Consider the following 65,170-nt stretch of genomic DNA (forward strand, 5'->3'; position numbering starts at 1 on the left):
AAAATTAAATTAAGATCACCTGCAGAGATGTGAGGAAACATTTATTAGATAAAACTCCAGAGCTTCACTCTGACAGCCCATAAAAAGCAGAACAACAAAGAATTCTGACCATCTGTGACTGTACATCTCCCTTATCCACTAGTGATTATCACTAGAGGCACTACTTGCCTGCAGAAGAGATCAAAGCTGGACCCTAAGCTGCTGCAAATTAACCATATTGCACAGGCAGAACACCTACCACAAAATCTGTGCTCAAAACTGTTTAGGAACATTTCAAACCCAAGTAACTTTGTGTATGAAGAAGCACCTGATAGAACCCTGAAGTGCACCAGTTCTCTTTAAACTTGTTAGCTTGTGTGTGGGTAGTTCAGCTACAAAAACCCAAAGCATTGCCTGTGCTGGGCGGAATTACTGCAAGACAACAGGTGATGTCAGTGTAAAACAAGCGTCAGACTCATTTTAAATAGTTCAGCATTCTGCAAGAGGAAAAACAGCTCAAGGGACTAGGCAGCTCACACGGAAAAGAAAACTTCTTGTTGCACAAACTCAGAGCCACTAAAGTGAGGATGTGACTTAAACTGAGATTTAAACAACTAAACCTCCTTGCCTGGGAGCAGGAGAGGCTGATCATGATAAATTACTTTCGTAAATGCAGATCATCCTGCTCTTTCATACCAAGTCTTCAGCATTTATTTTAATTAGGGTAAATAACTGCCCCTATGGGACTGTTCTACAGTTCGAGTGTTTGCATAAACCTGCTGCGGGTCAACGGGCACATTCCCTGGGAGACTCAACACCCAGACACAGTCATTACTCCTCCAGCTAATGAAGGACAGCCAGCAGCTCGGGCTCCTCAGGATATATGTACAGACCTATCTCTTGCCATTACCCCACTCAAGAGAGCTGAGGACTTACATGAAGTCACCGCTGGAAGCCCTTTCACCTCTACCTGCTCTGCTTACAGAAGCATGAAACCAGCAATGTAGATTACAGCTAGACTCATCAGCCATGCAGAACAGGAACAGAAAGGCCAGGAACGAGAACTATTTCATTTAAAGCTTCTCAGGATTTCACATTTGCAGAGGCAAGAGGGCAGCGTCACGGCAGAACAACCGCTTGTCATCAGATCAGAAACCACAGCTCATCGCTGCAGATGAGTGTCTTTGTGTGGCAGCACTTCTCACTGACCGCTGGTGGCGAGTACACACAGGCAGGAGAAGAGAAAGGACCACAGCACAGCCACACAGGGAGAAATTGAGCCCTTCTCCCTCCAATCGGTTCATCCTCTCGTTCAAGCTGTAGTGCACCAGATCCATACAAGCTCAGGGGCAGGAGCTCTCACACAGCAGCCTGCCTTGCCCCACGTCACTGGAGCTACTCTCCTCACAGAGCTTATTACAAGCAGTGGGCAGGATTTTACCTCCTTTCCCCTCCCTAAGGTCAGGAACAGAGATCTCGTACTCTCTTCCAGAGCACGCAGCCTCCTGTGATCCAAGGCCTGGAGTTTCAGGAAAAAGTTGTGAGAAGTCCACAGTCTAGAGCCATGCAAGAGAGGGAAGGTGCAGTTACAGACAGAGGTAGGTTTGTTGAGGAAGGGGTGGAGAGCAGCTCAAGGATGCACAGAGAAAGACCCCACCACAGAAAGATTGCTAAGGGGGAAATAGTCAGCAGCTGGCAACATAGTCATCCCAGGTCCCTCCTGGGCACACCCTTCCCCTCCCAACTGCCCGCTGCTCAGCCACCAAAAAGTGTGGGGAACACAGGAAGGTTTAGCCTCGTACCTATGTGTATTCTCACTCCTTTCTCTGTGCTAAACAGATAAAGTTGTCTGATGTATTCTGTTGGCAGACTGCACACAGAAAATGAAACATGAACAGACCCACACAGGAAGGGAGACAGCAACACCCTGGCATAACAAAGGATTATGGTTGTCTTTGCCAGGCTCAGCACAGGTCACATCAAGCTCCCACGGGCAGATCCAGTAACAAGATTGCTGTTTAGACACTGGACTGTGAATCACAGCAACAGAGATGGATATTCAGGTCTGAACAGTGGAAGTCATTTTCTCTCCGACTCACAACAAAAGGTTACCACTGCAGTATTTGCTCAGTGAACAAGTCCCAGTTAGCAAGGAAGTATATCCAACACACATACAAGTATAGTCTTGCCTGGGGACAGGTTCTCCAATAGCTCCTATTTTACTCTCCCTTTAACTAGATCCAACCAATTCAAATCCAGCAAGTGTATTTTAATCTATTCAGCTGATCACTGACAAAGACCTGATAGTTCCACACTCACTGTAACAGTGGTACCTTTGCTTCCTTCATGTGCCTCGTGATATTGCCAAGATCTTCAACATCAAGGACACAATTTGCCCCTCCAGCTTCCTCAGCATCAGCCTCCTCCTCACTACTGCTTTCAAACAACTCCTCTGCCTGTGTAAGAGATCGGAGAAAAACCCAAGTGAGAAACGTATCTGAATGTTAAACATTAGATCTTCATCTATGCTAACCAGTGAAATCAGTTCTCACACTCAGCAAAGATACTGAAAAACAAGGAGCAGCCTACCAATAACCTGTATAATGTGTACCAGATGCATTTAAACCTGGAGCTTTCTTCGGTGTGCATTTAAAAGTCCAGTAGCACAGACTGCCCGAATCTCAGCCCAGCTTTCTTGCCTCTAGATGACTTCCTCTCCCTCATGCGCCCACGACACGACATGTTGATTTCACGACAGGCAACCAGAGAAGTCAGACTCCCGCTGTGTACTGTGATCATCTGGAAGCCTAAAGCCCTTCAATTCTTCCAAGTGCCCCTTGGTGTCTGATGAGCAGGGAGTAAGAGATCTGCTTTCCAAGTCAAACCCTTCACAGAGCAGAAACATCATCTCCCTTTCTGTACACAGGCAAGGTACAGCAGAAGAGCACTTGCGGAACAGCGTGTTTATTCCTCTTGTTCCTGCAGCACCCTCAAAACCACTCAAACAGAAGAGACCTGAGAATTAAACATGAAGTGAACTTGGCCATGAGACAAAGCAAAGGCTCTGAAGAGAACACAGACTGGCTCTCTGGAGCATGTATCACAACGCATACCTCCCCCTCCTCAAGAGGAAGGCTCCCTCATCATACACATGCCATCTAGCCTAGGTCCATCAGCCATCGCTAATTCTTTGGTCCTTTTTGGGTGGCTCATTCTACTTGCTATCTGCCATGGGATCGCTTTCCTCTTCCCCCTCTGCTCCAGAAAAAAGAAGTATCAAGCTCCCAACGGCACCCCTCTGGGCTGCAGAAGAGAGAAGTCAAACAGTGCTACAAGGGGCACTAAACAAAAAATAAGGTCCCACAGATTTGGGCTTTACCTTAATATTCTCATATTCCGATGCCCCATGTTCATGATCTGAACTCTCCTTTCTCTGCTTCCCTGGAGATTCGCACTTCCCTTTCTTGCACTTCCCAATGCAGGGCTTCTTTTCTCCTCCGCAGAGGGCCTGAAACTGACTGAGGAACTTGGCTTTCCAGGCTTCAAAGTCGGCCTCAATGGTGCCATGCTTGCTCTGGGCCACCTTACAGTCCCTGTCACCACGAGTCATGATCCGGCTGGTGCTCAGCATCCACAGCCACCTGTCAATATTTCTTCCAACCTGGGATAAGATTGAAGTTAAAGGGAAATTAAATGAAGCCCAAGTTAAACAAAGATGGCAACTAAGAATGCAAGGACCAAGCCTGGAAAGAGGGCTGCAGAGGACTGCAGGACAGGCACTTCTGCGCTCTCCCTCGCCTGCTGGCTCAGAGCACACACAGTCTGAACACCACCACACCTGAATTAGACATTATAAAAAAATGCTTCCCTGTGAGGGTGCTGAGGCGCTGGCACAGGGTGCCCAGAAAAGCTGTGGCTGCCCCATCCCTGGCAGTGCTCAAGGCCAGGCTGGACACAGGGGCTTGGAGCAAACTGCTCTAGAAGAAGTTGTGCCTGCCCGAGGCAGGGTGTTGGAACTGGAAGAGCTTTAAGGTCCCTTCCAACCCAAAGCATTCTATGATTTGAAAACACCTCTGCTATCAAACCCATAATAGCTGAGCTCTGGAAACAAGCTCATTTATGCTATGCTTGGTCAAAATGGCCACATGCCTAACACATTTCCTGTGGCACCACTTAAACATAACAACCAGGTGACAAGTCATTCCAACCCTAACTATTCTATGATTCTATGATTTTTCTGACCAAAACTCATTACAAAGCTCAGATATTGCCGTATGCCCACTTCTATGGGCAACCTGTGCCAGTGTCTCACCACACTCACAGGGAAGAATTTTTTCCTTAACGGCCATTCTCAGTCTCCTGTTTGTCAGGTTAAAGCCATTCCCCCTTGTCCTATCGCTACAGCCCTTATCCAAAGCCCCTCTCCACGTTTCTCATCAGACCCATAAGGTACTGGGAGCTGGTCTAACGTCTCTGCCGAGCCTTCTCTTCTCCAGGCTGAAGCAGACCAGCTCTCCCAGCCTGGCTCCAGAGCAGAGCTGCTCCAGCCCAGGCAGCATCTCTGTGGCTCGATCCAACAGCTCCACATCCCACGTGTTGTTGCCCCAAAACTTGATGCAACAGAGTGGGTGGTCTCACCAAAACAGAGTAGAGGAAGAGACCCGCCTCCCTCAACCTGCTGGCCACGCTCTTTTGGATGCAGCCCAGGATGCCATTGGCTTTCTGGGCCAATTCTCACGCAAACTACCAGTAACAGGCAGGTATGTAGCATTTAAGATAGCTCAGCCTTCCAGAGGAGCAGAAATCAAAGAAAGGTGCACAGGAGATACTGTGTTGTGTATGTTGATCATTCCAGAGTTTCCCAAGCCAAACACAGCATATCTCAGGCCCTTCAGATAGGCTTTCCCAAAGCGAAACTCATTCGCAGCCTCTTCTCTGTTGCACTCTCGGTTGGCTGCCCATCTGTGTATGTAGCCACCAAGAACACACAGATGTTCCTGCTGGTTGTCTAAGAAATGAAACAGAACACAAGAGAAAAGATAACTCCATTTTAATGAACACTTCAGGAAGAGAGTTGGAACATGCAGGCACCTGAAAGAAGTCAAAAGATGAGATTTTTGCTGACTGGCTGAATAGTTTTTGGTGTGGGATGCTGCAGGTGATAATCCCAACAGTGATGGATGGCCATCCTCCCTGTAAAGCCATTTTAAATTAATCAAAAGAGAACAAGCTCTCTTTCCCTTGTTTAATGGAGTGGTAAAACAGAATGGGACACCTGCCTTCCCCACCCCAAATCAACACCTTCCAGAACAGACTCTTGGCAGCAATAACGTCTCCCATAGATTAAAAAAGCAACTATCAATATTGACAGAAGAAAAACCCATCAAGGATTCCCCAGCAGAAATACTGCTCACAAGAAATTTTTAAGTCTAAAAGTTGCAGAAGGATCACCACCTACTTACTCCAGTTTTGAACCCTTCCCAGGTGGACACTGTCATAGACAGTACAGGGGCCCTTGTGCAGATACTGTCCATTACTCACAGCTGAGTTACAGAACTGGCTTCTACAAAGCCACACTCAGCATCATATGTCTTACACGAGCCTTTCCTCAGCACGTTCAGCATTTAGCTATTTGTTGCCAAGGACTGATGGACTGCACTTGCTTCCATGGAAGGAAAGCAAATTTCAACACAAAGCTTTGGGGATTTCCAGGAGAACTGTAGAGAAATACAAGACAACAGCCTTCACAACACCCGGAAAAGCTTGGATTTATTATTCCCATTTACAACATACCTACCTCCCCTAATAAACAATCGTCTGGATCATAGTCTCTCATGCTAATGACTTCCAATGGCACATTAAGGGAAATAACCGCCTCAGCAAGAGCTCTGGCAAATCTCTGAAAAAAGAAACATAGGAAGTGACCAAGTGCTACAACCCAGGTACCTGAAAGGTCAAACAAGCCCTGCTGTGCCCAGAGACAAGACTTTGTCAGGGACTGTAGTGACAGGACAAGGGGTAACGGGTTCAAACTTAAACAGGGGAAGTTTAGATTGGATATAAGGAGGAAATTCTTTCCTGTGAGGGTGGTGAGACACTGGAATGGGTTGCCCAGGGAGGTTGTGAGTGCTCCATCCCTGGCGGTGTTCAAGGCCAGGTCGGATGAAGCCTTGTGTGGGATGGTTTAGTGTGAGGTGTCCCTGCCAATGGCAGTGGGGTTGGAACTCGATGATCTTGAGGTCCTTTCCAACCCTAACTATTCTATGATTCTATGATTCTATGATTATTAGATGTGACTTCACGTATTTAGCACAAGTTGTATCCCACCAGTTGATAAATTCTAATTATAAAATGTACCACAAATTATCACCTATACCCATCGGGATGGACCTTACATTAAGGCAACTGATAAAACATCAAAACCTAATTAACATTTTAAAAGGAGTCCAGGAAAATGAAAATAAAACTTTGATTACCGTTCATCATGACACGGAAGAAGTAAGCATAATCTTGCTAAGGATAAGACAAGATGCAAGTCACTACTGGTGGGACGTTCTTTTTGGATGGTCACCCACTGCAACTGGCATTCTAAATACATTATATCACCCCATTGTTGTTCTTCTAGTATTAGTATTAGCTTTGTGTTGTCTATTGGATTATTTGTTTGGAATTGGAGGATGTTACAGCGCATAATGATTTTGACCTCTATCAAACGTATGGTAAAGCACTGAAGATACCTTTCGCAGGAGTTGGTCAAAAGAAGAACTTGTATGATAAGTAAAAGAATTTACTAATTTTAAAGAAAAGGGGAGACTGATGCGAAGAATTAACCAATGTACAGGGGGGGTTAGGGTTAAGCCGCTTGCTTAACAATATTATTGCTTGCTCATACTCAACAAGCCTTTTTCATGCTCATTATGTTATGCTAGAACAGGATGGGAGACAAGGCTACAGATAAGAGTAAGGAACAGTAAGCTGGCTCCTGCTTTCTGGGCCCTGAAACCGGCTAAAACCAGCTTTGTGGTTTGGACAATGACCAAGTCACCAGGGAACATGCACAACTATTAGAGGTAAAAAGTTTAAGCCGAGGAAGACTTATTTACTTCATCTTGAGACCCTTGCCCACGACCACCAGGAGTTACTGCGCAGGCGTAAAGGACATTTTAGCTCATTATAATACGAAGCAGGGATAGGACATGAATATGTATAGGCGTGTTGTGTAACATAATGAATATGTGTAATTTTAGAGAATAAATAAGGGGAGAAATGAGGTTGCGGCGGGCATGCCTTTGGAGGAATGATCCCCCATGTGCCTCAGCACTGAATAAAGCATACTTACTTTGCAACTTTAATGAGTTGTAGAGTCTATCCACGTATCAACAGCGCTGGTAACACCAGTGTTCTTAGTTACTGCTCAAATGCTTAGTCTGACCAAGGACTTTGTGAGTCTCATGCTCTGCCAGGTAGGAGTGGAAGCTGAGAGGAAACAGGGACAGGACACCTGACCCAAACTAGCCAAAGAGGTATTCCATAACCCAGCACGTCATGCCCAGGATGTAAACTGCAGTTAACCAGAAGGGATAGTTCACTGCTCGGTAAGGCGGGGTATCAGCAGGTGGTATTGTTTTCTCTTCCGTTGTTATTTCCCTTAGCATTATTATTATTGGTGGTAGCAGTAGTGGTTTGTGTTATACCTTAGTTACTGGACTGTTCTTATCTCAGCCTGTGTGTCCTGGGTTCACCAGTAACCATTTTTCTCCTTAGTAGCTGGTGCAAGCTCTGTGTTTTGATCCAGCCTGGGAACAGAGCTGATAACACTGGCTGGTTTTAATTGTTGCTAAGTAATGTTTATTCTGGCTAAGGTCTTTGTGAGTCTCATGCTCTGCCAGGGACGAGGGAAGGCTGAGAGGAAGCAGAGATAGGACACCTGACCCAAGCTAGTCAAAGAGGTATTTCGTACCACAGCACGACATGCCCAGGGAGGTAACTGGGAGTTACCCGGAAGGGCACGGGCTCTCTTCGGGGGGGTCGAACTCGTTCGGCGGTGGTATTGTATTCTCTTCTCTTATTATTTTCTCTTATCAATATTATCATTAGTGGCAGCAGTAGTAATTTATGTTATACCTTAGTTACTGGGCTGTTCTTACCTCAACCCGTGGGAGTTACATTCTCTCAATTCTCCTCCCCATCCCTCCAGGGGGGCTGGTGGGGGGTGGGGGCTGGGTTTAGAAAGAAAGAGGGAGAAAAAAAATGGGGGAGTGAGTGAGCTGTGTGGATCAGTTTAAACCACAACACCGTGGGAGTTACATTCTTTTGATTCTCCTCCCCATCCTTCCGGGAGCGTGGGAGGGAAGAAAGGGAGGGGGGGAGTGAGCGAGTGGGACTCTATGGCTGATGGAGTTTAAACCACAAGGTACTCTCAGGCTCAGACTCTGTGACTGAGACTGTGGGGCTGAGGTTGTGGGACTGAGGTTCTGTGGCTCTGACAGTGGCGGAGACCCTGGGCCTCAGACTTTGGAGCTGATACTCTCAGGGACAGACTCTGTAACTGAGACTGTGGGGCTGAGACTGGGGCTAATACTGTGGGGCTAAGACTCTGGGGCTGAGACTGGTGCTCAGAGTTTGGAGCTGATACTCTGGGTGAGACACTCAGACACAGACTGTGGCGGAGATTGTGGACCTGAGACTCTGTGGCTGAGACTCTGGGACTGAGACTGGGGCTGAGACTCTGGTGCTCAGGTTTTGGATCTTATTCTCTGGATGAGACTCTCAGACGCAGACCGTGAGGCTGAGACTTTGGGGCTGAGAATGGGGCTGAGACTATGGTGCTCAGGTTTTGGACCTGATTCTCTGGATGAGACTCAGACATAGACTGTGGGGCTGGGACTCTGGGGCTGAGACTCTGGGGCTGAGACTCTGGGACTGAGACTCTGGGGCTCAGACTGATGCTCAAATTTTGGAGTTGCTACTCTGGCTGAGGGTCTCAGACACAGACTCTATAGCTGAGACTCTATGGCTGAGATTCTGGGGCTGCGACTCTGTGGCTGAGACTCTGTGGCTGAGACTGGGCCTCAGACACTGGAGCTGATAGTCTGAGACTGTGACTGAGACTGTTGGGCTGAGACTGTGGGGCTAAGAGTGTGGGGCTGTGACTACGGTTGAGACTGGGGCTGAGACTGTATGTCTGAGATCCTGGGGCTGAGACTTTGAGACTCAGACTCTGTGGCTTAGACTCTGTGGCTTAGACTCTGTGACTGAGACTGTAATTTATACTCTGGGGCTGAGATTCTGTGTCTGACACAAGGGCTGAGACTCTGAGACTCAGTCTGTGTGGCTAATACTATGGCTGAGGCTGTGACTGAAACGCTGTGGCTGAGACTGTGGCTGAAAGTCTGTGGCTCGGACTTTGGAGCTGAGAGTGTGACCAAGACTATGGGATTCTGACATTGGGGCTGACACTGTAGCTGAGACTCTGTGGCTCAGGCTCTGTGGCTTATACTCCAGGGTTCATACTCTGAGCAGAGACAGGGGCTGAGACTCTGGGGCTGAGACTGTGGGGCTGGGACTCTGGGGCTGATACTCTGTGACTGGGAATTTAAGGTGGAAAAGCAAGGAGCAAGGGCAATGCTGGTGGCATCGTTGCGGACGTCACCCGCCCATACGTGTTAACACGTACCAGTTGCCCTTATTGGCAGAGATGTACTTAGTCAAATGAGTGCCAAAATTATTACACAACCTTTTTAGGAGCGGCCATTGATTCAGGGCAGCCAGTGTTAAAAATTTTGTGGAAAAGTGATAAACTAATTTGGATCAATCAGTGGCCGCTAAAACAAGATCGGCTGCAGCCAATTCAAGAATTAGTTCAGGAACAATTGGATGCAGGCCATATAGTACCCTCTACCAGTCCATGGAATATGCCCATTTTCACCATTCCTAAGAAAAGTGGAAAAGGGCGACTATTGCATGATTTGCGAGCTATCAATGAAGCTATGAATGATATGAGAACCCTTCAACCTGGGTTAACCTCCCCTGTAATGTTGCCAGAGCAATGGGACCTATTAATAATTGATTTGAAGGATTGCTTTTTCACGATTCCCTTGCATCCAACAGATGCAGAAAGTTTTGCCTTCACAGTTCCCTCTGTAAACAAAGCAGAGCCGGCAAAAAGATACCACTGGGTGGTCTTACCACAAGGCATGAAATATTCACTGACAATGTGTCAGATATTTGTCGCCTGGGCACTAGAACCATTGAGAAAACCTTATGAGAACTTGTTAATTTATCACTCTATGTGCGATATCCTAATAGCTGGACATCAGATGGATAAGAAAAAAATTCTGACAGAACTAAGCAACATACTGGAATCTAGAGGACTACAAATTGCCCCAGAAAAAATTCAAACAGACTCCCCATGGCGCTACCTGGGTTGGATTATTACAGGTAGCACTGTCAAACCACAAAAATTGACTTTAACAATGAAAATTCACAACCTTAATGACGTACAGAAACTAGTTGGGGATATTGAATGGGTGAGAACCATCTGTGGAATCACTAATGATGATTTAACCCCTTTGATCCAGCTCTTAGGAACATCCACCCAGGCAGATAACACGCGTCACTTAGGAAAAGAACAAGAAATCGGCCTCTGTAAAATAATTCAAAAGATCACAGATAATCATGCTAGTCGAGTAATTTCACACCACCCACTCATGCTTATGATTACCAATTCAGGACAACAGCAAAGGCATCCTTTTGCATTAATCATACAATGGATAACAGATCATCAAAATCCATTAAAAATTTTGGAATGGGTATTTTTGTCCATTCGACCCAGGAAAACTATTACAACCAGAGTGGAATTATTCTCTCAATTAATTATTAAAGGCCGTAACAGAATTGTAGAGCTTTCTGGAAATGAACCAAGCACAATTTTTATACCAGTTGTACAAGAACACTTGGAATGGTTGATGCAGGTCTCATTAGAACTGCAAACAGCTCTAGCAGGATTTCCTGGCATAATTTCCAACAAATATCTGGCACACAAGTTAGTCACTATCTTTCACAATCAGCAGATTGAATCTAGACCTTATAACTCTGAAACTCCTGTTAAAGGACCTACAGTCTTTACGGATGCAGGGAAAAAATCAAAAAAGGCTGCCATAACTTGGCAACAGTCTAATGTTTGGCATGAAAAAATTCTAGAAGGATCGAGGGATGATTCGTTACAAACCCTTGAGCTGACTGTGGTGCTATGGGCCCTGCAAAACTGGTGTCAAACTCCACTTAATATAGTTTCAGACCCTCTATATGCCGTAGGTGTTGTTAAACGTATTGAACGATCAATGATAAAGGAAGTGTCTAACACTAAATTGTATACTTTATTAATCCACCTTTTACAAAGCCTAAATTCGCGGCAACAACCATATTTTATTACTCATATCCGCAGTCATCAAGGCATAGCGGGCTTGTCTATCGGTAACAACCATGCAGATCAACTTGTAACTCCTGCTTGGACAGGACCTCTGGTAAATAATTTTGAACAAGCTCGTCTTTCGCATGACTTTTTTACCAGAGTGCTAAAGTCTTGGCACGCCAATTTTCTCTCACTCGAACTGATGCCGAAGGAATTGTAAACTCTTGTCCTGCATGTCAACAAACAGGCTTTGGCCTTTGTATTGGAGTAAATCCTCGAGGCATTTTACCACTACAACTTTGGCAAACGGATGTCACTCATGTTCCAGAATTTGGATTCCAAAAATACCTTCATGTCTCGGACAACACCTTTTCCATGGCAATTCGGGCTACCGCTCAAACTGGAGAAACTTCTCACCATGTCGTGAAACACCTTCATGCCTTTTTTGCCGTCTTAGGTGTACCCCTATCACTTAAAACAGACAATGCTCCAGCCTATACTTCTTCTAGGTTTCACCGCTTTTGCTCACTTTGGGGAGTGAAACATCTCACCGGACTCCCCAATTCACCTGCTGGACAAGCAATTGTTGAGCGGGCTCACCAACCCCTTAAAAACCTGTTACTTAAACAAAAAATGGGGGAGAGCAGTGTAGGACCTAGCGAACGCTTGGCAAAAGCATTATATGTGTTAAATTATTTATGCCTGGCCGGAGAAAGGGAAGAACCTCCCGTGGGAATTCGTGGTAGTGCCTTAAAATCAGGGTTAACAAAAAAGGAAAAGATTTTTGTTCAATGCAAAGATCTCAAAATGGGAGAATGGAAGGGGCCAGTTGAGGTTTGTATGACTGGTCGTGGCTATATGTGTTTGATTACAGGAGAAGGCCCTCGTTGGATTCCAGCGCTATGAGTAAAACCTTGGAAATCACCGATTGAGGGAACCTCAGAATAGCCTCAATTATAAGTTGGTGGATGATGGCTATGACTATAGGTCAAGCATTACATACCATAGAACCACAAGAGAACATGTGGATCAACTGGGCAAATCAAACGAACCAGTCATCCGTCTGTCTCTCCATGGCCACTCCTGGGGACCCTTTTCCTACTTGTTTAGTCGGCATCCCTTACCTGCGCCTGGCAGACTGGACCAATTGGATAAATAACAGGATGGTTTTAAATAGCTCTTTCATTAATCAGACATGTCATAGAATTTATGATTGTACTGTTCCAGAAAACAAACCAGCTTGCTGTTTTGGGGAAGTGAATCAAACAGGGATGGCTGGAACAATGATCATTAACACCTTAAACGCCACAATGCCTTGGGACGCTCAGGAGTTAGATCTCTGGGGATCCTTAGCAGGCAATGGGTCATGTTTTTATTTTGGAGGATTGGCATCTACAGAGCTAAATTTTTATAAGAAATATATTTGGACACAATGGACCAATATGTTGAGTAATTATGACTATAAAAATTATAGAAAAAATGCATTTTGCAATGGAGCAATAGGTGCTGAGACCCTAGGTAGTAAACTTTCTATTTGGAATGATAATTCATCAAAACAATTTCCTAAAGGATTTTTTTTTTTTAATCTGTGGACATAGAGCTTGGCAAGGGGTACTAAAAAATGTTCATGGAGGGCCGTGTTATATAGGGAAGCTGATGATGTTTGTTCCCAGCAAGAGGGATATGCTATCATTTTATAAAAGTAAAACCGAGCAACGAAAAAGAAGATCAGTAGAACAACTAGGACCAAACTATGATGATAATGTTAATATGTTAGGTGAAGTCAGAAGAGTTTTTATGTCCATTTTTATTTAGCTTGCTGGACTGCAAAGCAGATTAATATCACATCTAATGTCTTATCAGAATTATTAGAAGATTTAGGCAGTGTTAGGCATGCAGTTTTACAAAATCATGCAGCCATTGATTTTTTGCTTTTAGCAAAGGGCCATGGTTGTGAAGATTTTGAAGGAATGTGTTGTATGAATCTATCTGATCATTCTAGTTCAATTCATCAACATCCCAATTAAAAGATAACATGAAAAAATTAACAATCAATCATGGCTTGGGTGGTTGCCTCCGAAGTTTAGGTATTACTGGATGGTTTGCTAATGTGTTTAAATCAGGCATTATGATATTATTAAGCATTATAGTCTTTGTTATTATTAGTAGTATAGTATGGCATTGCTTAATGTCTGTAGTATCGCAAATGACTAAAGGGGTCTGGATCACTCAAAATAAAGAAGGGGGATTTGTTGAGAGCTTTTTAACAAACAATGGGCATGTTAGCGATCCAGGACTCTTGCCATTGGTTAGAGTTCGTAGTAAGGATTAACGGCCTAGTTCACAGGTTACTTCAGGGCAAAATTATGGCCACGTACGTGGAAGTTCTGCAGGAGGGAAACAATTCCTGGATGCTGAAGAAGGAACCAATCAGCTGTTTTTGCATTATGTGTAGAAACCAATCATTGTAAAGCTTAAGCGCGTGACCAAGAAAGGAAGCTATAAAAGGCAGTGCTCTAAAGTGAATAAACATCAGATTCTGATTACATTATTCAGCGTGCTATCCGTTTATCTTCCGCAGACCCCGAGTGAGGAAATAGCTGGGCACATGAGGTCAAGGAGGGAAGCGAAGGCCATGCGAGGTTGTCGGGGAGGCAGAGAAATTGAGAGATCAGTGGTCTGCCAATGCGGGTGTTTGGTGTGGAGAGAGGGCCCCAGAGGCTCACACATGTCCCTGTTTATTGGCCCCGGTTCCTGCACTTGTGGAAGCTTTTCTCGCCTGGTTCCTGGACCGACTGACACAGCAGTCAGTCAAGAGAAGCTGCTCCAGGCCCCTCCCCATGACTTCCCTACCTGACTTCTGGGACCTCCTGTTGAGGCATTCTGTCTCTGCCTTCATGGGCACAGGCCCCAAGTGGGGAAATAGCTGGGCACATGAGGTCAAGGAGGGAAGCGAAGGCCATGCGAGGGGTTAGGCTACACTGCAGCTTCCCAGACACAGTCTTTAGAGCTGGTTTCCAGCAAGATAAAGCTGTTCTTCGCTTGCTCCAGTTGCACTGTGGAGCTTCGCATGCCAGCTGCGCACAGGGCGGCCAGGAGTACGAGGCGGTTTCCCAACCTCAAACACAAACCAAGAGCTGTGCGCGCATTCCTGCACAAGTACATCTGCAGCCTCAGGGCCACCTCCCTGTCCTTCTTCTGCTGCAATCGCGGGGACACAAGGCCACGGCTCGGGGCAGCTGCGAGACCCCCTGTGCTCGGTTGGTTGGAAGCTCTAGGATGGGGAAGTGAGGGATTGAGCGGGGTCACCCATCTGCTGCCCATTTACAGGTCTGCTTCCGGAAACACTGCCAGCTTCTCACTGCATTGCTCCAGTGCTTGCACAAGAGCCAGCAGGCATGCAAGGTCAGCAGCTGAGAAGTTCTGCAAGGAAAGAGGTCGCTCTGCAGGCTTCTGTGCTACTGAAACAAGAGAAAAGCTGGAGAAGGCAGAGGCAAGCACTGGGGACAAAGGGATATGATTTATTGGCCTGAGAAAGTGTCCGCAGCAAACACAGGCTATAGCACGATGTCCTCGGCGCAGCTCCCTCGGGTCTGGAGCTGGCAGTGGGGCACTACTCCTCCACTTTTGAGCTGACACAGGAGAAGCGGAAAGCCCTGCACAGAGCTTTCAGCGCCCTTCTGAAGCGGGTTGGTCGTTGCTGTTGGGATGCTCCAGCATCTGGGAGGGTGGCGATGCCTGTGGGGAAAGGAGAGCTGTAGGCACGGGGTTGGGCAGGCGCCGCACAAGCTCCTGCTGGCACTCGCCACCGAGGTTCTCCCTCGGGGGCTTTCCACGAACGGCTTTCAGCCCTCGCCCAGGGAGGGGAAGACAGGGCACAGCCGAAATCGTGCACACGCTGGTGCCGCCCTTGTCTCGGTGCCGCTTGACTCAGAGGCATACCTGGCTCAGCCTTGGTGTCCTGAACGGCTGCAGGAGACGCTGCCGGTTCATCCTTGTGTAATGGTGGGGAGGCAACAGCTGTGCTGGCCTCTCCCTGATGCTTTCCAGGTGCTCTCCTCACTTTGTGCCTGAAGGAGACCTGCACAACTCTCTCAATAAGTGTGCGTCGCCTCTGAGCAGGTCGTACAGGAGTCTCAGTGTCCTCATCTACTGCAGGCCTCCTTGCTCCGTTCCACACACCCACACGGCTTTCATCAATGTCCTGCTGCTCCTGGGGCTGCCTGTCTCTTTCCTGGATCACAGCCAAAGCCTTGTGCAGGGCATCACTCACGAGGCACCTGGCTGTTTCCTGAAAAACCAGCTCCGCCACAGTGGGGCTGAGCAGGGCAAAGGCATTCCTCTGTGCCTCTGCTTCTGCTTCCTGCTCGACAAAGCCAGGGGAAGCTGGTAGCGGTGCTTCCACTTCCTCTTGTTCCGTGGCAGCAAGAGGTGTACGGCGCTGCTCTTCCTCAGCAGCCAGGGAGATGTCTACTGTCAAGGGCTTTTCCTGCACTTCTATAGACGTGGTAGACACCATGTCTTCTCCAGCCTCGCCTGCTGCTGGGATGAGAGGGGCGGTGCTGGGCTCTGCCCGAAGTTCTGCATCCAAGGGAGGCTCCATGCCCTGAACAGTTGCAGGTGTCATTGCCGCCATGGACACATCCACATGGCTTTGGGCAACGGATGTGGCCTGAAAAGCAGCCAAAGCCTTCTGCAAGACATCACTGACGACGCACCTGGCTGTTTCCTGAAGAACCAGCTCCGCCGCAGTGGGGCTGAGCAGGGCAAAGGCATTCCTCTGTGCCTCTGCTTCTGCCTCCATTTCTGCCTCCTGCTTGACAAAGCCGGGGGAAGCTGGTACCGGTGCTTCCTCCTCCTCTTGTTCCATGGCAGCAAGAGGTGGGTGGCGCTGCTCTTCCTCAGCAGCCAGGGCGACCTCTATTGTCATGGCCTCTTCCTGCTCTTCCATAGACATGGGAGGCACCATGTCTTCTCCAGCCTTGTCTGCGGCTGGGATGAGAGGGGCTGTGCTGGGTTCTGCCTGATGCTCTGCATCCAAAGGAGACTCCACACCCGGAACAGCTGTAGCTGTCATTGCTGCCATGGACACATCCACATGGCTTTGGGCAATGGATGTGGCCTGGAACGCAGCCAAAGCCTTGTGCAGGACATCACTGACGACGGACCTGGCTGTTTCCTGAAGAACCAGCTCCGCCGCAGTGGGGCTGAGCAGGGCAAAGGCATTCCTCTGTGCCTCTGCTTCTGCCTCCATTTCTGCCTCCTGCTCGACAAACGTAGGGGAAGCTGGTACCGGTGCTTCCTCCTCCACTTCTGACACGGCAGCGACAGGTGCGCGGTGCCGCTCTTCCTCAGCAGCTCCAGCCAGGGTAGCAGGTGCTGGTTCGCTGTGCATGGGAATGGCTGGGGCAGGAGACACGCTCTGCAGGTCTCCGGTTGCCTCTCCTTCTTCACCCATGCCTACGCTGCTTTGGCTGCTGGATCTAGGCTGGATATCCACTCGCGGGTCTTGGTAGAGTTCTGGGACGAGGGGGTTGACCCAGATGTTTCGTAATTTTAGGACTTTTACTCGGGACAGTATGTTCTCGATGTCCTCAACACACTGTCTCTCCTCCTCTGCGGCAGGAAGGCAGCTCCTCTTTGGCTGCTCTGAAGTCTTGATGTGGGGCAGCGTGGGCAGATGCTGGGGAAACACCTTCTGGTGCCGCCACAGCACGCTGCTGTTGAGGCTGCCCTTGCTGCCCGCTGCCCACATTGCTGGCAGGGGCTGTGCCGCTTGCCCAGTGCTCCTCAGTGTGGGCTGAGTGGCTGGGGCCTTGCTGCTGTTGGCTGCCAGGAACATGTCTCTTCTCATTTGTGTCCCTGCGGCTGTTGACTGCTGGCAGGGTCCCTGGCTCCCAGTGGTGTGCTTGCGCAGCACTGTGCTCGTGCTCCCGGAGTTCTTTGTTGTGGGAGCAGAGCCTGTGGACCTGCGTAGAGCAGGCTGACAGGTCTCCAGCCATGTATCTCTGCTGCCGTAACTGGGGACGCGGCGCAGCTGGGCAGAAGCTGTTAGAAGCTGCTGTGGGTTGCTGCTTGAAGTGGCAATGGCCGAGTCGCTCACGCTGCCGGAAGCTTCAGAGGCTGCTGGTGTTACAGGTGGCAGCCTGCAGCAGCTGCTGACTGCTCTCGCTGAGCGAGGCGGTGGCCGGGGTGCCATTGTCACCAGCGGTGGCAGACGGAGGGTCTGCTCCTGTTTCGACCCGCTGGTGCTGGGCAGCACCACTCGGCGCTCCAGGCTGCCCATCTGCAAAAGAAGCCGAGGAGAGAGGCTGTGTGACGGTGTCCGTTGTGCCCACATCCCAGCTGGCCGAGCTCAGGCTGTTGGGCTCCCCTGCCAACCGCAGGGCTGGGCTCAGTCCCGCAGGCGGCTGCCTCCTGCTCCCAGAGCCGGCTGGGGAGAGGGCTGGCCACCCGCAGTCCATGGGCACTTCCCACAGCAACCCCGCATGCCCGGGCATCCTGCGGGGGGCACGGCACGGGGGTTCAGCTTGCTCCCTCCCGCACCTCCCGCCTGCCCGTCAGCATTTCCTGGGGTCGGGAAGACATTTGGCCCCGTCTCCCTGGGGCTGCCTACCTGCGCTCTGGCGGATGTCGACAGCCTGAATCCTCTCTGGGTAGGGCAGCCGTTGGAGCGTGATCCCATGGTGGGACGACGCCTGGCTCGGGCTGCCCTGAGGCACTTCTCTGGGCTGCCTGTGGGTCACCTGCATGCAGGAGGAGGAAGAAAAGGTGTGTGATGGAGGCGGCTGCCTTGGCACAGCGGCCCAAGCAGTGTGGGCAAGCCTGGCCTTGTCACCGAGGCAGCTCCGAGCAGCCCCTTCCCACCACTGGCCTCTCCCTCCTGCCCCGGCCCTCACCTCTCGCCTTCTCTGCTCGCTTGGCCTGCCCTCAGCAGGCTGGCAATGGGCTTTCCCCTCTTAACCCATGGGCATCTTCCACGGCTGAACTGCCGGGGGCTTCCAGGGGAATTGCTGCCTCCTGAGGGAGGCTGCTCCTCTGGACTGAGGTACTGTCAGGTAGCTGCAGAGGGCAAGAAGGTTCCCCCTAAACCTTCTCTTCTCCAGACTGAATGCCCCCAGGTCCTTCAGCCATTCCTCATCACATATGTGCTCCAGACCCTTCACCAGCCCCATTGCCCTTCTCTGGCCCCACTGCAGCACCTCAATGACTCTCCTGTAGTGGGCGCCTGGCTGTTTCCTGAAGAACCAGCTCCGCTGCTGTGGGGCTGAGCAGGGCAAAGGCCTGCCTCTCTCTGCCTCTGCTTCTGCCTCCATTTCTGCCTCCTGCTCAACAAAGACAGAGGAAGCTGGTACCGGCGCTGCTCTTCCTCAGCAGCCGGAGAGACGTCTACTGTCATGGCCTCTTTCTGCTCTTCTATAGACGTGGGAGACACCATGTCTTCTCCAGCCTCACCTGCTGCTGGGATGAGAGGGGCTGTGCTGGGCTCTGCCCCAGGCTCTGCATCCAAGGGAGCCTCCACGTCCTGAACAGTTGCAGGTGTCATTGAGCGAGCAGGCTGTGTGGGTCTGAGTTACTGACTGCACTTAAACCACGACACAGGCTCATAGTTCACTTGCTTGCAGGCAGGAGGAGCTGGCGTAGATGAGTGCTGCCCACCCACCATGTCGCCATCACCCATGTCCCCCTCTTTAACTGCTCCAAGGAGCAGTTGTAGCTGTCAGGCCACTCCGGTCATGTTAATCCTTCCAGATTGCTGGAAGGAAACTTTAAAACCATTGTTCTCTCTTAACCTCAGAAGAGCTACAAGCCAGACCAGTGCAGGTTCCTGCTCGTGGTTAACTCCTCTCACAAGTATATTAAAAGCTTTTCTGGCTCTTGTGCTGCACCTTCTGAGGGGCCGGGAGAGCCCAAACAACAGATAAAGCAGCACCATCCTGCTCACAGCAGCTGCCAGGAAGTGTTTGCTCACCTGCTGCTTGGGGCCAGCGGCTTCTTGTGGTTGGGGAGAGGTGAGAGGAGCAGGTGACCATCAGCAGACGTGAAGCTGAGGAGCATGAGCCCTTCTCTCTTCCGCCTCCCACACTGCTGCAGCCCCTGAGTGTCTCCTACCTCTTTTCAGAGGTTTCCAGGAGCAGTCTCATGGTGCTCTCAGCTCCCTCAGCACAAAGGGGCACATCCCCTCAGGGTCAACTGGCATGTCCTGTGCTGATCCCGACCTGAGCCCATCCCACTGAGGGAGCTCTCCATGCTGTGGGTGCTCTCTGAAGGCCAGTCTTGCTGGTAAAATCCGACGTGAAGGCATTGGGTGCCTTGACCACGTCCTTTGTCACCGGGTCTCCCCCCCATTCAGCACTAGCTTCAAAGGATGATGTTCAGCCACCTGGGATGGATGAAAATGTGGAGGAATAAACAATGACAAGCAGCAAGGCCATGAAGAGAACCAGGGTGACACTTGAGGTCTCAGATACAAAGCTACACTTATCCAGAGAGAGAGACTGCTCTGAAGGGCAGCCAGAGAGGGCCCAGCAGTACTGAGCCATTTGCAGCCACAGGGAAAGCCACACCGACTTTTAAGAGCTCCAAAGAGCAAAGAAGGGCCGGTGGGGGGCAAGCTCTGCAAGGAGCTGCTCAGAGAAGGAAGTGACAGAGCAGAGGCAGCTGGTATGGCTGCAGGATGGGTTAAACAGAGAGGTGGGGGGCACAGTGTAGGTGAAGGTGACATCTTCTGTGGTGGGAGCCCGGGGTGGGGGGCGGGGCAGAGCAGAGAAGTGAGGGAGAGAAGGTGGAAGCAGGAGGGACCAGAGAGCACTATGGAGCACATGGGGCCAGCCTCGGCTCCTCTCACCTCTTCCATCCAGATTAAGTCCTGCAGGTTCCTCCCTGCTCCGTGCACAGTGAGGTGAGAGCCCGGCTGCAGCCCTGCGGCTCCCTGAGGGCGCTTCCCGGCCTCAGATGCGTGAGAGCTGCTCCTCCCCAGGCTGAACTACAGCCCCAAGTGCAGCATTCCGAGAGCATGATGCTACCAACTCTGCTACCAGGAGCACAAGTTGGCCCAGCACCCTGTCCAGCAGGATCTCAACAGGGTCCAATTCCCCTGGGAATTTCACCACTTCCCTGGGGAGATGATTCAGTGGCTGATAGTTCTCATGGTGAAACATGTTCTTCTTGTGTCCAGTTGGGATCTCCCCAGGAGTAACCTGTGCCCATCACCCCTCTCCATCACAGCATGTGCCAAGAGCAGCTGTGGTCAGAAGATGCCCAAGGCTCTCACCCCTCCATAGCATGCAGGGTACAGGGTGCCTGGCTTTCCCTGAAAGCCAGAGGGAAACAAAACTCCATGTGTGCCCTCCCTGCATTTTTAAAGATGCCTGGTGCTGCTGAGGGAGACACGGCCCTTTAAACTGGAATGACATGGCTCAGCTGCCTTCCACACGTGCATCCCACCCTTCTGAGCAAGTGGCATTTTGTGCCAGGAACAGCACTGCACAGAAAGCCCCTTCCCCTTGTGCTACAGTGGGGACATTTCAGAACAGAGGAACTGTTGCCCTGGGATTGTGGGCTCAAGCAAACTGCATTACTCAGCAATTACTCACACACTTGCAAACGTACAGACAACTTCTCAGGACAAAGGAACTTCATATATTCTTTTAATGACAAGACTTGGGGTAGTGAACATGGGACTCATGATTAAAATCCATGTAATGCTCTCTGTTACCCTGTAACTGAGGGGAGTCTGGCAGCAAGCTCCCACTGATTTGCCTTCAGCATCTTTCTTTTCCTTCGGGTGACTCTGTATTCACAGGAAGTCTCAAGGAGAAGCTGAAACCAGCTCGTCCTTCCAATTCAAGAGGAACTTTCCAGGCAAACTAATGCATTCCTGATGCTCCAAATCCTTTCCAGCCAAGGCTCAGCATGCATAGCTGCTGGAGGGGGAGCCCTGGGGATGAAGCATCAGCAACAAAGACATCTTCTCTGCTTGGAGGCACAACGACGTTCTGCAAGGCTCCTGCTCGAGGCAGCTTCCACAGTCACGGCAGGAGGTGGGAGGTCCAGTGCCTGGTCCTGGTGGATCAGGATGCCTTGATGGGTGCATACATGACATCTGGTGTCACCCTCAGCTGCGGCTGGTCAATGCTGCCTCCAGTTTAGACGTAAATGCTCATCACATCCTCCACCTCCGCGCTTTCCACGCGAGACTCCTCCACATGCAAGGCCTAGAGAAGGCCAAAGAAAACACCAAAGGTGGGACTTCTCCAGAGGTCATTTTGGGATCAGGAGGGGTGCCGAGCTGCTGACCGTCTGCACGCAACAAAGAGCTGGCAGAGGCAGCAGCTGCGTAAAGCCCAGATGGCTTTACCCACCATAGTGGCGGGGGAACATTGGTCCCAGCACCCCATGGATGCAAAACTGGCTCAGCCCATCAGGTACACCCAGCCCTGAGGGAGTGCTTCACACGAATTCATGAGACCAGGAAGCAGGGGGGGATGAGCTCTGAGGCACAAGTTCTTCCCTGTGAGGGTGCTGAGGCGCTGGCACAGGGTACCCAGAGAAGCTGTGGCTGCCCCATCCCTGGCAGTGTTCAAGACCAGGTTGGACACAGGGGCTTGGAGCAAGCTGCTCCAGTGGAAGGTGTTCCTGCCCATGGAAGGGGCTGGAACTGGAGGAGCTCTCAGGTCCCTTCCAACCCAAACCAGGCTGGGATTCTGTGACTATCTGCACGGTTCTCTGTAGCCTCTTTGCTGCTGCTGCTGCTGCCCCAAACTGTCCCAGGGCTGCACAGCCCTGCAGGGTCAGGCTGCCTTTGGCTCTGACTAGGAGGGAGGTGGAGGGGAAGTATGTGTGCAGCCGGAAAAGTGCAGGCACTTTGCAGCCTTCGCAGCCTTCGCTTACAAAAATGGATCAACTTCCTGCTTTTATACCCAGCACCCAGTTTTTCGAGCTTAGTGCATCTTCCTCAAGCCAGCAGTGGGCATGTCCCAGCTGCCTGTGCCCACGAGCTGCCACGTTTCCCCCTGTACCTCCTGCTGGTCACTGACTCTCCCCTTCTGCTGCTGAGCTGCACCTGGGAAAAGAGAGAGTGTTATTCTTCGGCAGCCACACTGCGGGTCTGCACCTTCCTGCCTGCCAGCACGGGACACCAGGGCTGCTTCTATGGCACTTTCACCAGGGGGTGACATAGATTTTGCCTTTAAGATGGGGATTTCTGTAACTACTTCTCTAAGTTTGAGTGAAATCTTCCCCTGGGAACAAATGACTTTGTTACCTGAAACAGGCACCCTCAGGGGTGAAGGGTCTGAAGACATCCCTGGTGGAAGCTATGGAGACACACATCTTGTTGCCTTGTTTTGAAGTGGAAACCCCCCAGGGTCCTCTCTGCAGCTGGAGGTTTAAGGGAACTGCAGCAGAACAGTCATGGCCACACTTAGAGGGCGCATTTCAGAGTCCATGAAATTGCACTTTTACAGCCTAGATACATGGCAGCATCTTGATGCTGGTCTTCGAGCTAAAAGTTCTCCAGAAAATCATTGCAGCAGCATTGCATTGTGCTGTGCTTCTGCTGTAGGAAGCCTGCAAGAAATTTCTTGTATTATTCTGCAAGAAATCTGGAGAGGGGCTTTGGACAAGGGGCTGTAGGGACAGGACAAGGGGAATGGCTTTAACCTGCCAGAGGGGAGACTGAGATGAGCTCTTAGGCAGAAGCTCTTCCCCGTGAGGGTGCTGAGGCGCAGGCACAGGGTGCCCAGAGAAGCTGTGGCTGTTGCTCAAGGCCAGGTAGGACACAGGGCCTTGGAGCAAGCTGCTCCAGTAGAAGGGGTCCCTGCCCGTGCCAGGGGTTACAACTGGGTGGGCTTTACGGTCCCTTCCGACACAAATCACCCTGTGGTTCAATGCTTTATAGGGGACCCAAGCTCTGGCAGCAAAGGGGTCTGCCTCTCCAGGGCTTGCAGGGAGCTGGCTGTCAACCACGGCAGTGCCCCAGAGAGGGCTGAGAGACGAGCTCTCACCACTCAACACTCTCAGTGTTATCTGTCCCCTGGCACTGTACTGCACCGCACCATTTCACAGCCAGGTTTGCCCCTCTGGCCACCTACACGCGAAGGAGCTCTCAGTCCTTGTGCTCTGACAGGAAGTGGAAAGGCAAAAGCAAACCCCGCTCCTGCTCTTCATCTACCAGCCGATGGAGCAGCCGCTGCCACCATGACCCTGCTAGGACTGAAGCCAAGGCAGGTCCCCAAGGGCACATGTCATGGGAATGGCAGTCTTGGGGTCACCATCGAGCTGGCGCTGTCACCCAGCCAAGGAGCCCCACCAGCATCACCCCTCTGCTGGGCTGCTCCCGGCAGGAACTGAAGCTCAGGCTGATGGCCACCACGCCTCTGAACGGTGCCAGGGCTGTCAGCTCAGCCAGGGAGGAAGCCGACAACTCTTCCTCGGGCCCCGGTGCAGCACGGGGGTTCGTTTTGGGGCCAGCTTTTCTTCCTGCCTCAGCTCACGGGCTGCTACAACTGCTGGTGGTGGGACCTGGGGAAGAGAGGGAGTGTCTGTGACCCTTCTATGAGCCTATTTCAGAGCCCCGAGTGATGCCAGGGCAGGAGGTGAGAGCACCAGGGCTCAGCACTGCTAAAGCAGCATCACCCATCATCAGCAGGGGAAGCCTCCCCCCGGCTCTGAGGTGGGGACCTTGAGCACCGGCAGCCAAGGCAGGACAAGGCTCATTAGGAAGTAGGAGATGAAGGATTTAAGCATTCCTCCAGCTCCAGCAGGGCTTGAGAAGCCCTAAGAGAACTGTGATAAGGATTTGCAAAGCACCAAGAGTAAAAACACAGGGATTAAAAGTGCGCAAATGGTAAAATGCAACTCTATAAGCAATGCCCATGACACCGTGAACCACCAACCTTCATAGCAGAGCCCATCACCTACAGGGGAACGCAACACGTCCCAGCTCTCACTCCATCCTTCCCGCCCATGAGCATGGCCAGGGCCATCGCCGTCAGCCCAATTACTGCTGCCTCCACTCACATCGCCTGCACTTGGCTGGGTGATGTGTCCTGTCTGGGTTTGCACCTGAAGGTGACGCTGTCTGTGAGCAGCAGCAGGGACGTGTTCTCAGGGAAGAGCTTTGCGTGGCCAAAATCAATCCATCTTTCCTCCAGCCCAGGGAAACCACTCACTTCTCTAATACCTAAAGGCAAACAGCCAGTGAGGTGCTTGCTTTCATGAACGCACAGCACAAGAGAACTCTTCCCAGCAGGAAGTCCCATGCCTCCCAAAGGAGTCCCATGCCTCCTTTCACGCACCCAGGAATAGCCCCCAAGCTCCAGGGCATGGGTGCTGCAGAGAGGCCTCTTTGAACACCCTCTTCTCAGCACCCTTTGGTCCCCAGCCCTGTGCTCGGACCCTCCGGGACGTACTGGGGAGGAGTGGGATGCAGCAAGTGGCCATCCCCGTGGGAAGTGCCTGCTTCTCCTGGCCCAGGGCACGGTCACAAGGGTGGAAGCTGCTGGTCACAAACCTCTGCAGGGCCCAGGAAGGAGCTGGGAGCCAGCACCAGTTATCTTTCTCTCTCATGATGCAGACTTGCAGCTCAGGGTGGGCAGAACAACCCCTGGACACCTCTATGGCTCCATAGGATTTTCCCTGCTCAGGGAAAGCTGGAGGTCTCAAAAAACACCCAGTTTTGGGGAAGGACAAACTGGAAAGAGTGAAGTCCCTTCCTTTTACTTTCAGCCTGGAAACAGCCAGCAATCAAAGATAACAATGGTACCTTTGCCTTGGTTCGGAGAAAACTCCAGGAACAAACTCACCAACAGAGTTTCAAGTTGACAAGCAGGTATTCTTTATTGCGGCGCCGGGAGATACGGGGGATAGTCCCCGTATTGCTATACAGGCCATCCTTATATATGAGGCTGCACATGAATTACATCATTTTCTGAAAAGTTTCCCACAAGCATACAAAAACTGTGATGGTGGTTTTTAAGGGTCCTTTACTTCTCCCAACAATCCTCATAACTCCTGGCAGTCTTTGAAGCACCAGCTTAATTAACATCACAGACATAGCAATCATCCCGTCCTTCTACTTATCAGTTAGTTTAACTGCTCCCATCCTGGACATCTGCTAGACTTGTGATACTGCCCAGTAGATGTTTACACCAGCTTAATGGGTTCATTAACACCACAAACATAACAATCAGCCTGTCCTCCTACTTATCAGTTAGTTTAACTGCTCCCATCCTGGGCATCTGCTAGTCCCAGATACTCCCCATCCCCAGGTAAGGTTTTTCTATTCTGCTTTCCATACACTTTTTGTACTAAGGTCCTAAGGTCCTGAAACTATGTCGGCTACCTTCAAGCACCGCAGTTATTTTCCATTACAAAGCCATCAAACTTAACCTTACTTAGAACTGATTACATTGTGCTTTTGTGCCTCCTTCTCTCAACACATAATAGCTCCTTCCTCAGGTAGCTGAACAGCTTCCAGTAGTCGTAGAATTTCTGTAGCATGTTTAATCTGTTTCGTGTTCAAAAGTCCTCGTTCTTTCCAGGTGGCACCATGCGCACGGACCATGCCAAATGCATATTTAGAATCAGTCCAAATATTTATCCTTTTGTCTTTAGCCAGTTCCAGGGCTCTCGTTCAGTATGTTCCAGAGGTTTCTTTCAAATCAGGTCAGCTTGAATACACAGTCTCTATAGTGGCCAAGCAGTTGTGTGTTAATAGTTCCTGTTGGTTGTTCCTGCAAAAGGATGCTGGATTGACAACATTAGTGACCACGATTTCTATATCATTGTGTTCCACAAGGGTGGCCTGGTATTTTAAAAAAACATGACGGAGATAACCGGTGGGCTTCTTTCTGTTCCAGGACTGCTGATACAACATGGGACACTAGCACAGTAACCTTTTGTCCCAAGGTAAATTTGTGAGCCTCTTCAGTATTCATGACAACTGCTGCCACAGCCCTTAGGCATCCAGGCCATCCTTTGCTCGCTTCATCCAGCTGTTTTGAAAAATACACCACTGCCCTCTTATAGGGTCCTGGGTTTCTGAGTAAGGACCACCAAAGCTATTCACTGCTCTTCATAGGAATATAGCCAAAAGGATTCAGTCACATCCAGACACAGAGCTGCAGTTCTCATTAGCTTTGTCTTTTAAATTTCTAAAGCCCTCCTCTGCTGAAACAGTCCATTCCAAAGAGAGAGGGGTTTCTTTTAACAGTTCACATAGGGGTCTTACCAGAACACTAGAATCATGCATCCAAAGCCTGCATCGTCCAGTCATTACCAGGAATGTCCGGAGCAACTTGGTGGTCGATGGTCGTGGAGTTTGACAAATGGCTTCTTTTCGAGCAGTTCCAAGTTCTCTCTGTTCTCCTGTTATTTCATATCCTAGGTAGGAAACTCAGGTTTGGATTAGTTGGGCCTTTTGTCTGGATACCCAATAACCACTCAGTCCCAGAAAACTCAATAATCCCACCATTCACTGGACACGTTCTTCCTTTGTTTCTATGGCAATTAATAGGTCATCCACATCTTGTAACAGAGTCCCCGTCTGAGTGGGTGGTTTCCATGATTCTAGTGCCAGTGCTGATTTTGAAAACTCGCTGGACTGTTTTTAAACCTTTGAGGTAATACTGTCCAAGTTAATCGGGTTTTCCTTACTGTGTCAGGATTTTCCCATTCAAAAGCAAATAAATTCTGGTTTTCTTTGGCCAATGGTAAACAAAGAGTCCTTTAAATCCAAGACGGCAAACCATTTCTGATTATTATTCAATTTAGTCAATAAGGTATACGGATTAGCTATTACTGAATTAATATCCTCTACAAATTTGTCGATTGCTCTGAGATCTTGAACCAATCTGCAACTTTATTTCTTTACCGGCAAGACAGGAGTATTATATTCCAATTCACATTCAATTAATAATTTATATTTTAAAATTTATCAATGATTTTTAATTCCCTTTCCCTGCAATTTTAGGGGGATATTGTTTTATTCTAATTGGGCAGCCCCCACCACCCTTTTTATTCCTACTTCAACAGGCAAAGCATTTTTCGCCTTACCTGGAACTTCACACGCCCATACTCCCAGATATACCTGATTAAGGATTTCTTCTATTTCAGGGAGGTCCTCCTGTTTGCTTTTCTGTTGAATTAAAGAGAAACTCAAAACTGCATTTAATTGATCATTTTTAACTCTTAATTCCATTTTGCCTTCTTTAAATGTTGCGTCTCATCCTAAACATTTCGGAGAATTTAGCATGCATAAAATTTATGCTTTCCCATTTGTTTTCCCAATTTGTAGTTTAAGGGTTTCAGAAAGAACGCCTCCTTTTTTTTTTTTTTCCTCTTTTTCTTGGTGACCAGTAGCTCCCAAATCTGTAACAAATTCTTTTCCCTCTGATTTAATGCCGCATAAGTTGCTCCTGTATCCACTAAAATTCCACTTTATTTCCTCTAGTCCCTAGTTTTAATTTAACAGGTGGATCTGCTAGGGTAGATTCCCCAGGTCCCCATCAGTCTAGTTCCAATTCAGCCACCGGAGCCACCCCATGGCACTCCCCCCAGGGCAATCTCTCTTCCAACGTCCAAACTCCCCACAGCACACACAGATCTGGTCTCATAGGAGACGAACCCACTCCCCCACCTCCGCCCGACATCCCTCCACCTCTGCCTCCCCAGCACTCATCCCACGCTCAAACACAGGAACTGCCCGAGCTCCCCTCCTTGCCCTCTTGGTTTTCCTTAGCATCTTTCCCCAGTATCACAATCTGAACAACATCTCTCCAGCTTAGCTTTCAGTTTTTCCCTGCCCTTTTCCAAAGCCAAAATTAAGGGATCTGGCAGAGGTATATTAATTTCACATTCCGTCTGTCACTTGGGGTCGTTTCTTAAAGTGAAAAACATATCTGCATACATTACTTATCCCATTTTCCTTGCCACCTCAAAACAACATTAATTGCAACAATGTATCATAATTCCAAGTTCCATTTTTAGGATATTTTTCCTGATCTTCCAAACTATACAAAGGCCACCATCCGTTACAATATTTTTATCAACGTTTTCTCATTTACCGAGCCCCCAGGAAACCCTCCCAGTTCTTTCAAACGTGCCAAAATGCACCCTAAAGGACTCTTTTTCAAGATCTCTCCCCTCTGCTGATTTCCCATTATCAATCTCACGTTCTCACACACACACACACACACACACACGGGATCCCACAGACACACTCCACACAGTTACAACACTTGAGACAGAGACTAAAATTGTATCAAACTAACAACAGTTATAACAACCTGCCACCGATACCAAAATCACAAGACCAAAATCATCACTATAATGAGCCACAAAATAGACACTCCACAGTTACAACACTTGAAACAGAGATAACAATTAATAATACATTTATAACAGTCTGTCACCAATACCAAAATCACAAGACCAAAATCATAACTATAACAAGCCACAACGTAAGTCAAATACCAGTAAAATCCAAAACCTTTTCTACAAGACGCCCACCTCGTCTTGCAGGACCTCAACCACAAGATGCCCTCTGCTTCTTGCGATTGTGTCCTGGGTTTACCAGGAGCCGTTTTGCTCCTTCTTAGTAACTGGTTCAAGCTCTGTGTTTTGACTTCCAGCCTGGGCAGACAGCTGATAACACCGATTGGTTTTAACTGTTGTTAAGTAATGTTTATTCTGGCCAAGGACTTTGTGAGTCTCATGCTGCGCTGGGGACGAGGGGAGGCCGGGAGGAAGCAGAGACAGGACACCTGACCCAAACTAGCCAAAGAGGTATTCCGTACCACAGCACGTCATGCCCAGGGAGGTAACTGGGAGTTACCCGGAAGGGCACTCTCTCTCTTCGGGGGGGTCGAACTCGTTCGGCGGTGGTATCGTATTCTCTTGTTATTTTCTCTTATCAATATTATCATTGGTGGTAGCAGTAGTGATTTGTGTTGTACCTTGGTTGCTGGGCTGTTCTTATCTCAACCCGTGGGAGTTACATTCTCCTGATTCTCCTCCCTATCCCACCGGGAGTGGGGAGGGTCAGGGGGGGAGGGGCGAGTGGATGAGCTGTGTGGATCGGTTTAAACCACGACAGATTGTATATGGGTAAAACCAAAATCTTTCTTGCAGGACCCCAACCACGAGATGCCCTCTGCTTCTTGTGCGTATACACCGATAAAATGCAAAACCTTTTGTACAAGACGCCCACTGCGTCCTGCAGTGATACAGGGTTAATAAATGTACATGGGAACAATACAGGGGATTGTATAAGAGAGTTAGAAGAATTCCTTGCTTAAACAAAAGTATTGTCTGTTGTAAACACCTATCATGCTTACTAAACAGAACAAGGCACAAACTACTGATAAGGGGAGGAGACAGAGGCCTGATTCTACTGATAAGCAACTATTGACAAGGAAATGCGAATGTCTGGGTCTATTGATAAGGGGGAGAAGCTGATGATTTATGGATGAGGTACCGACTAAACCCTAAAGCCATGCACGAAGATTAAAAGGTGAAAAGTTTAAGAAGAGGAAGACTCGTTTACTTCATCTTGAGGATCCCTGCCCACAGGAGGAAGACTCATTTACTTCATCTTGAGACCCCTGCCCATGACCAGAGGGGGCACTGCGCAGGCGCAAAGGACCTTCTAGCTCATTATAATACGAAGCGGGGACACATACTAAATACGTATAGGCGTATCAGTAATCTAATGCATATGTATGCCTTAAGGGAATAAATGTAAAGGAAAAACGACCCTGGGTGTGCATGCTTTGGAGGAACGATCCCCATGCACCTCAGCGCTGAATAAAGCATACCTACTTTACAACTTTAACGAGTTGTGGAGTCAATCCGCGTATCAACCCAAGTACCAACATCTAACTGGCCTCAGCAGACAGACGCCAGACCAGACCAAAGAGGTCCTGGGGAAACCATTTCAGAAGAACACAGGTAACTGAAATCACTTCCAGGGACCAGGGTCAGGACTGGCTGGGAGCAGGGACACAGGAGCCAGCACATACCGAGCTGGCCGCGGTGTAACTGCCAGGCACACTTGAGGGACTCCGGCACCGTGTGGTGGCAGCGAGTGGCAGCAGCGAGGACGGGCCTGGTGTCACCGGGCAGCCACAGCAAGGCCGGGCTGGAGCTGCCACACAGCCGGAGCACCATAGCCTGAGCTGCTGGGAGAGACGGGACAGAACTGGTGACACTGGTGACACACACACAGGGACACACACGCAGGAGTTGCTGCTGCTGCCCAGCCCCACATCCCCACGCCAGGCACTGGCAGCACTCTGGGAAAGCTGGACGCATCCCCACAGTCATCACTGATGGACACAAGAGGTGAGAGAGAGCTCATGCACTGAGGAGGGGAGAAGTGGGTGGGATCAAAGGAAAGGCCGAAGAGGGCTGGGAGGCCCATTTTCAGCCTCTTCTCTCTTGTTGGCCTCCCCCCATTTCTGGGATAAGGGCAGGAGAGGACCGGGAGGGAGGCTGGAGCTGCACGTGAGCCCTGCCTGCCCCCAGCTCCTGCCCATCACTCACGGACAGCAAGGAACCGTCAGGGGCTCGGGGAGATTTCTAACCAACCTCAGCCCATCCAATGCAGCAGCTGCAGCAGCAGCAGACACAGGGCGTCTCCTGCTTTGTGACTCCCAGCAGAAAACAGTCCTGGGAAACCAATGAGCACCCAGGATTTATCAGGCAAAGCAATTCCAGAAGGGACCACAACAAAGCAATTCCAGAAGGGACCACAACGTGCTGCCAAAGCCTCATCTGCTGCAGGTTTCGGCCTCTCTCTGGCCTCCCCACTTTGAATACCCCATTCCTGGGCAGAACTACAGAGCTATGGGACAGAGAGAAAAGTGACCCTGGGTAGAGGCACAGGGAGTGGAGGAATCCAGGCATTAGGTCAGTTCTAGAAGAGCATCAAAACACTGAGGAGGAGGATGAGGGGGATCTCTGCTGCTTCTGAAGGACACCACCAGCACGGAAGAGAATCCAGCCAGGGTTAAATCTTAGCCTGGAGATCATGGGACCATTTCTCAGAGGGAGATCTGTAACAGCTCCTCAATGCAAGGGCAAAACCTTCCAAGCATTAAGATGTGAAGCCACACAGAGCACCCTGTCCTGGTTATCCATTCCTGGAGGGCAGCTCTCAACCCAGCAGGATTTAACAGCACTTTGGTCTCAAATGCACAGAAATGTGGCACCACTGGGGAGACACAGACTCGGCGAGCTTTGCTTATCGAAGACTTGTGATTTTCCGCCATGCTCTCTCAACACTGCAGCTATGGCTGCCCAACCTGCTTCTCCACTCCAGGGCTGAAGATTGCAGAGCTCTCGAAGTTGGCACTAATGTTAGCATAAGAATAAATACATAACCACCGGAATGGTTATATGAGGTGCTTTATTGCAGCGCTGGGAAACCAGGGGCACTCGCCCAAATCTGGCTTCGACCTCGTCACATCGTGTTCGCAATTTATACACTAAAAATTTGGTCACTAATACACATGCAACACGGATTACATCATTAACTAATACATGTGCAGCACCTTTCTGCTCTTTGCATATACACCAACCATTGTGTGGACGCCAGCATTCTCTTATTCTCACTTGACTACCCTTGGTGTGTCCATAATTTCTGCTTCGACAGACTTTCACAATACTTTCTTAAATCCACCCATATACCCTTCACCATATATGGTTATGTTGGCTCTTGCCACCAAGCCTACCATTGTTAACATTGGCTACTGAATAACTATGGTACGAAACTACAAACAATACTGCAAAATTACAGTATTTCCAAAGCCACACTATTGATTTATAAATTGTTCAAATATAATCATTTCTACTATTTATATAGTTATCGTAAAAAATTCGCCCCTTTTTCTAACACTAACAATAAAATCAGCTATTCCATGCTCTCAGACAACAACTCGCCGGGCAGGAACAAACTAAACCAGAGGCAGCTCTGGGGGAAAAGCCTGGAAACAGTTTCCTAACAGAACACGGTCTGAGGTGGGGACGTGCCCCTTCAGCAAAGGCTCACGAGGTTCCTGGCCTCAAGTCACCAGCAGCTTCAGCACTGCACAAAGATTCCAACTTGGAAGTGCCAGATCTGCAGCCACCAAAATGCAACCCCGGCTCCTGGCAGCTGCAGGAATCAGCCACCACGTCACAGACATGGACCTTTGAGATCATTGAGTCCAACATTAACCCGGCGCTGCCGAGGCCACCGCTAAACCCCGTCCCCAAGCGCCACGTCTACACATCTGTTCAACCCCTGCAGGGATGGTGACTCCACCACTGCCCTGGGCAGCCTGTTCCACGCTTGACAACCCCTTCAGTGAACAAACTGCTCCTCATCTCCAGTCTAAACCTGCCCTGGTGCAAACTGAAGCTGTTTCCTCATGTCCTGTCACTTGTTCCTTTGTGAGAAGAGACCAAACACTGCTGTGAAGCCCACGAAACTCCTTAGAGATGCTGACTGAGCTGCAACACCCTGAAAGACTCCCGGATTCTCGCTACAGACTGAGGAACTGGGGCACCAGAGAGCTGACACAGCCCAAGCCAGAGTTACCAGGCACCTGAAGATACACCACAGCACTTGTTCGTCCCTTTGGTGGTCTCCAGCCAGGCAGAAGATGAGGTTTTGTAGAACAGCCAACGCTCAGTCCTGGAAGAACACTTTCCAGCGCACACACACTGAAAATTCAGTACAGGAAAAGGAACTCTCCACTTCTGATGTGCAAGCTCAAGCAAATGAAGAAAAGCCACAGCTAGGGAAAAGCAGGACTTGGCTAAGTTCCAAAGCCAATACGCATCATAAAGAAAGGACTTAAGTCCTTGAACCAAGCACTACGACTCACAAAGCATCAGCCTGTTCTTTAGGATGCACAGGAGAGGAGGCTCTGCCCAGGTTTTGCTATCAAGAAACCCCAACAGGGAAAGGAAAAGAGCAGCCACCTTGTTTGCCCACGCCTGGTGTCCTCAACACAGGACCCAGAGCTCACCTCCAAATCCCTTTCGCAAGTGGCCTCTGCCCGGGGCAGCTCAGCCCTGCTTCCATCTTTCTGCACATGTTCCTTTCATCTCATCTTCTGCCAGTATCAAAACTCACCAGAGAACACACAGAGGCAATGGTGAGTGACCCAGATACTGAACCTCATCACTGAGACCTCCTGCTCCTCTGCTGTCGTTGCTGGAAACAGACACCACCGACAGCACACAGAGAAGCCTCGAATGAAAGCTTCCCAAGAGATCCTAAACCTGAGAGGAGCTGCAGCAACCCCAGAGGCTTTACATTCTGGCTCTGGTTGACCATGAAGGCAACAGCTCTCCCACCAGGAATCAGGTCTGGGAACAGCCAGCTCTTCCCCTTACCTTTATGCTTTTATCACCTTTATCCTGCCCCAGAGCCCACCAGGCAGTGGATGAAAGCCAGGAGCAGGCTCAGATCCCCCACGAGCAGGAGGAAACACTCCAATGTGTTGTGAGCTGAGGAATTCCCTTGAGAGGGAGGCCAAGAGACAGGCTGCGAGGGGAAGAGTGTAATAAGCACATCAACGTATTGGCTTTCACAAATCATAGCCGTTGCTATGTGGCTATAACCGCTGTGAGTTCCCAAAGGTCGCTAAAGACACAAGATTAGACAAGAAGCTGAAAATGGCCAGAACTCTTGAGCAAAAGGGAGTCACATAGAAAAACAATTTATAAAGGTAAAAGAAAAGGGGGGGGGGGGGGAGCTTGGTATAAGAAAAGCTAGTGCCTGAAAAACATAGGGTTAACGTACTTTTAGCCTAACTTAGGTCGAAAATAAAGAACAATGTTTGTGTTGTAAGTCTGTGGAATTTAGTGGCCCCACTGAACATGAATGAATGATTTCACACCATCCTTCTACTTATCAGTTAGTTTAGAGACAGTGCCTCCCAAACATCTGCTAGCTTGGGATACTCCTTATCTGCCCATCCTGCAATAAATTTTGCAGGAAGGTCACACTCTCCCAAATCTTTTCCAGCTATCAGAAGAATTACAGATATGGCTGCTTTCAGCTAGTTTTGTGATTACTGGGGCATCCAACCGTGCCAAAGGTGAAAAGTACACCGCGAGGAAGACTGCTTAGTCCATCCTCAAGACCCCTGCCCACAGTCACTGGAGAGCAGTGCATAGACGCCAAGAGGTGGAGACTAATAAGTTCCTGCAGCTAGTTATAACATTCCCCGCCTATACGCCTCCTGCTCGGAGCTTCTCCGCTGCCTCCAGCGAAGTCTTCGTGCGCACAACCGAAGGCGAGCAACCTCCGCGTCGTTCCGTGTCCCGCTAGGAGCCGGCTCTCGGGGCACCTCCCCCGGACACCTCCCGCAGCTCGCTCCTGCTCGCGGCCACTGCCCCCGCCCGGCCCGGCCCGGCCCGGCCCTGCCCCGCAGGGGTTGTCTTTGCTGCGGGCGGGAGCGCCCGGGCTCTGCCGGAACTGCCGCGGCCGAAAGCTCCGGTCCCTCCCCGGCAGGGGCTGAAGCCTCGACCCCCGCGTGCGCCCGGGGCATGGCCGTTACCTGCGCTGCGGCGGGGAGAGGTGGAGTGAGGCCGCGGCGGGGCCCGGGCGGCTGCAGCGGTCCCAGGGGCGCTCCGCGGCTCCTCCCGGACTCGGTCCCGGCGCCACTGGAGCGGACACGGGGCTCAGGAGCGTCTGCGCAGCGTCCGCGGGACGCCGGAGCCTGCGGAGCGGGTCCCGCCGGTCTCGAGCGGCGCAAAGCGCGGGACGAGCTACTACGACGCCGGGCCCCGAGCTCCGGCCCCCGCGGCGGCTGCGAGCCCGGCTATAGCACCTCTGGTACCATAAAGACGCAGGCCTGTGGCCAGAGCACCGCACATGTACCATGGAAAGGCAGCTAGAGCGCCCCTTCTACCACAGAGAGGAACGCCTGCGGCCAGAGCGTCGCACGTGTACCACAGAGAGCCGACCGCGGTGTCTCCGCTCGGGGCCGCTCTGGCACGCGTCGCCACTGCCCAGGGGGTGTTTCCATCTCGAGGCGCGCGGCTCCGTGCTCACCTGCGGGCGGCGCACGTGCACTGCGCCGGGCACGGGCCGGGCCGGGCCACGGTTCCGCGCTGCCGGCGCCCAGCTCGGGCGGAGCCGCAAGCCCCGCCCCGCCCCGCCCCGCCCCGCCTCTTTGCTGTTCCTCCGCCTCGGCTGCGGTCTGCGCGCGGGGATGCCCGGAGCGGCCGTTGGGCCGTAACCGCTGGGTTCCTCCGGAGGCACCGGACCCGTTCGTGCCGCGGGGCTGAGGCGCGGCGCTCCCTGCCCCGGCCGGAACCCGCGGCGGTTCCCCTTCTGCTCCAGCAGCCTCGGGGCCCGTTGTCTTCGGGAGCGGGAGCGGTGGTGCTGGCCCGAGCTCGGCGCTGCCACCCCTTGGGGTGTGGAGCACGGTCTTAGAACGCCGGAGTGGTTCGGGTAGAAGGGACCTTAAATCTCCTCCAGCTCCAACCCCTGTCACGGGCAGGGACACCTTCCACTAGAGCAGGTCGTTCCAAGCCCCTCTGTCCAACCTGGCCTTGAGCACTCTCAAGTGCTGGGGGCATCTGCAGACTGGACAGCTTCGTGCTGTCACCCCCGCAAGCTGGGCATCGAGTACCAAAGCCTTTAGTGGGGTGGTGCCCGGGGCTGCGCAGAGCTGGCTCTGCCCCTTCCTGGGGTGCTGTGGCTGGTTGCTCCTTCCTTTTGGGGCACTCCAAGGAGCAGCCAGCAGAGGAGTCACCAGCCAAAAAGTGGCAGTGGGGGTGGTGCTGCTTAGCTACAGCCACGTCCCGGCAGCACGTGATCACATTGGCAACTTAATACGGAGCCTTTCATCCCTGCACACACACTCCAGTGAAAGTGACGTTGAAATGGGAACCCAAAGTGCCCATGGGGGGAGCTGACCCCTCCCCATCTGCCACCTCCATTCCCAGGGAATGCGTGATGCTCAGTGCACATGAGAGGGCTCGGTGGGGGCGGGAAGGTGGTACCCAGGCAAGGGAGGATGCTCGGGTCAGGTACATTTGTTGCTGGGGGCACGGACCGGCTGGTCTGTGGGGAGCTGAGGAGGAGAGCACATGTGGTGGAGCTCAGGCTGGGACCTCTGGGAAGCCCAAGGAAGACCTGGAACAGCAGTTGGTGACTGCTCCCAGGAAAGATCAGGCTGGTGGAGAAGTATCTCAGGGAGCATGCAGTATGGAAGCCAGGGAGGGAGATGGTTCTGAGCGTCTGGGGACAGAAGAGAGTGGTGGGAGCATCCCATCCCCATCGAGCTGGGGATTGGAGGTGCTGTACAGACGAAGGCTGGATGAGAAGCTTGTGTCCTGTGGACTTAGGATCAGGCCTGGCAAGAGGGACAGGTGCTGCACAGGTTTTCTGGGAGTGCTCAGGCTCCAGAGGGTGCAAACCCTTTGTTACTTGGTTCCATGGTGGGTGCTGCAGTGGGGTTTGGGTGGGGAAATACACATCCCTACCCATGGCACCCCACACAGACCTCAGGCTTTGGCTCACCAAAGGCAGCCTGCTCCTAATGGGAACGAGAAGCTTTCAGCTCTGTGCCCTCGCCTCCCAAAGGAAGGACTCCAGGCAGCTGGACGGCTGTGATGGATCCAGTGCCAGAGCTGTCTGCCTGTTCAAGGCCAGGTTGGATGGGACCCGCAGCAACCTGCTCTAGTGGAAGGTGTCCCTGCCTGTGGCGGGGGGTTGGAACTGGATGAGCTTTAAGATCCCATCAACCCAAACCAGCCTGTAGTTCTGAGAAACACGTTAATGTGAGGCCCCCAGTGCCCCATCCAGCTTTCCCTCCCTGCTTTGGTTCCCCAGGAGCTCAGGACTGAGGTCTCCGCCTCGTGTTTGGAGCCACACTTGCTGCTCGAGTCACACCTTTGCTCTGGTTCCTCTGCTGGGACATTGATGTGGGTTTGGGGAGGGCATCTTGCAGGGATAAATGTGTTTTGTCAAAGAAGAGCTGCCGTAGGAGCACGGGGAGCCTGTGGGTGCACCTCAGCTTTGCCCGGTGTCTGGTGCTCACTGTACTCAATGGGACACGGAGAATGAAGTGAAACCTGGTTTGATGTGCCCCGTCCATCGTGTTCCCATGCCGGGGCAGCAGCTCAGCCCCTATGCTGGATGCTCTCCCCCTCCTGGCTCGCGTGGGGGCCAGAGCCATCTGCACCAATGAGTCAGCAGGACCCACTTAACACTTCTCCAGCAGGATCTCCTCCTCCTGACAGAATGGGCAGCTTCTGGCAAGCTCCATCAGCGTGTTACAATCTCAGCTCATTAAAGGGATGCATCCTGAGCTCTTTACTGATGTTTTATGCTGCCTGGCTCCATCTTCAGAGAAACAACTCACATTGCAGTCAATGACTACACCTCCGTGGTGCTGCAGGCTGAGTGAGGAGGTCAGGATTCGGCTCAGGGCTGGGCTCAGCTCCCGTTGCTGAAAGGCTGCACGGCTGCAAACTGTGGTGTTCTACACCAAAGCAGCCAAGAGACCCCAGGGCTGGGATCCCCTTTCCAGGCAAGGTTCAAAAAGAAAACACAAGGAAGGGGTGGCTTTCTTTTTTTCCTCCGTGCTTGCTTATCCCTCTTTCCTGGGCAAAGGAATTGCCTGGCACAGAAGGGAAATGATGTTTTCTTTCCCCTAGTGCTATTGCCTGTTCAGCTGGTACCCGCTGGGGTGGATGTATCTGGCCTCCTCTGTACCTGGGATATGCTGGGATTCACACATCCCTCTACCTTGGGAGAATCACAGTCTTTATAAGCTCCCCAGTGCTTGCTGTTGCTTCTAAGAAGCTGGTGGCACTGTCTGGCTTCAGGTGGCTTTTACATAATACAGATTGTTAGGCCAGACGAGCATCATGGTCCCCTCTGGCCCTCAAATCTGTGAACGTAAAAATTAGAGGGCACCAGCACCTCACTGCTTCTGGCTGATTGAATCCAGGGAATCACATGCTCTCTTTATCCTCTCCTTTTCTCTCTCCCCTCCCTGCATCATCTTTAACTGAAGGTGAATTTTCCTTCCCCTAGTGCCCGGGGCTGGCAAATAAACATCGGAAGGAGCAGACATCTCCAGCCTCGCGCTGGGATATTCTCCTCCCCATTCGCAGCGGTTCACTGGTGGGATCAGGGCTGCTCGGGCTTGGAGATGGCTGGAAAACAGTGCTGAGCTCTCCTGGTTGCTTAAAAAAGCAACTGAAGTTCTCCAGGCTCCAGAGTGAGCTCTTTTGGGTTTGTGAATGTGTGTGTGTATCTAGAGAAACACACGCTGAGGAGGGGAAGGAAGGTGATGACTCCCCAGATGGTTTCTGCAGTGTTGGGGATGTGCAGGAGGAGAGGAAGGAGCAGGGAAGGGAGGAATTGGTGGGGATTGCCAGGGATGAGGTTTCCCCAAGGCAGAGATCTGCAACAGGCAGATGGGAGATGTGCAACGAGACCTGGGAACACCAGGATGCTCTGCCCTCTCAGTGACTGTATCTCAGTGCTATCAGCAGCCCCAGGCAGACGTGCTGACAGCCCCTGAAGTAAGGGCAGAGAGTGGGACTCCTGCGAGCTGCTATGGATGGGATGCCAGGGGTGCTTGAGGGGTTAAGAAGTGGTGGGTTCAGACGTGGAAGAGGAGTGGAACCAGTTCAAAAGGCCAGTCCAGAGGAGCTGGCTCAGGTCGAGGTGGCTGGGAAGGGTCAGAGGGCAGCCTCTGTAGGAGAAGCATCTTGGCAGAGGTGAGCAGCTCCAGAGAGGATACTTCACCCCAGAGCGTGAGGACATGGCAGAGCCCAGACTCAATAGGGCTTCGACTCCTATCCAAACTTCAGGTTCGCTACAAGCCAGTTTTATGTATCTTAAAGCAGAAACTTGTCAAGTTGCAAATTTTGTTACTCTGGCTATCTTTTATTCCTTTTCTTTCTAAAGATACTCTTTGAACAAGAACGTCTTAAATATTAAGCTATGAATCTTATCTACTACAATTCTGCCTAGCAGCTGTAACTCCTCCAATTCTGCTTCACCATTCTAGCAACTTTGACTCCTACGGTTCTGCTTCACCAAGCACAGCGAATGCTTAAGCAAGCAGGCACAATGTTAACCCTTTATTTCCCGGTATCACTCACACTTAGACTCCACCTGAGCTCTGCGGCTTCATGAGAAGTCAAGGTGGGCCTTGTGTTACTTAGCAACTTCCAGAAAAGAGAGAGAGAGAGAAAGGGGGTGTTGGGGAGGCAGAGAAATTGAGAGATCAGTGGTCTGCCAATGCGAGTGTTTGGTGTGGAGAGAGCGCCCCAGAGGCTCACACATGTCCCTGTTTATTGGCCCCAGTTCCTGCACTTGTGGAAGCTTTTCTCGCCTGGTTCCTGGGCCGACTGACACAGCAGTCAGTCAAGAGAAGCTGCTCCAGGCCCCTCCCCATGACTTCCCTACCTGACTTCTGGGACCTCCTGTTGAGGCATTCTGTCTCTGCCTTCATGGGCACGGGCCCCGAGTGGGGAAATAGCTGGGCACATGAGGTCAAGGAGGGAAGCGAAGGCCATGCGAGGGGTTAAGCTACACTGCAGCTTCCCAGACACAGTCTTTAGAGCTGGTTTCCAGCAAGAGAAAGCTGTTCTTCGCTTGCTCCAGTTGCACTGTGGAGCTTCTCATGCCAGCGGCACACAGGGTGGCAAGGAGTACGAGGTGGTTTCCCATCCCAAACACAAACCAGGAGCCGTGTGTGCGTTCCTGCACAAGTACATCTGCAGCCTCAGGGCCACCTCCCTGTCCTTCTTCTGCTGCAGTCGCGGGGACACAAGGCCACGGCTCGGGGCAGCTGCGAGACCCCCTGTGCTCGGTTGGTTGGAAGCTCTAGGATGGGGAAGTGAGGGGGTTGAGCGGGGTCACCCATCTGCTGCCCACTTACAGGTCTGCTTCTGGAAACACTGCCAGCTTCTCACCGCATCGCTCCAGTGCTTCTGTGTGCAGGAGGAGCAGGACAATCACAGTGTCTCGTCCCTTATCTCTGGCCTTAGCAGCTCCAAGCCTCGCTCTTTATTCCTCCCATCCCTTCTACACCCCTCTCATTGCAGGCGCCGGGCTGCAGCATGCACCCGGCTCCAAAAGCCAGCTGACGGGGGAGCCACTGCATCACACACTGTTTCATCCCACCAGGAGGCGCTTTTCCTCCACGGGCAGCACGCACTGCCAAGAGCCAGCAAGCGTGCGAGGTCAGCAGCTGGGAAGTGCTGCAAGGAAAGAGGTCGCTCTGCAGGCTTCTGTGCTACTGAAACAAGGGAAAAGCTGGAGAAGGCAGAGGCAAGCACTGATTGCCTTATGATTTATTGGCCTGAGAAAGTGTCCGCAGCAAACGCAGGCTGTAGCACGATGTCCTCGGCGCAGCTCCCTCGGGTCTGGAGCTGGCAGTGGGGCACTACTCCTCCACTTTCGGGCTGATGCAGGAGAAGCGGAAAGCCCTGCGCAGAGCCTTCAGCGCCCTTCTGAAGCGGGATGGTCTTCGCTGTTGGGCTGCTCCGGCGTCTGGGAGGGTGGCGATGCCTGTGGGGAAAGGAGAGCTGTAGGCACGGGGCTGGGCGGGCGCCGCACAAGCTCCTGCTGGCACCCGCCACCGAGGTTCTCCCTCGGGGGCTTTCCACAAACGGCTTTCAGCCCTCGCCCAGGGAGGGGAAGCCAGGGCACGGCCAAAATCGTGCACACGCTGGTGCCGCCCTTGTCTCGGTGCCGCTTGACTCAGAGGCATACCTGGCTCAGCCTTGGTGTCCTGAACGGCTGCAGGAGACGCTGCCGGTTCATCCTTGCGTAATGGTGGGGAGGCAACAGCTGTGCTGGCCTCTCCCTGATGCTTTCCAGGTGCTCTCCTCACTTTGTGCCTGAAGGAGACCTGCACAACTCTCTCAATAAGTGTGCGTCGCCTCTGAGCAGGTCGTACAGGAGTCTCAGTGTCCTCATCTGCTGCAGGCCTCCTTGCTTCGTTCCACACACCCACACGGCTTTCATCAATGTCCTGCTGCTCCTGGGGCTGCCTGTCTCTTTCCTGGAGCACAGCCAAAGCCTTGTGCAGGGCATCACTCACGAGGCACCTGGCTGTTTCTTGAAGAGCCAGCTCAGCCGCTGTGGGGCTGAGCAGGGCAAAGGCATTCCTCTGTGCCTCTGTTTCTGCCTCCATTTCTGCCTCCTGCTCAACAAAGCTGGGGGAAGCTGATACCGGTGCTTCCTCCTCCTCTTGCTCCATGGCAGCGAGAGGTGCAGGGTGCTGCTCTTCCTCAACAGCCGGAGAGACGTCTACTGTCATGGCCTCTTCCTGCTCTTCCATAGACATGGGAGACACCATGTCTTCTCCAGCCTTGCTTGCTGCTGGGTTGACAGGGGCTGCGCAGGGCTCTGCCTGATGCTCTGCATCCAAAGGAGACTCCACACCTGGAACAGCTGTAGCTGCCATTGCTGCCATGGACACATCCTCATGGTTTTGGGCATTGGATGTGGCCTGGAATGCAGCCAAAGCCTTGTGCAGGACATCACTGACGACGGACCTGGCTGTTTCCTGAAGAACCAGCTCCGCCGCAGTGGGGCTGAGCAGGGCAAAGGCATTCCTCTGTGCCTCTGCTTCTGCTTCCTGCTCGACAAAGCCAGGGGAAGCTGGTAGCGGTGCTTCCACTTCCTCTTGTTCCATGGCAGCAAGAGGTGTACGGCGCTGCACTTCCTCAGCAGCCAGGGAGATGTCTACTGTCAAGGGCTTTTCCTGCACTTCTATAGACGTGGTAGACACCATGTCTTCTCCAGCCTCGCCTGCTGCTGGGATGAGAGGGGCGGTGCTGGGCTCTGCCCGAAGTTCTGCATCCAAGGGAGGCTCCATGCCCTGAACAGTTGCAGGTGTCATTGCCGCTATGGACACATCCACATGGCTTTGGGCAACGGATGTGGCCTGAAAAGCAGCCAAAGCCTTCTGCAAGACATCACTGACGACGCACCTGGCTGTTTCCTGAAGAACCAGCTCCGCCGCAGTGGGGCTGAGCAGGGCAAAGGCATTCCTCTGTGCCTCTGCTTCTGCCTCCATTTCTGCCTCCTGCTTGACAAAGCCGGGGGAAGCTGGTACCGGTGCTTCCTCCTCCTCTTGTTCCATGGCAGCAAGAGGTGCGTGGCGCTGCTCTTCCTCAGCAGCCAGGGCGACCTCTATTGTCACGGCCTCTTCCTGCTCTTCCATAGACATGGGAGGCACCATGTCTTCTCCAGCCTTGTCTGTGGCTGGGATGAGAGGGGCTGTGCTGGGTTCTGCCTGATGCTCTGCATCCAAAGGAGACTCCACACCCGGAACAGCTGTAGCTGTCATTGCTGCCATGGACACATCCACATGGCTTTGGGCAATGGATGTGGCCTGGAACGCAGCCAAAGCCTTGTGCAGGACATCACTGACGACGGACCTGGCTGTTTCCTGAAGAACCAGCTCCGCCGCAGTGGGGCTGAGCAGGGCAAAGGCATTCCTCTGTGCCTCTGCTTCTGCCTCCATTTCTGCCTCCTGCTCGACAAACGTAGGGGAAGCTGGTACCGGTGCTTCCTCCTCCACTTCTGACACGGCAGCGACAGGTGCGCGGTGCTGCTCTTCCTCAGCAGCTCCAGCCAGGGTAGCAGGTGCTGGTTCGCTGTGCATGGGAATGGCTGGGGCAGGAGACACGCTCTGCAGGTCTCCGGTTGCCTCTCCTTCTTCACCCATGCCTACGCTGCTTTGGCTGCTGGATCTAGGCTGGATATCCACTCGCGGGTCTTGGTAGAGTTCTGGGACGAGGGGGTTGACCCAGATGTTTCGTAATTTTAGGACTTTTACTTGGGACAGTATGTTCTCGATGTCCTCAACACACTGTCTCTCCTCCTCTGTGGCAGGAAGGCAGCTCCTCTTTGGCTGCTCTGAAGTCTTGATGTGGGGCAGCGTGGGCAGATGCTGGGGAAACACCTTCTGGTGCCGCCACAGCACGCTGCTGTTGAGGCTGCCCTTGCTGCCCGCTGCCCACATTGCTGGCAGGGGCTGTGCCGCTTGCCCAGTGCTCCTCAGTGTGGGCTGAGTGGCTGGGGCCTTGCTGCTGTTGGCTGCCAGGAACATGTCTCTTCTCATTTGTGTCCCTGCGGCTGTTGACTGCTGGCAGGGTCCCTGGCTCCCAGTGGTGTGCTTGCGCAGCACTGTGCTCGTGCTCCCGGAGTTCTTTGTTGTGGGAGCAGAGCCTGTGGACCTGCGTAGAGCAGGCTGACAGGTCTCCAGCCATGTATCTCTGCTGCCGTAACTGGGGACGCGGCGCAGCTGGGCAGAAGCTGTTAGAAGCTGCTGTGGGTTGCTGCTTGAAGTGGCAATGGCCGAGTCACTCACGCTGCCGGAAGCTTCAGAGGCTGCTGGTGTTACAGGTGGCAGCCTGCAGCAGCTGCTGACTGCTCTCGCTGAGCGAGGCGGTGGCCGGGGTGCCATTGTCACCAGCGGTGGCAGACGGAGGGTCTGCTCCTGTTTCGACCCGCTGGTGCTGGGCAGCACCACTCGGCGCTCCAGGCTGCCCATCTGCAAAAGAAGCCGAGGAGAGAGGCTGTGTGACGGTGTCCGTTGTGCCCACGTCCCAGCTGGCCGAGCTCAGGCTGTTGGGCTCCCCTGCCAACCGCAGGGCTGGGCTCAGTCCCGCAGGCGGCTGCCTCCTGCTCCCAGAGCCGGCTGGGGAGAGGGCTGGCCACCCGCAGTCCATGGGCACTTCCCACAGCAACCCCGCATGCCCGGGCATCCTGCGGGGGGCACGGCACGGGGGCTCAGCTTGCTCCCTCCTGCACCTCCCGCCTGCCCGTCAGCATTTCCTGGGGTCGGGAAGACATTTGGCCCCGTCTCCCTGGGGCTGCCTACCTGCGCTTGGCGGATGTCGACAGCCTGAATCCTCTCTGGGTAGCGCAGCCGTTGGAGCGTGATCCCATGGTGGGACGACGTGTGTCTCGGGCTGCCCTGAGGCACTTCTCTGGGCTGCCTGTGGGCCACCTGCATGCAGGAGGAGGAAGAAAAGGTGTGTGATGGAGGCGGCTGCCTTGGCACAGTGGCCCATGCAGTGTGGGCAAGCCTGGCCTTGTCACTGGGGCAGCTCCGAGCAGCCCCTTCCCGCCACCGGCCTCTCCCTCCTGCCCCGGCCCTCACCTCTCGCCTTCTCTGCTCGCTTGGCCTGCCCTCAGCAGGCTGGCAATGGGCTTTCGCCTCTTTACCCGCGGGCATCTTCCACGTCCTGGGACGCTGAACTGCCGGGGGCTTCCAGGGGAATTGCTGCCTCCTGAGGGAGGCTGCTCCTCTGGACTGAGGTACTCCAGGGCTCTCGCTCCTTATGTACCCCACGGTCAATGCGGTGTCACCCCCTGTCACAATGGCCTCTGGGCACAAGGACTCCCCTCTACATCACAAAGCCCTGGCAGTTGCCGTGGAGATGCCCCCTCCCATCACTGTTCCCACCAGCTCCCAAGCAGTGATGGGCATCTCCATAGTGACCACCAAGGCTTTGTGATGTTGGCGCCACTGTGCCCTTGGCTACTGAGCACACTAGGGCTGCTCTTGGCAGTCACAGAGTCAACCAGGTTGGAAAAGACCTTTAAGATCATCAAATCCGACTGCTCCCCAGTACTGCCAATGTCACCACTAACCCATGTCACTGAGGGCTTCGTCTACACGGCGTAAAAACACTTCCAGGGACGGTGACTTCACTGCTGCCCTGGACAACCTCTTCCAGTGCCTGACTACACCTGAAGTTAGGAAATGATTCCAAATATCTGGTCTATAGCTCCCCTGGCCCAGCTTGAGGCCGTTTCCTCTTGTTCTCTCCCTTGTTCTTAAGGACAGAGGCTGGAGCCTCATGGCTCTTCTACTCTCTCTCTTACTTTTGTCAGGTAGCTGCAGAGAGCAAGAAGGTTCCCCCTAAACCTTCTCTTCTCCAGACTAAATGCCCCCAGGTCCTTCAGCCGTTCCTCATCACATTTGTGCTCCAGGCCCTTCACCAGCCCCATTGCCCTTCTCTGGCCCCACTGCGGCACCTCAATGACTCTCCTGTAGTGGGAGCCCAGGTCTGAAGACAAGATTCGAGGCGTGGCCACACCAGTGCCCAGTACAGGGGGACAATCGCTGCCCTGGTTCTGCTGGACACCCTAGTGCTGATACAGGCCAGGATGCTCTCAAGTGCAGGACCCAGCACTTTGCCTTCTTGAGCCTCATACCACTGGCCACAGCCCATTGATCCAGCCTGTCCAGATCCCTCTGCAGAGCTTCCTGCCCTACAGCAGATCAACACTCCCACCCAACTTGGTGTCATCCACAAACTTACTGAGGGTGCACTTGAGCCCCTCGTCAATGATCTGGTTCTGTGATCCTGTGATTCTTATGAACATATTAAGCAACACTGGCCCCAGTACCCGGGGGATACTGGCAGTGACCAGTCGGTGACTAGATGTGATACCGTTCACAGTTGCTCTTGGGGCTCGGCCACAAAGGCAGTATCCAACCCAGGGAAGAATACACCTCTCCTGGCCATGAGCGGGCAGCTTCTTCTGTAGGTGAAGCTCCCTGGCAGAGGAGAGCTGCTCCAGAGAGGACATTTCAGTCCCAAAGTGTGTGGACATGGCAGAGCCCAGGAGCCTCATTGCTGAATGGCCAGAACACAGTTTTGAGTTGGAGTTGGAGGAAGGAGTTTGAGTTAGGAGTTGGAGGATAGGGTTTGGAGTTGGAGTTAGGAGTTGAAGCAAGGTGTTGGAGTTAGGGTTAGGGTTAGGTTTAGGGTTAGGTTTAGTGGTTGGGGTTAGCGTTAAGGCTTAGTGTTATGGTTCAGGCCTCTGGTTAGGCTTAGGTTTAATGTTGGGTTAGGGTTAGGGTTTGGGTTTAGCGTTAAGTTTCGAGTTTAGTTTTAGGGTTGGGTTAGAGTTTGTTTTAGGGTTAGGGTTGGGTGTTCAGGTTAGGGTTAGGTTTACTCTTAGGGTTAAGGCTTAGGTTTAGGGTTATGGTTAGTGTTAGAGTTAGGGTTTAGGTTTAGGGTTCAGCGTTAGGGGTTAGGGTTAGTGCTAGGGTTGGGTTTAGGTTTAGGGTTAGGGTTCACGTTAGGTTTAGGTTTAGGTTTTAGGCTTCGGGTTAGGATTATGGTTAGGGTTAGAGTTAGTGTTAGTTTTTGTAGTTGGAGGAAGGAACTGGTGTTGGTAAAAGGAGTTGGTTTTATAATCTGGTGGTTTGCGTTTGGAGTTTGATTTATTGGTTGGAGGTAGGATTTGGTGTTAGGAGGTGAAGGTTAGGGTCAGGGTTGAACGCCTTTACGTAAGGGTAGAAATTGTTGTAACAAAGTTCACGTACAGTACTGCACTCACATTTTTATAGTTACAGTGTAAGAAAGGCCCTTCCTGTTTGTTCCAGTTAGGGTTAGAATTAAGGCTTAGGGTTAGGGTTAGGTTTAAGGGTTAGGGTTAGGGATAGGGTTAGGATTATGGTTAGGGTTATGGTTTCATTAGGGTCAGTGTAGCATTAGGTTTAGGGTTAGTGTTAGGTTTATGGCTATGGTTAGGGTTAGAGTTTGGTTTAGGGTTAGGTTTAGGGGTTGGGGTTAGGTTTAAGCGGTTGGGGTATGGTAGGTTTAGGTTTAGGTTTGAGTTTAAGGTTAGGTTTAGCGGTTGGGGTTAGGGTTAAGCGGTATGGGTATAGAGGGGTTATGGGTAGAGTTAGGGTTAACTTTTGTGTGAGGTTTATAGGTAAGTTTAGGGTTATGGTTACGTTTAGGGTTAGGTTTAGTGTAGGGTTAGCCTTAAGGCTTAGTCTTAGTCTTAGTGTTTAGGGTTAGGGTTAGCGTTGTGTTAGGCTTATGGTTAGGGTTTGGATTTGGAGGAAGGAATTGGAGTTTTAGGAAGGATGTGGGGTTGGATGAAGGAGTTCGAGTTAGGAGCTGAAAGTTTGGGTTTGGAGCTGAAATTAGGATCTGCTTGGGGCCAGCGGCTTCTTGTGGTTGGGGAGAGGTGAGAGGAGCAGGTGACCAGCAGCAGATGTGAAGCTGAGTCCAGCCTCTCCCAGCGCCCACACTCAGTTGTCCAGCAACAGAGTAGAGCACGCATTTTTGGCCTCTGCTCCAAATGCCAAAGAGCCAGGACAGAAACAGGGTGCTGGGCCTCTTCTGCTGACAGTGAGCTTTGCAGTGGTGCCACCTGCATTGCTGTCGTTCCTCGCTTTCCCACATAAAGTCCAAATGTTTGCAACTTCTCCTCTGCATTGTGTCTCTGCCTTCACGGCCAAGGACCCCGAGTACGGAAACAGCTGGGCACATGTGGTCAAGGAGGGAAGCGAAGGCCATGCGAGGGGTTACGCTACATTGCAGCTTCCCAGAGGCAGTCTTTAGAGTTGGTTTCCAGCAAGATAAAGCTGTTCTCCGCTTGCTCCAGTTGCACTGTGGAGCTTCTCATGCCAGCGGCACACAGGGTGGCAAGGAGTACGAGGTGGTTTCCCATCCCAAACACAAACCAGGAGCCGTGTGTGTGTTCCTGCACAAGTACATCTGCAGCCTCAGGGCCACCTCCCTGTCCTTCTTCTGGAAGTGTGTGTGCAGGGATGAAAGGCTCCGTATTAAGTTGCCAATGTGATCACGTGCTGCCGGGACGTGGCTGTAGCTAAGCAGCACCACCCCCACTGCCACTTTTTGGCTGGTGACTCCTCTGCTGGCTGCTCCTTGGAGTGCCCCAAAAGGAAGGAGCAACCAGCCACAGCACCCCAGGAAGGGGCAGAGCCAGCTCTGCGCAGCCCCGGGCACCACCCCACTAAAGGCTTTGGTACTCGATGCCCAGCTTGCGGGGGTGACAGCACGAAGCTGTCCAGTCTGCAGATGCCCCCAGCACTTGAGAGTGCTCAAGGCCAGGTTGGACAGAGGGGCTTGGAACGACCTGCTCTAGTGGAAGGTGTCCCTGCCCGTGACAGGGGTTGGAGCTGGAGGAGATTTAAGGTCCCTTCTACCCGAACCACTCCGGCGTTCTAAGACCGTGCTCCACACCCCAAGGGGTGGCAGCGCCGAGCTCGGGCCAGCACCACCGCTCCCGCTCCCGAAGACAACGGGCCCCGAGGCTGCTGGAGCAGAAGGGGAACCGCCGCGGGTTCCGGCCGGGGCAGGGAGCGCCGCGCCTCAGCCCCGCGGCACGAACGGGTCCGGTGCCTCCGGAGGAACCCAGCGGTTACGGCCCAACGGCCGCTCCGGGCATCCCCGCGCGCAGACCGCAGCCGAGGCGGAGGAACAGCAAAGAGGCGGGGCGGGGCGGGGCGGGGCGGGGCGGGGCGGGGCTTGCGGCTCCGCCCGAGCTGGGCGCCGGCAGCGCGGAACCGTGGCCCGGCCCGGCCCGTGCCCGGCGCAGTGCACGTGCGCCGCCCGCAGGTGAGCACGGAGCCGCGCGCCTCGAGATGGAAACACCCCCTGGGCAGTGGCGACGCGTGCCAGAGCGGCCCCGAGCGGAGACACCGCGGTCGGCTCTCTGTGGTACACGTGCGACGCTCTGGCCGCAGGCGTTCCTCTCTGTGGTAGAAGGGGCGCTCTAGCTGCCTTTCCATGGTACATGTGCGGTGCTCTGGCCACAGGCCTGCGTCTTTATGGTACCAGAGGTGCTATAGCCGGGCTCGCAGCCGCCGCGGGGGCCGGAGCTCGGGGCCCGGCGTCGTAGTAGCTCGTCCCGCGCTTTGCGCCGCTCGAGACCGGCGGGACCCGCTCCGCAGGCTCCGGCGTCCCGCGGACGCTGCGCAGACGCTCCTGAGCCCCGTGTCCGCTCCAGTGGCGCCGGGACCGAGTCCGGGAGGAGCCGCGGAGCGCCCCTGGGACCGCTGCAGCCGCCCGGGCCCCGCCGCGGCCTCACTCCACCTCTCCCCGCCGCAGCGCAGGTAACGGCCATGCCCCGGGCGCACGCGGGGGTCGAGGCTTCAGCCCCTGCCGGGGAGGGACCGGAGCTTTCGGCCGCGGCAGTTCCGGCAGAGCCCGGGCGCTCCCGCCCGCAGCAAAGACAACCCCTGCGGGGCAGGGCCGGGCCGGGCCGGGCCGGGCGGGGGCAGTGGCCGCGAGCAGGAGCGAGCTGCGGGAGGTGTCCGGGGGAGGTGCCCCGAGAGCCGGCTCCTAGCGGGACACGGAACGACGCGGAGGTTGCTCGCCTTCGGTTGTGCGCACGAAGACTTCGCTGGAGGCAGCGGAGAAGCTCCGAGCAGGAGGCGTATAGGCGGGGAATGTTATAACTAGCTGCAGGAACTTATTAGTCTCCACCTCTTGGCGTCTATGCACTGCTCTCCAGTGACTGTGGGCAGGGGTCTTGAGGATGGACTAAGCAGTCTTCCTCGCGGTGTACTTTTCACCTTTGGCACGGTTGGATGCCCCAGTAATCACAAAACTAGCTGAAAGCAGCCATATCTGTAATTCTTCTGATAGCTGGAAAAGATTTGGGAGAGTGTGACCTTCCTGCAAAATTTATTGCAGGATGGGCAGATAAGGAGTATCCCAAGCTAGCAGATGTTTGGGAGGCACTGTCTCTAAACTAACTGATAAGTAGAAGGATGGTGTGAAATCATTCATTCATGTTCAGTGGGGCCACTAAATTCCACAGACTTACAACACAAACATTGTTCTTTATTTTCGACCTAAGTTAGGCTAAAAGTACGTTAACCCTATGTTTTTCAGGCACTAGCTTTTCTTATACCAAGCTCCCCCCCCCCCCCCCTTTTCTTTTACCTTTATAAATTGTTTTTCTATGTGACTCCCTTTTGCTCAAGAGTTCTGGCCATTTTCAGCTTCTTGTCTAATCTTGTGTCTTTAGCGACCTTTGGGAACTCACAGCGGTTATAGCCACATAGCAACGGCTATGATTTGTGAAAGCCAATACGTTGATGTGCTTATTACACTCTTCCCCTCGCAGCCTGTCTCTTGGCCTCCCTCTCAAGGGAATTCCTCAGCTCACAACACATTGGAGTGTTTCCTCCTGCTCGTGGGGGATCTGAGCCTGCTCCTGGCTTTCATCCACTGCCTGGTGGGCTCTGGGGCAGGATAAAGGTGATAAAAGCATAAAGGTAAGGGGAAGAGCTGGCTGTTCCCAGACCTGATTCCTGGTGGGAGAGCTGTTGCCTTCATGGTCAACCAGAGCCAGAATGTAAAGCCTCTGGGGTTGCTGCAGCTCCTCTCAGGTTTAGGATCTCTTGGGAAGCTTTCATTCGAGGCTTCTCTGTGTGCTGTCGGTGGTGTCTGTTTCCAGCAACGACAGCAGAGGAGCAGGAGGTCTCAGTGATGAGGTTCAGTATCTGGGTCACTCACCATTGCCTCTGTGTGTTCTCTGGTGAGTTTTGATACTGGCAGAAGATGAGATGAAAGGAACATGTGCAGAAAGATGGAAGCAGGGCTGAGCTGCCCCGGGCAGAGGCCACTTGCGAAAGGGATTTGGAGGTGAGCTCTGGGTCCTGTGTTGAGGACACCAGGCGTGGGCAAACAAGGTGGCTGCTCTTTTCCTTTCCCTGTTGGGGTTTCTTGATAGCAAAACCTGGGCAGAGCCTCCTCTCCTGTGCATCCTAAAGAACAGGCTGATGCTTTGTGAGTCGTAGTGCTTGGTTCAAGGACTTAAGTCCTTTCTTTATGATGCGTATTGGCTTTGGAACTTAGCCAAGTCCTGCTTTTCCCTAGCTGTGGCTTTTCTTCATTTGCTTGAGCTTGCACATCAGAAGTGGAGAGTTCCTTTTCCTGTACTGAATTTTCAGTGTGTGTGCGCTGGAAAGTGTTCTTCCAGGACTGAGCGTTGGCTGTTCTACAAAACCTCATCTTCTGCCTGGCTGGAGACCACCAAAGGGACGAACAAGTGCTGTGGTGTATCTTCAGGTGCCTGGTAACTCTGGCTTGGGCTGTGTCAGCTCTCTGGTGCCCCAGTTCCTCAGTCTGTAGCGAGAATCCGGGAGTCTTTCAGGGTGTTGCAGCTCAGTCAGCATCTCTAAGGAGTTTCGTGGGCTTCACAGCAGTGTTTGGTCTCTTCTCACAAAGGAACAAGTGACAGGACATGAGGAAACAGCTTCAGTTTGCACCAGGGCAGGTTTAGACTGGAGATGAGGAGCAGTTTGTTCACTGAAGGGGTTGTCAAGCGTGGAACAGGCTGCCCAGGGCAGTGGTGGAGTCACCATCCCTGCAGGGGTTGAACAGATGTGTAGACGTGGCGCTTGGGGACGGGGTTTAGCGGTGGCCTCGGCAGCGCCGGGTTAATGTTGGACTCGATGATCTCAAAGGTCCATGTCTGTGACGTGGTGGCTGATTCCTGCAGCTGCCAGGAGCCGGGGTTGCATTTTGGTGGCTGCAGATCTGGCACTTCCAAGTTGGAATCTTTGTGCAGTGCTGAAGCTGCTGGTGACTTGAGGCCAGGAACCTCGTGAGCCTTTGCTGAAGGGGCACGTCCCCACCTCAGACCGTGTTCTGTTAGGAAACTGTTTCCAGGCTTTTCCCCCAGAGCTGCCTCTGGTTTAGTTTGTTCCTGCCCGGCGAGTTGTTGTCTGAGAGCATGGAATAGCTGATTTTATTGTTAGTGTTAGAAAAAGGGGCGAATTTTTTACGATAACTATATAAATAGTAGAAATGATTATATTTGAACAATTTATAAATCAATAGTGTGGCTTTGGAAATACTGTAATTTTGCAGTATTGTTTGTAGTTTCGTACCATAGTTATTCAGTAGCCAATGTTAACAATGGTAGGCTTGGTGGCAAGAGCCAACATAACCATATATGGTGAAGGGTATATGGGTGGATTTAAGAAAGTATTGTGAAAGTCTGTCGAAGCAGAAATTATGGACACACCAAGGGTAGTCAAGTGAGAATAAGAGAATGCTGGCGTCCACACAATGGTTGGTGTATATGCAAAGAGCAGAAAGGTGCTGCACATGTATTAGTTAATGATGTAATCCGTGTTGCATGTGTATTAGTGACCAAATTTTTAGTGTATAAATTGCGAACACGATGTGACGAGGTCGAAGCCAGATTTGGGCGAGTGCCCCTGGTTTCCCAGCGCTGCAATAAAGCACCTCATATAACCATTCCGGTGGTTATGTATTTATTCTTATGCTAACATTAGTGCCAACTTCGAGAGCTCTGCAATCTTCAGCCCTGGAGTGGAGAAGCAGGTTGGGCAGCCATAGCTGCAGTGTTGAGAGAGCATGGCGGAAAATCACAAGTCTTCGATAAGCAAAGCTCGCCGAGTCTGTGTCTCCCCAGTGGTGCCACATTTCTGTGCATTTGAGACCAAAGTGCTGTTAAATCCTGCTGGGTTGAGAGCTGCCCTCCAGGAATGGATAACCAGGACAGGGTGCTCTGTGTGGCTTCACATCTTAATGCTTGGAAGGTTTTGCCCTTGCATTGAGGAGCTGTTACAGATCTCCCTCTGAGAAATGGTCCCATGATCTCCAGGCTAAGATTTAACCCTGGCTGGATTCTCTTCCGTGCTGGTGGTGTCCTTCAGAAGCAGCAGAGATCCCCCTCATCCTCCTCCTCAGTGTTTTGATGCTCTTCTAGAACTGACCTAATGCCTGGATTCCTCCACTCCCTGTGCCTCTACCCAGGGTCACTTTTCTCTCTGTCCCATAGCTCTGTAGTTCTGCCCAGGAATGGGGTATTCAAAGTGGGGAGGCCAGAGAGAGGCCGAAACCTGCAGCAGATGAGGCTTTGGCAGCACGTTGTGGTCCCTTCTGGAATTGCTTTGTTGTGGTCCCTTCTGGAATTGCTTTGCCTGATAAATCCTGGGTGCTCATTGGTTTCCCAGGACTGTTTTCTGCTGGGAGTCACAAAGCAGGAGACGCCCTGTGTCTGCTGCTGCTGCAGCTGCTGCATTGGATGGGCTGAGGTTGGTTAGAAATCTCCCCGAGCCCCTGACGGTTCCTTGCTGTCCGTGAGTGATGGGCAGGAGCTGGGGGCAGGCAGGGCTCACGTGCAGCTCCAGCCTCCCTCCCGGTCCTCTCCTGCCCTTATCCCAGAAACGGGGGGAGGCCAACAAGAGAGAAGAGGCTGAAAATGGGCCTCCCAGCCCTCTTCGGCCTTTCCTTTGATCCCACCCACTTCTCCCCTCCTCAGTGCATGAGCTCTCTCTCACCTCTTGTGTCCATCAGTGATGACTGTGGGGATGCGTCCAGCTTTCCCAGAGTGCTGCCAGTGCCTGGCATGGGGATGTGGGGCTGGGCAGCAGCAGCAACTCCTGCGTGTGTGTCCCTGTGTGTGTGTCACCAGTGTCACCAGTTCTGTCCCGTCTCTCCCAGCAGCTCAGGCTATGGTGCTCCGGCTGTGTGGCAGCTCCAGCCCGGCCTTGCTGTGGCTGCCCGGTGACACCAGGCCCGTCCTCGCTGCTGCCACTCGCTGCCACCACACGGTGCCGGAGTCCCTCAAGTGTGCCTGGCAGTTACACCGCGGCCAGCTCGGTATGTGCTGGCTCCTGTGTCCCTGCTCCCAGCCAGTCCTGACCCTGGTCCCTGGAAGTGATTTCAGTTACCTGTGTTCTTCTGAAATGGTTTCCCCAGGACCTCTTTGGTCTGGTCTGGCGTCTGTCTGCTGAGGCCAGTTAGATGTTGGTACTTGGGTTGATACGCGGATTGACTCCACAACTCGTTAAAGTTGTAAAGTAGGTATGCTTTATTCAGCGCTGGGGTGCATGGGGATCGTTCCTCCAAAGCATGCACACCCAGGGTCGTTTTTCCTTTACATTTATTCCCTTAAGGCATACATATGCATTAGATTACTGATACGCCTATACGTATTTAGTATGTGTCCCCGCTTCGTATTATAATGAGCTAGAAGGTCCTTTGCGCCTGCGCAGTGCCCCCTCTGGTCATGGGCAGGGGTCTCAAGATGAAGTAAATGAGTCTTCCTCCTGTGGGCAGGGATCCTCAAGATGAAGTAAACGAGTCTTCCTCTTCTTAAACTTTTCACCTTTTAATCTTCGCGCATGGCTTTAGGGTTTAGTCGGTACCTCATCCATAAATCATCAGCTTCTCCCCCTTATCAATAGACCCAGACATTCGCATTTCCTTGTCAATAGTTGCTTATCAGTAGAATCAGGCCTCTGTCTCCTCCCCTTATCAGTAGTTTGTGCCTTGTTCTGTTTAGTAAGCATGATAGGTGTTTACAACAGACAATACTTTTGTTTAAGCAAGGAATTCTTCTAACTCTCTTATACAATCCCCTGTATTGTTCCCATGTACATTTATTAACCCTGTATCACTGCAGGACGCAGTGGGCGTCTTGTACAAAAGGTTTTGCATTTTATCGGTGTATACGCACAAGAAGCAGAGGGCATCTCGTGGTTGGGGTCCTGCAAGAAAGATTTTGGTTTTACCCATATACAATCTGTCGTGGTTTAAAACGATCCACACAGCTCATCCACTCGCCCCTCCCCCCCCGACCCTCCCCACTCCCGGTGGGATAGGGAGGAGAATCAGGAGAATGTAACTCCCACGGGTTGAGATAAGAACAGCCCAGCAACCAAGGTACAACACAAATCACTACTGCTACCACCAATGATAATATTGATAAGAGAAAATAACAAGAGAATACGATACTACCGCCGAACGAGTTCGACCCCCCCGAAGAGAGAGAGTGCCCTTCCGGGTAACTCCCAGTTACCTCCCTGGGCATGACGTGCTGTGGTACGGAATACCTCTTTGGCTAGTTTGGGTCAGGTGTCCTGTCTCTGCTTCCTCTCGGCCTCCCCTCGTCCCCAGCACAGCATGAGACTCACAAAGTCCTTGGCCAGAATAAACATTACTTAACAACAGTTAAAACCAATCGGTGTTATCAGCTGTCTGCCCAGGCTGGAAGTCAAAACACAGAGCTTGAACCAGTTACTAAGAAGGAGCAAAACGGCTCCTGGTAAACCCAGGACACAATCGCAAGAAGCAGAGGGCATCTTGTGGTTGAGGTCCTGCAAGACGAGGTGGGCGTCTTGTAGAAAAGGTTTTGGATTTTACTGGTATTTGACTTACGTTGTGGCTTGTTATAGTTATGATTTTGGTCTTGTGATTTTGGTATTGGTGACAGACTGTTATAAATGTATTATTAATTGTTATCTCTGTTTCAAGTGTTGTAACTGTGGAGTGTCTATTTTGTGGCTCATTATAGTGATGATTTTGGTCTTGTGATTTTGGTATCGGTGGCAGGTTGTTATAACTGTTGTTAGTTTGATACAATTTTAGTCTCTGTCTCAAGTGTTGTAACTGTGTGGAGTGTGTCTGTGGGATCCCGTGTGTGTGTGTGTGTGTGTGAGAACGTGAGATTGATAATGGGAAATCAGCAGAGGGGAGAGATCTTGAAAAAGAGTCCTTTAGGGTGCATTTTGGCACGTTTGAAAGAACTGGGAGGGTTTCCTGGGGGCTCGGTAAATGAGAAAACGTTGATAAAAATATTGTAACGGATGGTGGCCTTTGTATAGTTTGGAAGATCAGGAAAAATATCCTAAAAATGGAACTTGGAATTATGATACATTGTTGCAATTAATGTTGTTTTGAGGTGGCAAGGAAAATGGGATAAGTAATGTATGCAGATATGTTTTTCACTTTAAGAAACGACCCCAAGTGACAGACGGAATGTGAAATTAATATACCTCTGCCAGATCCCTTAATTTTGGCTTTGGAAAAGGGCAGGGAAAAACTGAAAGCTAAGCTGGAGAGATGTTGTTCAGATTGTGATACTGGGGAAAGATGCTAAGGAAAACCAAGAGGGCAAGGAGGGGAGCTCGGGCAGTTCCTGTGTTTGAGCGTGGGATGAGTGCTGGGGAGGCAGAGGTGGAGGGATGTCGGGCGGAGGTGGGGGAGTGGGTTCGTCTCCTATGAGACCAGATCTGTGTGTGCTGTGGGGAGTTTGGACGTTGGAAGAGAGATTGCCCTGGGGGGAGTGCCATGGGGTGGCTCCGGTGGCTGAATTGGAACTAGACTGATGGGGACCTGGGGAATCTACCCTAGCAGATCCACCTGTTAAATTAAAACTAGGGACTAGAGGAAATAAAGTGGAATTTTAGTGGATACAGGAGCAACTTATGCGGCATTAAATCAGAGGGAAAAGAATTTGTTACAGATTTGGGAGCTACTGGTCACCAAGAAAAAGAGGAAAAAAAAAAAAAAGGAGGCGTTCTTTCTGAAACCCTTAAACTACAAATTGGGAAAACAAATGGGAAAGCATAAATTTTATGCATGCTAAATTCTCCGAAATGTTTAGGATGAGACGCAACATTTAAAGAAGGCAAAATGGAATTAAGAGTTAAAAATGATCAATTAAATGCAGTTTTGAGTTTCTCTTTAATTCAACAGAAAAGCAAACAGGAGGACCTCCCTGAAATAGAAGAAATCCTTAATCAGGTATATCTGGGAGTATGGGCGTGTGAAGTTCCAGGTAAGGCGAAAAATGCTTTGCCTGTTGAAGTAGGAATAAAAAGGGTGGTGGGGGCTGCCCAATTAGAATAAAACAATATCCCCCTAAAATTGCAGGGAAAGGGAATTAAAAATCATTGATAAATTTTAAAATATAAATTATTAATTGAATGTGAATTGGAATATAATACTCCTGTCTTGCCGGTAAAGAAATAAAGTTGCAGATTGGTTCAAGATCTCAGAGCAATCGACAAATTTGTAGAGGATATTAATTCAGTAATAGCTAATCCGTATACCTTATTGACTAAATTGAATAATAATCAGAAATGGTTTGCCGTCTTGGATTTAAAGGACTCTTTGTTTACCATTGGCCAAAGAAAACCAGAATTTATTTGCTTTTGAATGGGAAAATCCTGACACAGTAAGGAAAACCCGATTAACTTGGACAGTATTACCTCAAAGGTTTAAAAACAGTCCAGCGAGTTTTCAAAATCAGCACTGGCACTAGAATCATGGAAACCACCCACTCAGACGGGGACTCTGTTACAAGATGTGGATGACCTATTAATTGCCATAGAAACAAAGGAAGAACGTGTCCAGTGAATGGTGGGATTATTGAGTTTTCTGGGACTGAGTGGTTATTGGGTATCCAGACAAAAGGCCCAACTAATCCAAACCTGAGTTTCCTACCTAGGATATGAAATAACAGGAGAACAGAGAGAACTTGGAACTGCTCGAAAAGAAGCCATTTGTCAAACTCCACGACCATCGACCACCAAGTTGCTCCAGACATTCCTGGTAATGACTGGACGATGCAGGCTTTGGATGCATGATTCTAGTGTTCTGGTAAGACCCCTATGTGAACTGTTAAAAGAAACCCCTCTCTCTTTGGAATGGACTGTTTCAGCAGAGGAGGGCTTTAGAAATTTAAAAGACAAAGCTAATGAGAACTGCAGCTCTGTGTCTGGATGTGACTGAATCCTTTTGGCTATATTCCTATGAAGAGCAGTGAATAGCTTTGGTGGTCCTTACTCAGAAACCCAGGACCCTATAAGAGGGCAGTGGTGTATTTTTCAAAACAGCTGGATGAAGCGAGCAAAGGATGGCCTGGATGCCTAAGGGCTGTGGCAGCAGTTGTCATGAATACTGAAGAGGCTCACAAATTTACCTTGGGACAAAAGGTTACTGTGCTAGTGTCCCATGTTGTATCAGCAGTCCTGGAACAGAAAGAAGCCCACCGGTTATCTCCGTCATGTTTTTTTAAAATACCAGGCCACCCTTGTGGAACACAATGATATAGAAATCGTGGTCACTAATGTTGTCAATCCAGCATCCTTTTGCAGGAACAACCAACAGGAACTATTAACACACAACTGCTTGGCCACTATAGAGACTGTGTATTCAAGCTGACCTGATTTGAAAGAAACCTCTGGAACATACTGAACGAGAGCCCTGGAACTGGCTAAAGACAAAAGGATAAATATTTGGACTGATTCTAAATATGCATTTGGCATGGTCCGTGCGCATGGTGCCACCTGGAAAGAACGAGGACTTTTGAACACGAAACAGATTAAACATGCTACAGAAATTCTACGACTACTGGAAGCTGTTCAGCTACCTGAGGAAGGAGCTATTATGTGTTGAGAGAAGGAGGCACAAAAGCACAATGTAATCAGTTCTAAGTAAGGTTAAGTTTGATGGCTTTGTAATGGAAAATAACTGCGGTGCTTGAAGGTAGCCGACATAGTTTCAGGACCTTAGGACCTTAGTACAAAAAGTGTATGGAAAGCAGAATAGAAAAACCTTACCTGGGGATGGGGAGTATCTGGGACTAGCAGATGCCCAGGATGGGAGCAGTTAAACTAACTGATAAGTAGGAGGACAGGCTGATTGTTATGTTTGTGGTGTTAATGAACCCATTAAGCTGGTGTAAACATCTACTGGGCAGTATCACAAGTCTAGCAGATGTCCAGGATGGGAGCAGTTAAACTAACTGATAAGTAGAAGGACGGGATGATTGCTATGTCTGTGATGTTAATTAAGCTGGTGCTTCAAAGACTGCCAGGAGTTATGAGGATTGTTGGGAGAAGTAAAGGACCCTTAAAAACCACCATCACAGTTTTTGTATGCTTGTGGGAAACTTTTCAGAAAATGATGTAATTCATGTGCAGCCTCATATATAAGGATGGCCTGTATAGCAATACGGGGACTATCCCCCGTATCTCCCGGCGCCGCAATAAAGAATACCTGCTTGTCAACTTGAAACTCTGTTGGTGAGTTTGTTCCTGGAGTTTTCTCCGAACCAAGGCAAAGGTACCATTGTTATCTTTGATTGCTGGCTGTTTCCAGGCTGAAAGTAAAAGGAAGGGACTTCACTCTTTCCAGTTTGTCCTTCCCCAAAACTGGGTGTTTTTTGAGACCTCCAGCTTTCCCTGAGCAGGGAAAATCCTATGGAGCCATAGAGGTGTCCAGGGGTTGTTCTGCCCACCCTGAGCTGCAAGTCTGCATCATGAGAGAGAAAGATAACTGGTGCTGGCTCCCAGCTCCTTCCTGGGCCCTGCAGAGGTTTGTGACCAGCAGCTTCCACCCTTGTGACCGTGCCCTGGGCCAGGAGAAGCAGGCACTTCCCACGGGGATGGCCACTTGCTGCATCCCACTCCTCCCCAGTACGTCCCGGAGGGTCCGAGCACAGGGCTGGGGACCAAAGGGTGCTGAGAAGAGGGTGTTCAAAGAGGCCTCTCTGCAGCACCCATGCCCTGGAGCTTGGGGGCTATTCCTGGGTGCGTGAAAGGAGGCATGGGACTCCTTTGGGAGGCATGGGACTTCCTGCTGGGAAGAGTTCTCTTGTGCTGTGCGTTCATGAAAGCAAGCACCTCACTGGCTGTTTGCCTTTAGGTATTAGAGAAGTGAGTGGTTTCCCTGGGCTGGAGGAAAGATGGATTGATTTTGGCCACGCAAAGCTCTTCCCTGAGAACACGTCCCTGCTGCTGCTCACAGACAGCGTCACCTTCAGGTGCAAACCCAGACAGGACACATCACCCAGCCAAGTGCAGGCGATGTGAGTGGAGGCAGCAGTAATTGGGCTGACGGCGATGGCCCTGGCCATGCTCATGGGCGGGAAGGATGGAGTGAGAGCTGGGACGTGTTGCGTTCCCCTGTAGGTGATGGGCTCTGCTATGAAGGTTGGTGGTTCACGGTGTCATGGGCATTGCTTATAGAGTTGCATTTTACCATTTGCGCACTTTTAATCCCTGTGTTTTTACTCTTGGTGCTTTGCAAATCCTTATCACAGTTCTCTTAGGGCTTCTCAAGCCCTGCTGGAGCTGGAGGAATGCTTAAATCCTTCATCTCCTACTTCCTAATGAGCCTTGTCCTGCCTTGGCTGCCGGTGCTCAAGGTCCCCACCTCAGAGCCGGGGGGAGGCTTCCCCTGCTGATGATGGGTGATGCTGCTTTAGCAGTGCTGAGCCCTGGTGCTCTCACCTCCTGCCCTGGCATCACTCGGGGCTCTGAAATAGGCTCATAGAAGGGTCACAGACACTCCCTCTCTTCCCCAGGTCCCACCACCAGCAGTTGTAGCAGCCCGTGAGCTGAGGCAGGAAGAAAAGCTGGCCCCAAAACGAACCCCCGTGCTGCACCGGGGCCCGAGGAAGAGTTGTCGGCTTCCTCCCTGGCTGAGCTGACAGCCCTGGCACCGTTCAGAGGCGTGGTGGCCATCAGCCTGAGCTTCAGTTCCTGCCGGGAGCAGCCCAGCAGAGGGGTGATGCTGGTGGGGCTCCTTGGCTGGGTGACAGCGCCAGCTCGATGGTGACCCCAAGACTGCCATTCCCATGACATGTGCCCTTGGGGACCTGCCTTGGCTTCAGTCCTAGCAGGGTCATGGTGGCAGCGGCTGCTCCATCGGCTGGTAGATGAAGAGCAGGAGCGGGGTTTGCTTTTGCCTTTCCACTTCCTGTCAGAGCACAAGGACTGAGAGCTCCTTCGCGTGTAGGTGGCCAGAGGGGCAAACCTGGCTGTGAAATGGTGCGGTGCAGTACAGTGCCAGGGGACAGATAACACTGAGAGTGTTGAGTGGTGAGAGCTCGTCTCTCAGCCCTCTCTGGGGCACTGCCGTGGTTGACAGCCAGCTCCCTGCAAGCCCTGGAGAGGCAGACCCCTTTGCTGCCAGAGCTTGGGTCCCCTATAAAGCATTGAACCACAGGGTGATTTGTGTCGGAAGGGACCGTAAAGCCCACCCAGTTGTAACCCCTGGCACGGGCAGGGACCCCTTCTACTGGAGCAGCTTGCTCCAAGGCCCTGTGTCCTACCTGGCCTTGAGCAACAGCCACAGCTTCTCTGGGCACCCTGTGCCTGCGCCTCAGCACCCTCACAGGGAAGAGCTTCTGCCTAAGAGCTCATCTCAGTCTCCCCTCTGGCAGGTTAAAGCCATTCCCCTTGTCCTGTCCCTACAGCCCCTTGTCCAAAGCCCCTCTCCAGATTTCTTGCAGAATAATACAAGAAATTTCTTGCAGGCTTCCTACAGCAGAAGCACAGCACAATGCAATGCTGCTGCAATGATTTTCTGGAGAACTTTTAGCTCGAAGACCAGCATCAAGATGCTGCCATGTATCTAGGCTGTAAAAGTGCAATTTCATGGACTCTGAAATGCGCCCTCTAAGTGTGGCCATGACTGTTCTGCTGCAGTTCCCTTAAACCTCCAGCTGCAGAGAGGACCCTGGGGGGTTTCCACTTCAAAACAAGGCAACAAGATGTGTGTCTCCATAGCTTCCACCAGGGATGTCTTCAGACCCTTCACCCCTGAGGGTGCCTGTTTCAGGTAACAAAGTCATTTGTTCCCAGGGGAAGATTTCACTCAAACTTAGAGAAGTAGTTACAGAAATCCCCATCTTAAAGGCAAAATCTATGTCACCCCCTGGTGAAAGTGCCATAGAAGCAGCCCTGGTGTCCCGTGCTGGCAGGCAGGAAGGTGCAGACCCGCAGTGTGGCTGCCGAAGAATAACACTCTCTCTTTTCCCAGGTGCAGCTCAGCAGCAGAAGGGGAGAGTCAGTGACCAGCAGGAGGTACAGGGGGAAACGTGGCAGCTCGTGGGCACAGGCAGCTGGGACATGCCCACTGCTGGCTTGAGGAAGATGCACTAAGCTCGAAAAACTGGGTGCTGGGTATAAAAGCAGGAAGTTGATCCATTTTTGTAAGCGAAGGCTGCGAAGGCTGCAAAGTGCCTGCACTTTTCCGGCTGCACACATACTTCCCCTCCACCTCCCTCCTAGTCAGAGCCAAAGGCAGCCTGACCCTGCAGGGCTGTGCAGCCCTGGGACAGTTTGGGGCAGCAGCAGCAGCAGCAAAGAGGCTACAGAGAACCGTGCAGATAGTCACAGAATCCCAGCCTGGTTTGGGTTGGAAGGGACCTGAGAGCTCCTCCAGTTCCAGCCCCTTCCATGGGCAGGAACACCTTCCACTGGAGCAGCTTGCTCCAAGCCCCTGTGTCCAACCTGGTCTTGAACACTGCCAGGGATGGGGCAGCCACAGCTTCTCTGGGTACCCTGTGCCAGCGCCTCAGCACCCTCACAGGGAAGAACTTGTGCCTCAGAGCTCATCCCCCCCTGCTTCCTGGTCTCATGAATTCGTGTGAAGCACTCCCTCAGGGCTGGGTGTACCTGATGGGCTGAGCCAGTTTTGCATCCATGGGGTGCTGGGACCAATGTTCCCCCGCCACTATGGTGGGTAAAGCCATCTGGGCTTTACGCAGCTGCTGCCTCTGCCAGCTCTTTGTTGCGTGCAGACGGTCAGCAGCTCGGCACCCCTCCTGATCCCAAAATGACCTCTGGAGAAGTCCCACCTTTGGTGTTTTCTTTGGCCTTCTCTAGGCCTTGCATGTGGAGGAGTCTCGCGTGGAAAGCGCGGAGGTGGAGGATGTGATGAGCATTTACGTCTAAACTGGAGGCAGCATTGACCAGCCGCAGCTGAGGGTGACACCAGATGTCATGTATGCACCCATCAAGGCATCCTGATCCACCAGGACCAGGCACTGGACCTCCCACCTCCTGCCGTGACTGTGGAAGCTGCCTCGAGCAGGAGCCTTGCAGAACGTCGTTGTGCCTCCAAGCAGAGAAGATGTCTTTGTTGCTGATGCTTCATCCCCAGGGCTCCCCCTCCAGCAGCTATGCATGCTGAGCCTTGGCTGGAAAGGATTTGGAGCATCAGGAATGCATTAGTTTGCCTGGAAAGTTCCTCTTGAATTGGAAGGACGAGCTGGTTTCAGCTTCTCCTTGAGACTTCCTGTGAATACAGAGTCACCCGAAGGAAAAGAAAGATGCTGAAGGCAAATCAGTGGGAGCTTGCTGCCAGACTCCCCTCAGTTACAGGGTAACAGAGAGCATTACATGGATTTTAATCATGAGTCCCATGTTCACTACCCCAAGTCTTGTCATTAAAAGAATATATGAAGTTCCTTTGTCCTGAGAAGTTGTCTGTACGTTTGCAAGTGTGTGAGTAATTGCTGAGTAATGCAGTTTGCTTGAGCCCACAATCCCAGGGCAACAGTTCCTCTGTTCTGAAATGTCCCCACTGTAGCACAAGGGGAAGGGGCTTTCTGTGCAGTGCTGTTCCTGGCACAAAATGCCACTTGCTCAGAAGGGTGGGATGCACGTGTGGAAGGCAGCTGAGCCATGTCATTCCAGTTTAAAGGGCCGTGTCTCCCTCAGCAGCACCAGGCATCTTTAAAAATGCAGGGAGGGCACACATGGAGTTTTGTTTCCCTCTGGCTTTCAGGGAAAGCCAGGCACCCTGTACCCTGCATGCTATGGAGGGGTGAGAGCCTTGGGCATCTTCTGACCACAGCTGCTCTTGGCACATGCTGTGATGGAGAGGGGTGATGGGCACAGGTTACTCCTGGGGAGATCCCAACTGGACACAAGAAGAACATGTTTCACCATGAGAACTATCAGCCACTGAATCATCTCCCCAGGGAAGTGGTGAAATTCCCAGGGGAATTGGACCCTGTTGAGATCCTGCTGGACAGGGTGCTGGGCCAACTTGTGCTCCTGGTAGCAGAGTTGGTAGCATCATGCTCTCGGAATGCTGCACTTGGGGCTGTAGTTCAGCCTGGGGAGGAGCAGCTCTCACGCATCTGAGGCCGGGAAGCGCCCTCAGGGAGCCGCAGGGCTGCAGCCGGGCTCTCACCTCACTGTGCACGGAGCAGGGAGGAACCTGCAGGACTTAATCTGGATGGAAGAGGTGAGAGGAGCCGAGGCTGGCCCCATGTGCTCCATAGTGCTCTCTGGTCCCTCCTGCTTCCACCTTCTCTCCCTCACTTCTCTGCTCTGCCCCGCCCCCCACCCCGGGCTCCCACCACAGAAGATGTCACCTTCACCTACACTGTGCCCCCCACCTCTCTGTTTAACCCATCCTGCAGCCATACCAGCTGCCTCTGCTCTGTCACTTCCTTCTCTGAGCAGCTCCTTGCAGAGCTTGCCCCCCACCGGCCCTTCTTTGCTCTTTGGAGCTCTTAAAAGTCGGTGTGGCTTTCCCTGTGGCTGCAAATGGCTCAGTACTGCTGGGCCCTCTCTGGCTGCCCTTCAGAGCAGTCTCTCTCTCTGGATAAGTGTAGCTTTGTATCTGAGACCTCAAGTGTCACCCTGGTTCTCTTCATGGCCTTGCTGCTTGTCATTGTTTATTCCTCCACATTTTCATCCATCCCAGGTGGCTGAACATCATCCTTTGAAGCTAGTGCTGAATGGGGGGGAGACCCGGTGACAAAGGACGTGGTCAAGGCACCCAATGCCTTCACGTCGGATTTTACCAGCAAGACTGGCCTTCAGAGAGCACCCACAGCATGGAGAGCTCCCTCAGTGGGATGGGCTCAGGTCGGGATCAGCACAGGACATGCCAGTTGACCCTGAGGGGATGTGCCCCTTTGTGCTGAGGGAGCTGAGAGCACCATGAGACTGCTCCTGGAAACCTCTGAAAAGAGGTAGGAGACACTCAGGGGCTGCAGCAGTGTGGGAGGCGGAAGAGAGAAGGGCTCATGCTCCTCAGCTTCACGTCTGCTGATGGTCACCTGCTCCTCTCACCTCTCCCCAACCACAAGAAGCCGCTGGCCCCAAGCAGCAGGTGAGCAAACACTTCCTGGCAGCTGCTGTGAGCAGGATGGTGCTGCTTTATCTGTTGTTTGGGCTCTCCCGGCCCCTCAGAAGGTGCAGCACAAGAGCCAGAAAAGCTTTTAATATACTTGTGAGAGGAGTTAACCACGAGCAGGAACCTGCACTGGTCTGGCTTGTAGCTCTTCTGAGGTTAAGAGAGAACAATGGTTTTAAAGTTTCCTTCCAGCAATCTGGAAGGATTAACATGACCGGAGTGGCCTGACAGCTACAACTGCTCCTTGGAGCAGTTAAAGAGGGGGACATGGGTGATGGCGACATGGTG

General features: G+C 51.9%; 3 long non-coding RNA genes across 3 annotated transcripts; 2 read left to right on the forward strand and 1 right to left on the reverse strand.

Moving 5' to 3' along the window:
- Positions 1-25,215: 25,215 nt before the first annotated feature.
- Positions 25,216-35,523, reverse strand: LOC136019880 (uncharacterized). Its single transcript, XR_010615103.1, has 2 exons — positions 35,448-35,523; positions 25,216-27,533 (listed from the first exon to the last, which is right to left on the reverse strand). It is a non-coding gene; the product is annotated as an uncharacterized LOC136019880 (long non-coding RNA).
- On the forward strand, positions 29,222-30,224 carry LOC136020011 (uncharacterized). Its single transcript, XR_010615149.1, has 2 exons — positions 29,222-29,280; positions 29,528-30,224. It is a non-coding gene; the product is annotated as an uncharacterized LOC136020011 (long non-coding RNA).
- A 13,179-nt stretch (positions 35,524-48,702) lies between the features above and the next one.
- Positions 48,703-59,007, forward strand: LOC136019877 (uncharacterized). The gene is made up of 2 exons (XR_010615101.1): positions 48,703-48,778; positions 56,690-59,007. It is a non-coding gene; the product is annotated as an uncharacterized LOC136019877 (long non-coding RNA).
- The last annotated feature ends 6,163 nt before the right edge of the window (positions 59,008-65,170 follow it).

The sequence above is a fragment of the Lathamus discolor genome, chromosome 10, assembly GCF_037157495.1.
Source record: "Lathamus discolor isolate bLatDis1 chromosome 10, bLatDis1.hap1, whole genome shotgun sequence".
Lineage (NCBI taxonomy): Eukaryota > Metazoa > Chordata > Aves > Psittaciformes > Psittacidae > Lathamus > Lathamus discolor.